The 68706-nt window shown below is 60.6% G+C and overlaps 2 protein-coding genes across 2 annotated transcripts; both read left to right on the top strand.

Moving 5' to 3' along the window:
* Positions 1-24889: 24889 nt before the first annotated feature.
* Positions 24890-29830, top strand: AHDC1 (AT-hook DNA binding motif containing 1; the record flags this gene model as incomplete). Its single annotated transcript, XM_079545975.1, has 1 exon — positions 24890-29830. Exon 1 carries the CDS (start codon positions 24905-24907, stop codon positions 29828-29830), a length of 4926 nt encoding a protein of 1641 aa, XP_079402101.1. The 5' UTR covers positions 24890-24904.
* A 24074-nt stretch (positions 29831-53904) lies between these two features.
* On the top strand, positions 53905-65491 carry WASF2 (WASP family member 2; the record flags this gene model as incomplete). Its single annotated transcript, XM_079545931.1, has 8 exons — positions 53905-54034; positions 57849-57983; positions 58495-58648; positions 59725-59842; positions 60940-61070; positions 62488-62643; positions 64347-64855; positions 65334-65491. 8 exons carry the CDS (start codon positions 53905-53907, stop codon positions 65489-65491), a joined length of 1491 nt encoding a protein of 496 aa, XP_079402057.1.
* Between the last annotated feature and the right edge of the window lie 3215 nt (positions 65492-68706).

The following is a 68706-nucleotide window of genomic DNA, read 5'->3' as shown; positions in this document are numbered from 1 at the left end:
GTGCCGTGCCGTGCCGCGGGGCCGGCTGCTCTCCCCTCACCGCCCCCCCTGCGCGGGCGCAGGCAGCTGGCTCTGTTTGCTGGAGGCTCTGCACATTCCAGTTCTTGGGTCACTCGCCTTCGAAACCTCTCCGGGGACGGAGGCAGTTGGGAGCTGTAACAAACAACCGAAGGGCTCCGATGACGCCCGCGCCCAGCACCGAGTGCCAGCATCGGGGGGACCCGGGAGGGGGGCAGCCCCCCTTCTCCTCTCCCCCAACAGAGCGGACCGGGGAGGTCCTGCCACAGTCCTGCGGTGCTGGGGCTCGCGGTCAGGGAAGGGGCAGCTCCTTGCAGGACGCGGTGACTCCTAAGGGAGCAGCGCCGTGCTCGGCAGCGCCGTCACAGTTCCCAGCACGCGGGGCACCAGAGCCCGGCCTGCGTTTGTGCAGGGAGGGGTGATGGAACCCAGCAGGCCCAACAACGGCGGGGCCACCGAAGGTTGGGGCTGGTTAATGTGTCTTGGAATGTGCGCCGGAGCCGCCCCGGGGAGATCAAGGGTCCGTGCGGGGCTGCGGGAGCGCGCGGCTCTCGGGGGCTGCGGGGCCGCGCGTCGGGAAGGCTGGGCGGCGCGGGAAGGTCAGGCTTGGCCAGATGCAGCCACTCCACCCTCCTCCAGTGCTTTGCACATTAATGCAAATGCACTGGCCTGAGTGGTTCATTAGCAGCATGTGGAATGGAATAATGCATCCGCATCCCATTAGCCTAATGAAAAAAAGGGAGCCGGCACCTGGAACAAAGCTGCCGACTCTTGGCGAGTGCTCTGGCTCGGCCATGCTGGGCCGTGGGGCCCCCCCTTTCTTCCCCTTCCCTTCCTTCCCTTCCCTTTCCCTCCACCGCCCCGGCCGCTGCCTCCGAGCATCCTCCCACCGAGGGGTACGCGCCGTCCCCGTGGCGGGTGCTCGCAGCCCCCGGTTGGAGACCCCCGGGGGGCACCGCCACTACTGGGGGGGGGGGGGGTAGGCGGCCCCCAGTGCCGCAGCGGCGCTGCCCGGGTGTCGGTGCCGGGCGGAGCGATGTCCCCGCGTCTCTGGGGCTGGGAGCGCGGAGCCTGAAGGATTAGAGGAAACATTGCCAAACAAACCAGGCTGTGCCGGAACCAATTAGCCTCCAGCAGGCAGAGTTTCAGATGCTGTTATTTCTGCCTCTTCTCTTTCTCTGCCTCCTTCTGTCTCCCTCTCTCCCCCTTTTCCCCCTCCCCGGCCCTCCCCAGCCCCTCCTGCCCGCCCCCAACATCTCTGCCGTCTCCATTCCTCTCCGTGTCGGAGCTTGTTTTGGGCACTGGCTTTGGAGTGAGTCATGCCGCGCGTAGGGGATTTTAAAAGCTTTCTGCTGTCGCTGGGAGCCGGTTTGGGCTGCTCTGACACTGGGGGTGGAGCGCGGCGCGGTGCAGACAGCCCTCGTCTGGGGAGCCCAAAAATCCCCCCGAACCGCCGGGGTCCCGCGGCCCCACGTCGGGGCCGACCTCGGCCACCCCAGCCAGCGGCTGAGTCACAGCCGAAAACTTTCGGAACCGTTGGAGCTTCCTCTGCGAGGCCCCTGGGCGAGGAAGTGGGCTGCCGGGGCGTCGAAGCTGCGGGGCCGGGCGCGCAGGCGCGGAAAGTGGGAGCCGGGGCTGAAAGCGTGGGAGATTTCGGAGATTTCCGAGGTTTCGGAGATTTGGGGAGATATCGGAGATAGGTCGGAGATGGTGGAGATTTCCACCCTCCGCCAGCCCCGGGGTGGGGACCCCACGGCGTGACCCTCCCGCCGGTCTGCAGCTGGCTCCCTTCCTCCTCCTCCTCCTCCTCCTCCTCCTCGCCTTGAGCTGTGCTGCTGAGGGACTGCAGCTCCCGTGGATCAGGAGGAGATTTAGGTCAAGCGCTCGACTGAGTCGAAACAGCCATCTGTGTGCGGAGGAAGCGGCCACCCAGAGCCCCGGAGCGGCTGCCCCACCGGCGTCCCGCGCCCTCCCGGCCGGCACGCAGAGCCACCTTTGTCTGCAGCGAGCAAATAAACGGGGGAACAAATAATCACCCCTTCCCCCGCGCACCGCTTTCCTTCGCCCTCTGCTTCCATCGTCCTCCACCTCTGCCCGTTGGCATCGCTGGCAAGCGAAGGGGAAACCTGCCAGGGCGCGGGGCCGAGGTCGCGGTGCCCCGCTGCGGGACGCGGTGCGGTGCGAGGCCGGAGCCGATCGCAGTGCCGTGTGCGGGTGGGAGCGGCGGTGCTGGCGGTGCGCCCGGCTCTGGGGCTCGTGGGTTCCTGCAGGAACAGGGTGGAGCGGGAGGAGCTGGAGGAGCTGGTGTCATCCCGGCCGCAGCGCTGGAGAGGGCGGGGGTGCAGAGCCGCCCCCCGCGTGCCTCAGTTTCCCCCACGGGGGGGAGCGGCTGGGAGACGCGTGCGGTTTGCAGGCAGTGCTCCCAACCCCCCCCCCCCGGGCTGGGGGCGGCCCCGAGCTCTCCTGCTCCCCACCTGCACGCTTCTTCTCGCTTTCTCTGTTTCCTTCCGGAGCTTTTTTGCTCACCGGTGTTTCCCGGCGCACACACCCAGCGTGCGGGGAGAGGAAACGGCACCAGGGAGGCCGGGGGGGCTCCCAGCCCTGCGCGCTGCAGCTGTGGGGGGTTGGGGGGGGGTCCCGGCCCCTCGCACCCCTCCACAAGGAGCTTTGCCCAGCCCTGCCGCCCATTCATCCAGCCGCGTTCGTGGGGATGAAACGTGGGGTGAGCAGTGGGGTTTTTGGAGGCGGTGATTTTGCCAGGGTGCGAGCCGGAGCGCGTGGTGCCGCGCAGCGCACAGCAGGAGGAGCAGAGCTGCGAGCTCAGCCTCTCCTCCTCCCTCCTCCCTTCGCTCTCGCACCGCAGCCACGTGCAGCCACCAGCAGGGCCACGCGGCGGCGCGGGGCGGTGCGGAGACAAGGCGTGTGGGTGCGGGGTGGGCTCCGACCGGGGGTCCCGTCCTCATCTCCCCACGGCCCCGCGCCCCCCGGGGGTGTCGGAGGGGGCTGGTGGATGCTGGGAGTTCGGCGGTTCTTTATGGTCTCGGAGGGCTCCATTAATTCTTTAAATATCCAGCCTTTCCAGGTGGGTTTTGTTGAAAATTAATTTCCGGAGCTATTTTAATTTTGCTGTATTTAATTTGCTGTTTATTTTAATTAATTAACGTCGGGAAAATCTCTTCTCCCGAAGCATTCCGCAGCCGGCTGGGGTAGAGGTGAGAGCAGGGGGTGCCGGGGGAGCACCCACCCCATCCCCAAAGCACCCACCTGTCCCTGCAGCACCCACGAGGCCACAGCCCGGCACTGCGTGGCAGGAGGGGACGGGCAGCGCCAGGCTGTGTGGTGCAGCCGAGCACCGTGGGTATGGATACGGGGAGGTGGTGAGTCGAGACCCTGCCCAGCTCCATCCCTGGCCCTGGGGGCTTGCTGCTGGCTCCCCCGGGATGGTTGGAATGGTTGGGATGGTTGAGATGGTTGCTGTTGTCTGGGAGGTGGGTTGGGTGCAGCTTGCTGCTGCTTTTCTCCCTTCCGTTCTCACTGCCCGCCCTGGCGGTGCGATGTTGGGGCACCCATTGTGTGGCTCTGTGGCCTTGCTGTGCCAAACGGCACCGTGATGCTTCCAGAGCCCCCTGGTGTGTTGGGATGTGGGGCAGGGCTCTGCCTCGCGCTGAGCATCCCACACCCGGCCAACCCTGCTGGGAAGAGCAGTGCTGGGGCGGCTGAACCCCGTGCCAAGGCCGGGAGGGGGGGGTGGGAAGGGGGGGGGCGGGGAGGGGGGAAGGGACCGAGCCGCCTTCCTCCAGATCAAGGCCTCTGGTCTCTTGCATGTCTAGACACTGCCACACACACCTAATGTGGTTCTTGGCAGCGGCTGCGCTGCTCTCCCGAGGTTAATTGCTGCGCACAGCAGTGCAGCACATCGCCGGGCTGTGCTCTGCCCTGGGGACACCCGTGGGCCGCAGGGCCCCGCGCCCACCCCCAACCCCCCCCGGGGGTGCCAGGGAGATGGGAGGGGTGCACGGGGCCGCACGCAGCAGGGCGGCTGGGATGCAGGGGTGAGGAGGAGCGGGGATGGCTGTGGGATGGGGCTGGAGAACGTGCGCAGAGCAGAGAAGAGTTAACAGCCCCGGGAGATGCCGCACGGCCTCTCCCTGCTCACAGCCTCGTGGTCTTGGCAAGGCGGCCGGGTAGATAAGGGGAAGCGCGACGGGGGGAGCCGGACAAAGGCAGAGCCTTATTCAGCCTGCGTGGCCGGATCCAGGCTCCGGAACGGGAGCTGCAGAGCAGGGCCTGGGGTGGGGAGGGCCATTCATCCTGCAGCTGAGCATCTGCTGCGAGCATTGGGTGCGCCGGGGGGGTGCTGGCACCCCGAGATGTGACACACAGGCCCTGCACGGGAGCTCAGGATGGATGGAAACCGGACAGAACCCGCGTCCTTCTGCGTGTGCTGTGTGCAGAGCAGCTCCTTCCCAGCTCCGTGGCACCGCTTTTGATGTCTGGCAGTGCAAAAGTGGGGATGGGAAGCGGTGGTGTCACCCAAAGGCACACGGAGGGAGGGGGAAGCAATGTTGGTGGGTGGAGAGATCCCCTGGTGCTTCTTCCCCTGCAGTGCCCAGCCCTGGGACCTGCCCTGCATGGCATCCCTGGGGAACCGGGCGAAGGTTTCATTCCGAGCTGTGTTTTGGTTTGGGGTTTCGTCATGTTTTCATGGCAGGGAATTTCCGTTCCTAACCAAAGATGAGGGGAAAAAAAAAAAAAAAAAAGAAAGAAAGAAGAAGAAAAAAAAACCTGCCTTGAATTTTGGCCAAAAAAATGGGATGTTTCCATTCTTGTTTTGGCTTTTGGCAGCCCCAAACTGCAGCCAATGGAAGAAACTGTCTTTGTGGAAATGCTGCTGGCCTCCTTTGCGTGCGCCACGGCCGTGGCACAGCCCTTTCCTGCCCCTGTGGCCAAGCAGTGTGGGGTGTCAGGGGGGGTTTGGGTTGGGGGGGGGGGGTTTGCAGAGGGAGAAACTCACAGGGAGCACGAGAAGGAGCGCAAACCTCCCCGAGCAGCGCAGGGAACTGTTCTGTTTGGGTCCAGCTCTCTCCTCCCCACAGCTCTGCTGAATCCGCCTCGCGTTGCTCTCTGCCTGTTCTGCAAAGGACATTGCCATGAGAACGGGATCTTTGTTTGGTGGGGAGCATCGACATGAAGCAGGCGAGCGGCTGCAAGGACACCGGTGGCACGGAGCGCGCGGTTCCCACTTGTCCTTGCAGTGGTTGCTCTCTCCTCCCCAGCTGGCGATGGAGCCACGTTTTGCTGTGCATCGCCGTGCATCACCTCCCCTCCCGGCGCAGGCGTTCCCTTGCCGCCCTGCTCCGTGCTCCGGCTTTCGGGGTCCCTCTTGGGTGGGATTTGCAGAAGCAGCAGCCTCTGCAGTGCTTAAACGAGGTTGCTTTTTTTCCCCTCCCAATCCGTGCTAGGAAGAATTACAGTAGCCCAGGCATCTGTTCTGGCAGAGCCCAGCTAAAGAGCTTGTCCTGGGCTTGGCAACCCAGGCAGCGCAGCCGGCAGCTCGTCCAAGGGCAGCCTTGGCGGATGCAGAGCAGTGGGTTGACATTGCAGGAGGAAGAGGAGCCCTGCAGTGCCGGCCCCGTGCCCCTCTCCTCCTGCCATGGTGGTACTGGCTGGGTGATGGGCTGCGGGGAGCTGCCCACCCCCACGGGCACTGTGCTGCGGTGCGAGGGCTCAGCGGATGCGGCTGTCTATGGGGAGTGGGAATGGGGGGTGAGGCTGGGCGCTTGGCTGTCGGGCTGCCAGCTGCCCCCAGCTGGGCATGGATGGTGGGGGCTGGAACAGCCTCCCCTGCTCGGAGGGCAGGGTTTGGCCCACTTGTGTGCATGCTGAGGGCACGGAGGAAGGCTTGTGCCGTGCTCTGTGCGTGCCTGAGGCAGAGGGAGAGCCAGGAGCCGAGGGGCTGGGGGACAGGCGTGGGTCCCAGAGAGCTCTAGGGGACCCACGGGGCTCCTCGGCGCTGCGGTGACACCCAGACCTGCATCACCTTTTGGTGCCGTTCCCCACTGCAGTTATATTTCATGCTGTGGACGCGGTGACAGCATGGGGCTGAATCCCCGGCACCGCACACCCCCTGCCCCGCCGTGCCCCCCCTCCGTGCCCAGGCCTGCGAGCACAACTGCGGCGCGGGTAATTAGCAGTAAATCTCCGTCTCTGCTAATCAGCCGAAGGGAGCTGGGCTTGGCGGCGGCTCTCCTGCAGCACAGGGGAGGGTCGGGGTCGGAGCAGCCTTCGCAGAGCTGCGGTGTTTGCAGCCGGCGCGCAGCGCTGCACCGTGTCACCGTGTCACCGCGTTGGCTGCAGCATCTTCGGCCCCGGAGCGGCTCCGGCAGGGCAGAGCAGAGCCGGGCGCGGAGCTGGAGCGTGGCAACCGCAGATGGGATCGTTAGCGGTGCTAAAATCACCCGGCCCCTATTAAAAACCCGGCGCAGCACCGCGAGCGCGCCGCACCGATTCCCTCCGCGATGTTTCCTGCCCTTCATCCCAGCCAGGGCAGGGCGGAGCGCCCGTCGGAACCCCGCGTCTCCCGGCCCGTGTTCCCCCCTCCCCCCCCCCACGGCACGGATTCTGCCTCCCTTGCACCGACCCCGCGGGGTTCCCCCCCCCCACCACAGCGCAGGGCGCACCCCAGCCCGGCCTCCGCGCCGCAATCCCTGCGATTTCCTATTTCTCTCTCCTGTTTGCTTTCTGAACTGCAGTAACCACAAGAGGGAAGTTGCAGAGCGGTGCACCGGGAAGGGGAGCGGAGAGGAGCAGCACCGCATCGCCACCGGGGGCTGCGGGCACCCCGTTCCCACGCCCGAGCCCCCCGCAGCCCCTTCCCCGCACCCCTGCGCTCAATGTGGCCGTGCGTGGGGGGCCGGGTCGAAGCCACCGGAGGGGCTCGGGCCCCCCAGCGCCGATCGATCGCTTTTCTCGCTCCCTTTCTCTCTCTTTCTCTTTCTCTCTCTCTCTCTCTCTCTTTTTTTTTTTTTTTTTTTCTGTTTGTTTGCAGCCGCTTGAGGGCTCTTGTGATGAATCCAGCCTGGACAGATTTCAAGAGCAGCTGAAACGCAGCCCGTTGTGGGGGTGGGAGTGGGAGGTTAGCAGGGCCCGGTCAGCACCAGAATGCAAAATGGTGCAGCGCACCGCGGGGACCGCAGAGGGGACAGCACCGCGTCCCCAAAGCTGTTGGCACGGTGCGACGCAGCGGGGCCGCGGCGCGGGGCCGGGCTCGGCTCCAAGCATCCCATAATATGACAGCCGCCCGATGGCCTCGGCGAGGTCACACCTGCGCGGGGCTCCAGGTGCCGTCCGTCGGGGAGAGGGCGGCCTTCGAGCGCCGTGAAATGGCGGATCTGTAATAAAACGAGGAAGGGGCGGAGGGAACCCTTCCAAAAAACAGCGGGAGCCGCAGAAAGGGGGAAAGGAGCGCGAGCGTCGCCCCGAGCCCCGGCGGCACCCAGCCGGCTGCCAGCAACGGCACCCGAAGGGGGACCCGCGGCCGCACCCAGGGGAGAGAGAGGCCAAAAGGCAGAGCCTCGGCTGCGGCGGTGCTGCCATGGTGCTGGGCGCTGTGCTGGGCGCTGTGCTGGGCGCTGTGCTGGGCGCTGTGCTGGGCGCTGCGCCGCGATCCGTGCAGCTGCGGGGCCGGGAGGCGGCAGGGCGCCTGCGCGCGTGCACGGGTGTGCGTACGAGTGTGTTGCGCACGCAGGAGGAATAATTAGTTCCTACTCCGGCACTTCTCACTCAAAGTGCTTTTTAAAAGCCTCCATTCATTAGGCTGCACGGCTCCCCTGGGGTGCCGTGTCCTGGTTCTCTCCCCGCTCCGGCTCCCCGCCACCCTTCCCCGGTGCCAAAATGGGGGTCCTGAGACGGGGAGCTCCGGCGGCGCTGGGAAAGCCCAGGTGGGGCTGCGGGGCCGATGGCTGCACGTGGGTGTCCGTGGGGTGGGACGGCTCCCGGCACCGCCGCGTTGCTGTGAAGTTCTCCGTAGGGCCGAGCCGGGAGATGGGAAGGAGAGCGAGGAGGGGAGGCGGCTCGGCGGGGTCACCGCCGCCTCCCTGTGCCACTGACCGCAGCAGCGCACGGCGAGGCCGCCAAGCGGAGCGTGGCACTGCGTGTCCCCAACACCCGCCGCGATTTGGGCTCCCGAGGTGGGAGCGTGGGGGATGTCAGAGTGCGCCGTGTCCCCGAAGCACGGTGTGTGCGTGTGCCCGCCGGCTGGGGGGTGGCAGGCGCTGGCGGAGGGCCCCAGTGCAAACCCTAACCTTATTTTCCCAGGTCCGACGCCAGTTTCCATGGAAACAGCCGGGAGCAGAAACGGGAACCAGAATCCAGAAACGCGAAGCCTCGAGCTCCCCGCTCGCCTTCCTGGATTCCTGCTCCCAGCAGCCCTGGGATGTGGGATTTGGGACGTGGGGGGTGGCCCGGGGGGTTGGGGGGGGGCGGCTCTGGGTTCAGGGTGCCGCCGTGGGGCGCAACGTGGGGCAGAGTGCCGGCGACGCGCGGCGCCCGGGCGGTGATGTGCAGCACTGGGTGCAGGCAGGCTGGGACGACAGCTGTGCACATCTGCACGTCGGGGCGTCGCACGCCGCTGCACCCACGTGTGCACCGTGTGGCTGCAGAGCTCGGCGGCGCTGCATTGCTGTTCTGTGCTGCTGGCACACGGGGGGACCCCGAGACCGCAGGCGCCGAGCGTCCCCTGGAGCCGCCGGCCGAGCGCCGTGGGGCGCTGCAGGCACAGCCAGCACTGTGCTCTGGGGGGGCTCCGGGGGGCGCATCCCCCTCACGCCGTGCTGCGCCGAGGGCTTGGGAAGCACAGAGCTGCCCGGGGCTGATGGCACCTCGTGGGCATCGCTGCGTCCCCGGGGGGCGTCCCGAAGGGTGGCTGAGCTCTGCCCTGCTGCCCGCAGGGTGGGACGGTGACACTGCACGGCTGCATCCCCCCCGCCCGGCCCGACACCATTGTGTGTGCACGCCGTAATGCATCATTTACAGACGGACAGGTATTAAGATACATTATGGATAACTCGCAGAGAGAGACGCTATTAATAATACAGACACATACAGAGGGAAGAAAGTGCACACTTGATTTCCATGCTGCTACCAGGAGTTGTGAGGCTGCTCTGGCTGCCTCTTCCCACACGTGACTGCAACACAGTGGGTAGCTGACAGCCCAGAGAGCCTGGCTCGGGGCCAGGAAAAAGCAGAAAACACAATGTCTGTGCATATCCTCTCTCTTAAAATAACACTCCAACACCGTCTGAGACGAATTAAAATAAGATCAGGAGCGGTCTCGCGGAGAGAGGGAGACAGAGGGAAAGGCAGGAGGGGAACGGCCAGGGCTGGGCTGCTCAGCGCCGTCACCGCCAGCGAGGGGAGGGAGGAGGGGGCTCACTTCGCAGGAGTTGAAAATAAAAAGGGAGAGAAGGAGCGGCGAGCAGAGAGCAAATCCCCGGCGGCTGCGGGGAGGGGAGAGATTCCTGTGCCGTCGTGTGCGCGGGATGTCCAGCACATGTCTGTCCTTTGGAGGGGAGCCTTGGCAGGGCGGGGGATGCAGCCTGCATGATGGAGAGCATCAGGAATTTCCTGCAGCTGAGGAACACACCAACGAGCAGAGTGCAAGGGAGAGCGGAGGGGAGCGGGGTGCCGGGGGGAGCGGGGCGGGCAGCGGGCAGGGGGCTGCGGGCGCGGGGCTGGGGGGGGGGGACGGTGCTGGATGGGGGGGGTTCCATCTGCGTTGCATTGGGTTGGGGGTTTTTCTTCTTTTCCGTTGGCTGTTGGGAAGCTGATGGTGCCCTGCGGAGCAGCCCCGCCGCCCTGCCCTCCCCTCCCAGCGCGGCTTCGGGATATTTTGGGGCTTTTACGTCTTTCCTCCCTTCTTTCCCCCCCGGTTCTCTGGCGCGGCGCCGGGGGACGCGGGGTCGACGACGTTGGGGCGTGAGGACGGGGCTGCATCCCGCATCCCACATCCTATTTGCCACATCCCGCATCCCCCTGTCTCGTACCCCGTACCCCGCATCCCCCATCCCACGGGCTCAGATCTGGGGATCGGGGCGCACTCGGGGACAGCAAAAGCGACCGTCACACGTGCACGCAGTTTGCAGAGGAGCTCTTCTTCGCTCTCCCTCCTCTTCCTCTCGGGTCGGGTTCACTCCGTCCCGGTGAGGCACTGCGGCCAGGTGCAGACTGACCTCTCCCTCCCGCAGCCCCCCCGCAGCCATCCAGCCCGGCTCGCACTCCCTGGGGACGCTGTGGGGCCGGAGGGGAGGAGAGATCAGAGGGGGCATCGAGCACTGCCGGAGCCAGGTAGCCAGAAGGTCGCACTGAAAATCTGGAAGTGGAGTTCGTAGCTCGGCAGAGCGCTGCGGAGCTGCCTTGCTTTAGGGCAGAGAGGAGAGGGAGGAGGAGGAGGAGAAGGAGGAAGGTGCAGCGCGGGACAGAGCGGTGTCCCCGCTGTGGGTGCGCGGCTCTGGGCGTTCCTGTGCCCCATAGCGGTGCTGTTTCTGGCTGCGCTCTGCAGAGCGTTCCTAACGAAGCGGACGGGGGGCACTGGGGAAAGGGAGGGGGGTAAAGGGGGGGGATGCGGAGCGCTGAGCATCACCGGCTTCTTCCCGTCTGCATCCATTCCGTGCCACGCGGCCCCCCCGGCCCGGGGTGAGCCGTGACCCCACACCTGACGGGGCTGCGGGGCCTGGGGCTGCGCTGAGCTCATTAGCGGGCTCCAGCCTCCCCAGCGCAGGGGTCAGGGAGCGCAGCCCGGGGCAGGGGGGCACGGGGGGCTCGGGGCCGCGGGCGCTTTGTGTGGGCCGCTCCGGGGGCCCCCCCGGCCCTCCTGGCCCGGCACGGATGAGCTCTCCGGCCCTTTGCGTGACGGGAATCCGTCCCGGCCCCACTGCCGGCCCTTTGATCTCCAGCACCGGGGCCATGGGTTGCGTGGAGCGGCCCCGGTGCCCCCACCGTGGGACTCGGTGTCACCTTACCCGGGTGCGAACCGCGCGCTCGCCCCAAGCGTGGAGTATCTCATTAGCCATCTGCTAATTGTCCCCTCTGCAAAGTCACTCCGCGGGGGGATGAAGAGGGGAGGGGGATCGGTTCTGCCCGCGTTCCCCGCGCCCCCTCCCCGCTGCCCGCTCTCCCTGTGCCGCTTTGCAGGGCGGGCTGCGGCGAGCCCGAGCCTGGCATCTGCCGAATGTCACCTTACCCAGGCAGCCCGTGCTTCCCTGTCTCCATACCAACCGTTCTGCTCCAGCCACCTGCGGGGGGGGGGGGGGGGGGGGGAGGGAGGGTTGGGAGGATGGCAGGGAGCGCCTTTGGGGCGGAGGCGAGCTCTGTGCGCGCTCACAGCCTCCCCACAACTCTTCCCCCATCCCCAGCGGTGCCGTATCCCGTGCTATAAATCCGCTCCGTGCTCCTTGACCCGACCCGAGGCACGTGGGATGTGCGTGGGACACGGGCTCGACCCCAAAGCGCATTCCTGCTCTGCGTGCCTCAGTTTCCCCGCTCCCCCAACCCCGTCCCGCCGCCCCCCCGCACCCCGCTGAGCCCCAGCGCAGCTGCAGCCTTGGGGGTTTGCTCATCTCTCTCCCCCCCCCCCCCCGACCCGCGCGGCCGGGGCCCCTTCCAGCAGCTCTGCACATTTTCCCGGACTGTCCCTTCTTCCCTGCGAGCAGATGTTCGCTGCTTCTCCCCCCACCCTCCTCCGACCCTCCACCCCCCCTCCGCACGGCTGCAGCCATTGGGACGTCGCCGGCCGCGTCCCGCAGCCGAGCGCCGGCGCTTCGGGGTCGGGGACGGCAAACGGTGCGGCGCTCAGCCCCGAAGCGCGGCGAGGCCCCGGGCCGCACGGCGGAACGGAGCGGGATTCCAACGTGTGCGTGCGGGGCGCTGCCTCGGGGCCGGGCTGAGGCGTCGGGATCGTGTGGATTTGGGGTCCCCAGGATGTGGGATGCTGCAGCTTTTGGGATCCTGAGGATTTTGGATCCTGGAGCTTTTGGGAATCCAAGGATTGGGATGCAACAGCTTTTGGGATCATGAGGATTTGGGATGCTGGAGCATTTGGGATCCTGGAGCATTTGGGATCCTGAGGATTTGGGATCCTGGAGCACTTGGGGATCCCAAGGGTTTGGGATGCTGGAAGATTTTGGGGTCCTGAGGATTTGAAACCCAGGAGGATTTGAGATGCTGGAACATTTGAGGATTTTGGAGCATTTGGGATTCTGGAATGTTTGGGGACCCTGAGGATTTGGGATCCTGGAGGATTTGGGATGCTGCAGTATTTGGGGATCGCAAGGATTTAGGATGCTGGAGTATTTTGGGGTCCTGAGGATTTGAGATGCTGGAACATTTGAGGATTTTGGAGCATTTGGGATTCTGGAATGTTTGGGGACCCTGAGGATTTGGGATCCTGGAGGATTTGGGATGCTGCAGTATTTGGGGATCGCAAGGATTTAGGATGCTGGAGTATTTTGGGGTCCTGAGGATTTGAGACCTGGGAGGATTTGGGATCCTGGAGCATTTGAGGATGCAAGGGATTTGGGATGTTTTAGCATTTGGGATGCTGGAAGATTTGGGAACCTGAGGATTTGGGACCCTGGAAGATTTGGGATGCTGGATCATTCAGGATGCTGGAGTATTTGGGGATCCCAAGGATTTGGGATCCTGGAGGATTTGGGATGCTGGAACATTTGGGGTGCTGGAGCATTTCGGAGGCTGCTGGAGCCTTCAGGGGGATGCTGGAACATCCAGGGAAATGCTGGAGCATTTGGGATGCTGCACGATTTGGGGTGGCATTGCGCTGTTTGGGGACGCCGCTCTGTGTGGGTGACGCTGGGGGGATTGAGGGAACCTTGAGGCATTTGGGATGCTGAAGTTCTTGGGGGATGCTGAAGTTTTGGGGGGATGCTGTGCTATTTGGGGGCTGCTGGAGCACGCGGGTGGTGCTGCAATATTGGGGATGCGCGGTGCTGCTCTGCACTCTGTGCCAAGGGTGGCTGGAGGGGACTGGGGGGAGGAGGGGGTGTGCACAGCCCTCGTGTGAGCACACGTGTGTGCAAGGCTCCGGCTGAGCCATGTGGCCGTGCAGTGGGACGGATGGACGGACAGATGGACGGATGGACGCGTCCCTCCTGGCCTGGAATTTCCCCCCGGCGCCTGAAGGAGGGACAGGAGCGAATTGACCTTCTCACCCCTTTTCCTATGGGGGGGCTGGGATCAGGGGCTGCTTCCTGCTCCGTCTCTCTCAGCACGGGTTCCATCCTGCTCTCGGAGGGGGGGGGGGACCCGTCTTAGGGGCTCTGCTCCGGCCCCATCTCCCTGCACCCCCCCCCCCCTCCCCTTCCTCATCCCCTCTCCCCATCTCAGCCTCCGGGCGCAGCGCCGCGCGGGGAGGAAGGTGGAAAATCGCTGGGAGGAAGGAGCCGAAGGCGGGAGTGATAAATATTGAAAGGGTGGGATTTCGATGTAGGCTGCAACAGCTGTGCTGGTTACAGTGTCACACTATCTCTCCACAGGTTTACTGACCCATTTCCATTCACACGGCTGCCAGTATCTTAGCAACTGCAACAGTCCCCCAAGAACAGGCGTATTGCCTGCTATTAGCGACTGCTGCAACTGTGTCAAGGTTAGCTCTCTCCTCCAGCCCTGCGGGGTCTGCAGGCTGCCCACCGCCCCACCGGGCTGTGCTGGGACCCCCCCTCCCTGCAGGCACCCCCCCTCTGGGCGCCCCCCTCAGCACAGCCCCCAGTGAGGGTGAGGTTGGGGGTCCCGTGGGTGGGCGCTGGGGTGGCTTTTGTGGGGAAACTGAGGCGCAGATGAGAATCTCCATCCCTGCATCGGGGCGCGTGGGTGCAGAGCCAGCCTGCTCCTTCTTGGCACCCCCAGGCCCCGCATCTTGCTGTGCCCCTCCTGCCCACCGCACAGCGGGGGAAACTGAGGCAGGACCCCCCCAGAACCCAGCTCTGCGTGCTGGGACACCTGGGGTGCAGCCGGACCCCCCTCCCCCTCCCACCCCCCCGGCAGTGCTGCAGACAGCAGGCTCCACGCGAGCGCAGCCGCGGGGACGGCGGAGAGGGAAGCCACAAAAATGATTTAAGGGGCTGGCGGGATTGATTTATTAAGAACAATTAAAAGCGCTAAATACGCTTAGCTCAGCCAGACGCCGAGCAGAGAGCCTGGGGGGGGGCGGGGGGAGCGGGGGGGAAGAGACCTGTCTGATGTATCCGGAGGGTGAGGCTGGCAGCAGGGGGGGGGGGACCGGGTGGCACCGGCAGGATGGAGCAGACGGGGAGGGAGCAGAGTGCTGGGGGCTGGCGGCGTCCTGGGGCTCAGCATCCCCCTGCTGGATGTGCCCACGGGGATGGGTTTGCACCCAGAGCTGCACTTGCAGCCAGGGGTGGGTTTGCACCCAGGGATTTGGCACCCATCGATGAGTTTGCACCCAAGGATGGGTTTGCTTTCAGGGATTTTGCACCCAGTGCTGGGTTTGCATCCAATGATGGGTTCACACCCGGGACCGGGTTTGCACCTGAGGTTTGCGTGCGCTGGGGTGCGAGGAGGCAGGAGATCCCCAAGCAGTGCTGAAGATGAGGCAGTGCTTCCAGCCACTGCTGGCTGCGGGATGCCCAGTGCGCCCAGTGAGCTGCACTGGAGAGGCCTGCAGCGCTGACCTGGCACGCAGGGATGGAGCGGGGAGCATTGCAGCAGTGTATGACCCAAGGCTCAGGAAACCCCAGCCTGTAGTACGAGGGGATGGAAGAATCCCCGTGCTGCAGGGACCTGCCCAGGGCGCCCATCCCTGTAGCTGTGTGCGGTGGGAATGCAGCTTTGTCCCCATTCCTGTGTCCCCCCACCTATGGATGCTTACCAAGGTGCTCATCCCTGCCGTGAGCCGACCTTGGGGACAGCAGGGTGGGGTGGCATGGTGGGGGTGGCATTTTTTTGGGAGGGGGTGGTGACTGTGGTGTTTTCCCATCCCAGCAGCGAGGTGCAGGGCTCACCCAAGGCACCCCCCATAGAGCTGCACCCCTTGGCTGGAGGGCTGGGATGCAGCCCTGTCCCACCTGCTGCTCACCACCGCTCTCCTCCTCAGCCCTGCACTGCTGCACATCCAGAGCCCACGTGCCCAAACCACAGACGCCCCCTGGGGGGTTGGGAGGGGGGGGCCAGCAGTGACCCCACGAGCTGCTTGGAGAGCTGCCACCGAACCCCACATCCCCAGCCAAACCCCCACATCCCCAACCTCACTCAGGTGACAGCCGCTCCCTGCGGCATCGCTCCGGCTGCCCAAGGGTTAACGAGACTTTGCTGCTCCTGCAGACAATTAGTGACATCTCTGCTGACAGCAGCACACTGAGCTGCCCGCCGCCTCCCCCCGCCTTTGCCCGCGCCCCCCGCACCCCACCATCGCCCGGCCTTCGCCCCGCGCCCCGCCGGCTGTTTGGGCTGCGGCACAACCGCAATCCGGCGCAGCAGCAGCTCCCCTCGCTGCCCTCTGACCCGCTGTTGCTGTGGAAACTGCATCCGACATAGGATTATGGTGCCTCAATTTGCAGGCTCCAAAGTCTTCCCCCCCCCCCCCTCCCGGAAAGCCAGACCGTGGAGAGGGGGGGGACTGGATTTATACCCCCCTCTCCGATCCCCCCCTGCACCAGACACGCACAGACAGTCCAAAAAAGGAGGCGCTCGGGGTTGGGAGCTCAGGGCTGGGTGATGGAGGAGAGTGGCGTGCCGTGATGGTGCCAAAGGTGCTGTGGCATCGCCGTGAGGCTGTCGGTTCCCCCCTCTGGTACCCATGAGCATCACCTCCCCACATTCCTCATCCCCACATCCCCCAGCCCTTCCACCCCAATCCCTGCATCCCCCATGCCTGCATCCCTTCATCCCGCATCCACGTATCCCCTATCCCCGTGTCCCCCATCCCCACATCCCCCAGCCCTTAATTCCCCATCCCTGCACCCCCTATCCCCACATCCCCCATCCTCACATCCCCCATCCCCACACTCCCCATCCCTCCATCCTCCATCCCTCTGTCCCTTATCCCCACATCCTCCATCCCTGCACCTCCCATCCATTCATCCCCCATTCAACCCTTAATTCCACATCCTTGCATCCCCCATCCCTATGTCCCACATCCCCACTATCCCTGCATCCCCCATCCCTACGTTCCCCATCCCTTCGTCCCCCATCCCAGTATCTCTCATCCCTGCATCCTCCATCCCCGCATCCCCCATCCCCCGTCCCTCCATCCCCCATCCTTCCATCCCCCATCCCCACAGCCCCCATCCCTGCATCCCAAGGGTTTGGGGTACCAGGAGATGAGCCACACAGAGCCCCTCTGCCAGCTTCCCTCAAAACACCCCGAGGAAAGAGATTGGCCCCAAGGGCCCGGCCCCAACCCTGTGTCCCCCACACCTTTGGGGTGGCACCCAGCGGAGTTGGGCTCCCAGCACCCCATGGCGCCCCATTGGGGCGGCAGGGATGGATGGGTGCTCGTCCCCCCGGGTTTGGGGGAAGGGGTGCGTGGGGGAGAGCGCAGCCCGTTTTGGGAGCTCTGTGGGCTGCGTTTGTGTCTCAGCATCTCTCCCTGCCACCCGGGGAGGTAGGAGCTGAATTAATCGCGATCAATTAGTGCTGCTTGCAGTCACCGGTCCCTCCCTGCGCCAGCTTTGTGCCGGCACGGGGGGCCGGGGGGGGGGGGAGGGGACCCTCCACACCCAGCGTTCGCCCCATGGTCGGGGACAGGGACACGTGGGGACAGCAGAGCGAGCCGTGGGGACGCTTTGGAACGCGGCCACGGGTGCTTTCGGAGGGGGCGGCGATGCGTGGGGACGCGTGGGTCCCTCACAGCCCCACTGCTGCCAGCCCCATAGCGGGGCGGCGGGGGTCCGGATCCTGCAGTATACTGCAGCAAACGCCCTGCAATCTGCATCCGAATGAGTCCCACCTTCCTTCCCCCGCAACGTGCTGCCCTGGGCTACAGCTAATCTATTGTGCGCTGGGCTGCAGCCAGCACAAGCTGCAATACAGTAAATCCTTCTGCAGTATCCTGCAAGGGGACCGAGCCCAGCCGCAGCCGCTGCTCCTCCCAGACAAAGCCGGGGGCCCACGCAGGGCCGGGGCGCAGCGCTGCGCCCTCACCGGGGATGGGGACGTGGGGTGGCATCGGGTGTCACCGTGCTGGTGAGAACTCGGCCACCTCCGCTGGGGTGGGAAGTTCCCCAGGGACTTTTGGAGGGACTTTCGGCCCTGTGGGATGTCCCCGCGTCGCTGCAGTCCCCCCGGGCCGTAATGCAGGGCTCGGCGTTCCCGCTCTGCGCCTCAGTTTCCCCACCGGGATGGGCTCCCCGTGCTGCTCGCCCTCCTCCTGCCCCGTGCCCGTGGTTTTGGTGCGGGTTTTGCCGTCGGTGCCCACGGTGCCGTTGTTGTTACTGGGATGGTGTGGGGCTCTGCGGCTGTGCCGGACCCGTCTTTGGAGAGCGAGGCATCCTTCAAAGGGAAGGAGCTCCGTCACCGCCCCACAGCAGCTGCGTTCTCCTCAATTAGAAGAGGTAATGAAGCAATTTATGGGCATCTACAAAGTGATGTGTGAGTGACAGGCTGTGTACGATCCGCGCCGGGGCTCTGCCGGCAAGTTGCGTTCTTCCAATTTTAATGGAATGCTCCCAGTGAATGTGCGGGGGGGTGGGGGGGGCACACGTGGATGGAGGTGTGTGAGGTGTGATGCTCAGAGCCCCTCAGGATGAGGAGCAGGGTGCCCCATTCCCATCCTTGGGGGGCTCAGCCCCACGGCACGACCCTAACCTTGACCCTGACCCCGTGCCACCCCTCTGTCCCAGTCCCTGGGTGGGGTGGCACTGGGACGCGGGGCCCCGCGCAGGCGCTCTGTGGGGGTTCCTTATGCACCCAGGCACAGCTTGGGGGCGTCACCCCACTCCCTGCCTCAGTTTCCCCCCCCCCCACAGACCCCAGCCCTGCGCCCTCAGTGCTGATGCTCTGATTTTACAAGGACGAGCCGCCTTAGTGCTGAGAAGGCTCGAAAAGCGATCGTAATCATCATCATCATCAAAGGGTTAATTGCATTTTAGGGTCACCTGCTGCGCTCAGAGCCCGGCCCAGAGGAGTACAGCCGGCAGCTGGGCCTTGGGCAAGGGGGGGTCCCCACGCATTGGGTGCTGCCTGGGCGCCCAGCAGGGTGCAGGGAGGGAGGGTGCACCTCTGTGCTCATACCTGCGTGCCCCCGTGTCGCACGTTGGTGTGCCTGTGTGCACCTGTGCGCCTGTCCTGTGCCACGCGCAGCCCCGCTGCCGTCCCCCTGCGTCCCGCTTCCAGCTCTGCCCCGCACTGCCCCACATCTCCCAGGAAACGGGAACCCACCGCCAGGAGCTTCCGCTCCTCTGTGCCTCCGAAAGAAAAAAAAAAAAAAGAAAAGAAAAACCTTCAGAGAGAAAAATAAAAAGAAGAAACACCACCCCGCCACCAGCGCGGCCGTAAATCCTGCCCGGCCCTCTGCCTTTCTTGTCTGGCCAGTTTCTAAAATTGGCCGAGGGAGGCAACTGGCGGCTCTCCCCCCCTCCCCCCCCCACCCCGTTATGGACCCCCGGCCCCACCGGGGCCGCACACACCTGGCTGCTCCCCGTGGGGCCGCGGGGGGGCGGCGGGGTGACCCGGCACACCTGGCTCCCTGCCTCCCCCCGTGGAGCCGAGCGCTCGGGGCTCCGCAGCGCCACGGGGCGTGCGGGTGGGTGCGGGTGGGTGCGGGCGTCCCGCCGCCCTCTGGGTCCCGTCCGGTGCCCCCCGGCCCCTCGCGGCCCCCCTCGTGCTGCGGGCGGCCCCCGGGCCCGGTGCTGGGGGACATCGGCCGTGCCGCCCGAGCCCTGGGCGCGGGCACGCGTCCATCTGGCGCCTTCCAAATGTTGCCGGCCTCGCAGCATCCCGGCCCCGCTCGCCGTTAACCCGCAACGCTCCGCGGCCCCGCAGCTGCGTGGGGGATATGGGGGGGGGGGGGGGGGGTGAGAGGGAGAAGGGGGAGTTCTGTCCCCCAAAGCCCTCGCCGAGGCCGCGGGGTTTCCGCGAAGGTGGCGCGGTGTGATTTGACCCGGCGTGGCCGGGCGCGGGGCAGGGACCGTGAGTCATGCTGGGCTATAAGCGGGAGCGCGGGGGGGCGGGAGGGGGGCACGGGCGGCACGCGGGGCGGGGGGCGCGCGGAGCTGCGTGGCACCGGGATGGCGCCGCGTGGGGTCACGCCTGCGGAACCCCGGCTGCAGCACCCGGCACCCAAAGGCCGGGGGTTGGGGTGTCCCCGTCACCCCCCCCCCGTTGGGCAGGGGGCCGAGGGAGGGGGGCCGGGCCGGCTGCTGCCTCCCGCGCCGGCTCAGCGGGGCGGGGGAACAAAGCTGGCACCGAGGGAAGCGGCTAAATTTAGCCCGTTTCCCTGCGAGCGCTGAACCGCGGCGCTCGGCTCCAGCCGGCCGAGGTGCCACCGTCGCTGTCGTCCATCTGTCGAGAGCCACACGTCCCCAGACCCCCCCCAACACCACCCCTCGGAACCCATCCCCCGCCCCAGCGCGGCCCCCCCCGGGCTGGAGAGGGGAGTGGGACCCCTACGGGGTGAAGAGTGGGGGGCAGAAGGATGGGGTGCGAGGAGCGCTGCGCCCGGGCTGGGGGATGCCGTCGGGGTTTGGCAGTCGGGGAGGGATCCTGGGGCTCCCGGGAGGGGGCAGGGGATGCGTGCAGTGCGGTGTCAAACCTGTAGGGCACGGGGAGAGGGTTTGTTACGGGGGAATGGTCGTCGTAGGGAGGTGGGTGGGGAGGGGGTCTGCGCTGCAGGAGCCCCCCGTGCCATGGCCAGGAGAAGGGCTGTGTCCCCAAGGCTGCGTCCCCCCAGTCCTGTGTCACCCCAGCAGTGTGGGCTGTGCCATCTGTGCCCACAGGCTCCCTGCCTCCCCTCCAGCCCCAAGATCTCGGAGATGGTTTGGCACAGGGATTTTCCCACCGTGCCTTGCAGCAGCAGGGTGTGGTTGGGGGCTGCCAGCAGCCGCAGGTACCCAGCGCTTCTGTCCTGTGGGTCCCAGAGCCCCCCACGTTCTCGAGGCCCCCAGGATGCCTCATGCAGGGCTTCCCCCTGTCCCGTCCCACGGCTCCGTGCTGCCTGTGCCCCCCCAGCAGCCAAACCCTTTGTGGTGGTTCCCTCTCCCTCCCACAGCATCACCGGCCCTGTGATGGGGGGAGCATTCCCTGCCAGCCCCCTGCCTTGGGGGTGCCCCAAAACCCCTCTGCTCCGGTGCCCTACAGAAATGAGGACGGGCAGTGGAGCAGCTCCCTGGACCCGTTACCTAAGATGAAACACAGGCAGCATCTGCTCTGTCTCCTCATTACCAATGGAGGGGGTGAAACCGAGGGGGGGGGAGTGGGAAGGAACAGCATTGCACGTCCGTAGGAGCGCCAACCCCCCAGCATCCCCAGTCTGAACCCATCACTGGTGGCGCTGGGGATGCTCTATGGGGTTATGGGGTGTGGGAGCCGTGTGCTTTGGGGAAGGGGCTGTGATGGCATTGGGGTTGGAGTGGGGTGAAGTGGGGTCTGCCTGACCCCCCCGTGGTGCTGGATGGGGGGGGGGGCTGGCCGGGGAACACGGAAACCCTCAGCAAGCGCCTGCCAGGAAGCTGTCACTGGAGGGGATTTTCCATTGGTGTCAGCAGGAGCAGGATGGGCTGGGGGGGGATGTGTAGGGCGGGGGGGGGGCTGGGTGTGTGTGAGAGAGCAGTGCGAGTGTGAGAGCGTGCGAGGGATGGGGGCAAAAGGGGGGAGGGGGGACAGAGGATGGGCGCCCCTGTGGTGTGTGTGCAAGGGGGGGAGCCCCCTCTGTGTGTGTGTGCAAGGGAGAGGCAGAGCCCAGGGCTGTGCAGGGTGTGTGTGCAAGAGTCTGTGAGTGCAATGGGGGGCACATCCCCAGAGCCCCACGTCTGTGTGTGTGCAAAGCCCCCAGCACGTCGTGCGTGGGGCAGACGTGACCCCCAGCGTGCAAAGCGCGTCCCCGTGTCCCTCTGGGATGGGGGGGGGCGGGGGGGGGAGTGGATTTGGGGCCAGCGCTGCCCACCCTGCTGAGAGATGTGGGGCCGCCGCGTCCCCATCTGTGTGGCGGTCCCCTCCCGTCTCCCGGTGGCATCTCCGGCCCCACCCCGACATCTGGGTGGCCTCAGAGCCGGGCAGCAGCCCACGTCCGCGTCCTGCGGGGCCGCAGCGCTGCCAACAGAGCCCTTCTGGGAGGGTCTGGGCGCCGGCAGCCCCCGGAGGGGGGCGGTGGAGGGGGTGAGGGGGGGGGCAGGAGGGACGCGGCCCCCCCCCTCCCCCCCGCTGCCACCTCTCCCACCCCACGGCCGTGCCACCCTGCCCGCAGCCTGAGCCGAGCCCGAAACCGTTAAACTAATTAAAGCTTTGCAGCAGCGGGATTAAGGCCGGGCAGGGGAGGTGGCAGCCCAGGTAGTCGATTAGTTCACCAGGCGCGGATATTGGATTTCTGCGCGGCGAGTCAGCAGTCTTCGGGGGCTGTTATCTTTGCGAGGCTCCAGGGGTCAGGAGGTGGATGCAGGGGTGGCTGTGAGTCCCCCCCCCCTTGCTCTCTATCCCCCCCCCCCCCTCCCCTTCGCCCGCCGCAGCGCCGCTCCCATCCATCTCTCTCCCTCCATCCCTCCTCTCTTGTGTGGTCTCGGATGGTGTTTTGTAACCAGCACAAGGAAAAAAAAAAAAAAAAAAAAGGGGAAAAAAAAAAAAAAAAAAGAAGGAAAGCGGCCCTACCCCTGGCTAGCAACCCAGGAATGGCGAAGTCCAGAGCGCCTAATGCGAAACATGTGGCAGCTGCCTGGGGCTGAGCAGAGGAGGTGAAAGTGAGCGCGGCGGCGCGGCGAGCATCGCGACCCGGTGCTGCTGGGGGCTGCCGGGCGCTGCCCGGCCCCACGGCTCGGGGTGGGGGGCTGCAGGTGGGTTTGTGGAGTGGGCGCTGCGTGGGGGGCAGCGCTTCGTCACCGGCCGCGCGGCCCAGGGCAGGAGAGCAGCGCGGGGCGGTGCGGGGCTGACGGTGCGCGTCCTCGTGTGCCAGGGCGTGCCGGCGTGGGGAGGGCCGTGCGCCCCTATAGGTCTGGGTACCCCGCGGAGCCCTCGTCGGCACCCGGGGCGCAGAGCGGGGGATGTGCGGTGGGGACGCGGGATGGGGACGTGGGACGGGGTCGCGGGACGCGGCTGTGCCCCGTTCTCCCCGCGGAGCCGTGCGCAGCGTGTGCGGCGAGGACCGGCTCCCAGCGGCTGTTCTGGAAAACCTCCTGTTTGCTTCCTTCCTGCCTGACTCCCCTCCAACTGCTCTCAGCTCCGGGCACATTAGCAGATTCATCAGAGACTCGACCGGTCTTTCTAGCACATATTTTCCTGCTCCACATTGCCCTCGGTGTAACTCTACACCCGGCAGCAACAGGGGCGCGTTTCTGCGGGGCTGCGCCCGGTGCCAGCGCCGCTGCGCCCGCGGGAGAGCGGGGAGACGGGGGGGGGCTGAGGACAGCCTGACAGGTTTGAATTCTCCTTCCCTGCCTTGTTGATAAGTTGTCACGCTAATCCAGACACCGGGAACAGCCTGGATCACGGCGAGCCGGGTGTGTGTGTGTGCGTGTGTGTGCGCTGGGGGAGGGAGGGAGCAGGCAGAGCTTCACGCAGGGCTGTGGCACACGGCACCGTGCCGGGGGGCTGCGCCTGCACCAGGGGTCCCCGACCACCGGCGTCATGGGAGCTGCAGGAACAGCACGGATCCGTGCAAATCCACGCACCCTCACCCAGACCCACACAAGGAGATGTCCCACCCCGCGTGGACAGACCCATGGTGCCCTGTGCGGGGCTCCCCGGGCGCTGCGGGGCCGATGGGCTGACACGTGGGGGTCTCTGTGCTTGCTCGGCAGATGGGAGCTCGGTCACCTGCCAACCCGGCGCACTGGAGAACGGTGCCAGCCCGCCTGCAGAGTGGTTCCCACGTGCCCAGGGCCCCCGACAGCCCAGCAGCGACGGCGACGGCCCCGAACGCGGCTTCCGAGTGAACCTGCACTGCAAACACCCGCGGCCCAGGTAGCCCGGGGGGATCCTCGGCTCTGGGTGGGCAGCAGAAGGGTCGGGGGGGGGAACCAACCGCACCGCTTTGCTTCGCTTCAGTGGGAGGGGGATGGCAAAGTGGATCCCCCAGCTTCGGGGGTTGTGGGGTGATGGGAGGGGGTGGGGGGCGCTGGGTGCCCCTTCCCACTGTTGGGTGCCAGAGCCCCGTGTCCTCGTGTGGAGCTCAGAGGTGTCCCCGCGGTGCCACCCACTCACAGCAGAGGGAAACTGATGCGGGGGTGGCGGGGGGACGCTGTGGCTGCTGTCACCTCATGTGCTGCCCCACTGCAGCTGGCTTAGGGTAGCAGCTGTGCGTGGGGTGGCCTCGGGGGGGAAGGGAAGGAAGTGGGGAGGGGTACGGAGTTGGGGGCCGGGGGGGGCAGCACGTGGTGGCGCTGGGCTGGGGTTGCCAAGGAGCTGAGCTCACTCTTTCCAGCCTCGACTTTCCGTGAGCTGTGTTTGCAGGCAGGGGGGTGGGGATGGGGTGACAGCCCCCAGCTTTGGTGCCTCACCCCCTCGGGCCGTCCTCTCTGCACCAGCACACGTCCCCGCGTGCCCTCTGCTGGCATGCCATGAGGGGAAGCCCCCCAGACCCCCCACGGCACCCCATTGGGCACCCCATCCCTCGTACCGAGGATGCACCAACAGCTTCCTGCCTCCCATCTGCCCTCGAACAAAGAACTTTCCTTTTGCCCACCCCAACCCCATCTTGGCCCCATGCCGTGCTGTGCCGTGCTGTGCCGGGCCGCTCTGAACCGTGCTGTGCTGTGCAGTGCCGTGCAGTGCTGAGCCGTGCCATGCAGTTGCCGTGCTGTGCTATGCAATGCCGTGCCTTGCTATGCAGTGCTGAGCCGTGCCATGCAGTGCCGTGCCGTGCCATGCAGTGCTGTGCAGTGCCGTGCCGTGCCGTGCAGTGCCGTGCCGTGCCATGCAGTGCCGTGCCATGCAGTGCCGTGCCGTGCCATGCAGTGCTGTGCAGTGCCGTGCCGTGCCGTGCAGTGCCGTGCCGTGCCATGCAGTGCCGTGCCGTGCCGTGCTGTGCAGTGCCGCGCCGTGCCGGGCCAGCTGAACCGTGCCGTGCGGTGCCGTGGCGGGCAGCTCTGCGGGCGGGCAGCGCGGCTCGCCGGGGACACCTAGCGGCAATGCGGCCGCAGGGCCCCCGCCCGCCCCGTTCTCGTAACCCGGCACCCCGGGGCACGCCGCAAAGCCCGGGCTGCGCGTATGGGGTGGGGCTGGGGAGGTGGAACCGAGCGTCCTCGGCCCCGCAATCCGTTCCGGCTCCGCGGACAGGCCGGTCAACCTATCCCCTCTGTCCCCAGATCGCAGGCGGCCTCCCCCAGCCCCTGCCCCGCGCCAGGGTGATGGGCACCGGCCGTGCCGGCTCGGGAGCACCCCGGGGAGGAACGGCCCCTGGTACGGCCCTCGCAGGGACTGGCGCTGGCACGGGGGGGCACCGGGGTCCCCCTCACCGGGGGCTAACCCTCTGCACCCCTTCCTTTGCAGAGAGCTCAAGTGCAATAGCAGAAGCAGCAGCAGAGCCGAGGGTAAGGCGTGCCCGTGGTGGGCAGGGGGGGTCTGCACCCCGAGAGGGGGCGGGGAGGGGGCGGGTGGTGCCGCGGGATCCTCACCGTCCCTCTCTGCCCCCCCAGGTCCCTGCCTCACCTTCCCCGACCCCCATGTCAGCACCTGCTCAGCCCAGCGGCACGCGGGGGAGGAGGAGGTCAGGATGCGCGTGAAGCCCCCGGGCCCAGTGGTAACGACCAGCGTTGTGCGAGGCTCGCCCGACTACGTCCGAGAGCCCAAATTCTACCCTCCGGGGCACCCGGCGCAGCAGCCCCCCGCTTGCCCGGCGGAGAAAGCCTTATCCTGCAGCGTGCTCAGCTTCCCTGAGGGCTCGTGCCCGGCGCTCGGCCGGGAGCACCAGGCGGGTTCGCTGCTGCACGGCGACCCGGCCGACCGGTGCCAGGGCGTGCACGGCGGCACCAAGGAGGCCGAGGAGCTGCTGGGCTGCGCCGGAGAACCCCGGATCCTGGGGGGCAGCGCGGAGGAAGCAGCCGCCCGCGATCGGGCGCCCGACACCTTCCCCAACGCGACGCTGGCCTCGGGCCGCTGCAACGTCGACAGCATCGTCGCGCTGCTCCGGAGCAAGTGCGGCAACGGGCACATCAACCTTCACCCCGTGGTGCAGCTCATCGACATCATGAAGGACCTCAACCGCCTCTCCGAGGACCTCAAGAGCAGCGGGGTGCATCTGGACTGCGGCAGCCTGCGCGGCAGCGGCGGCAGCGGCGGTGGCCACGAGGACGGCCGGCTGCTGCCCGCCGACCGCGACCTGCAGTACAGCTTCTTCTCCTCGCCCTCCCTGGCCAACAGCATCCGCAGCCCCGAAGAGCATGGGGTGCTCTGCAAAGCCGAGCCGCCGCGGCACCCCCGGCCCCCGGCCCGCGACGGGGAGGGTGAGGGCGGTGGGGGAAGCGCCCCACAGCCCCCAGCCTCTGGCAAAGCGCCCGCCGAGGAAGCGGGGTGCTCACAGCCCGACGCCGGCGACTACTCCGAGCTGGCCGAGGCGGACATCCTCAACGAGCTGGCCTCGCTGGCATGCCCGGGGACGCAGCTGCTGGAGTCGCAGCCGATGGAGCCGCAGCCCCAGTTGCTCCCGGCTCAAGAGCTGGACTCTCAGTCCCGGCTGCTGGATTCCCAGTCCCTGGAGTCGCAGCCCCAGCTGCTCGATGCGCAGAGCTTGGAGCCGCTGCCGGAGTCGCTGGAACTGCAGAACCTGGAGCCGCTGGGGCTGCAGTCGCTGGAGCCGCTCTCTGAATCCTTGGAGCTGCAGTCTCTGGAGCCGCTTTCCGAGTCGCTGGAGCTGCAGTCACTGGAGCCGCTGGCTGAGCCGCTGGGACTGCAGACGCTGGAGCCACTGCCCGGAGCGCTGGAGCCGCAGCTCCTGGAGGCGCGAGCCCCGCTGCTGCCCTCTGAGCCATCCCTGCTGCAGCCGCAGCCGCTGGGCCCCGTGACGGAGCTGCTGGAAGCGCAGCCGGGCACTGGGGATCCCCTACGGCCCCACAGCCTGCAGCCCCGCCTGGGGGGCTGCCCGCTGAGCGGCGTGGTGAAACGCGGCCCCTGCGGGGGTCGGGGGGCCGGGAGGTGCGGAGAGGATCACCGCAAGTACGCGCTGCGCCGGACTGACAAACCAAAGATGTTGTGCCGCCGGAGGAGGGCAGGGCGAGGGAGGAGGGCTGACGTTGTCCCCGAGAGCCGCGTCCTGCCCCTCGCCCTGCCCGCCGAGCTGCCCCCCGGGCCTGAGGAGCCCGGCACCCCGCTGCTGGCCCCCCCACCGCCCCCTGAAGCCCTAGAGCCCGACGAGGTGCCCAAGACCCCAGCGGCAGCGGGGAAGAAGAGCAAGTGCCGGGGGGTGCGGAAGATGGTGGTGAAGATGGCCAAGATCCCGGTGTCGCTGGGGAGGAGGAACAAAACCACCTACAAGGTATCGTCGCTGAGCAGCAACCTGAACCTGGAAGGCAAGGAGCTGGCAGCCAGCAGCTCCATGGAGCCCACGCCGCTGCTGAAGATGAAGAACAACGGGCGCAATGTGGTGGTGGTCTTTCCCCCCGGCGAGATGCCCATCATCCTGAAGCGCAAGCGGGGCCGGCCTCCCAAGAACCTGCTGCTGGGCCAGACCAAACCCAAGGAGCCGGCCCCGGAGGTGAAGAAGAGGAGGAGGAGGAAGCAGAAGCTGGCCTCGCCGCAGCCCTCCTACATCGCCGACACCAACGACAGCAAGGCCGACTACTCGGACGTGTTGGCCAAGCTGGCGTTCCTCAACCGGCAGAGCCAGTGCTCGGGGCGCTGCTCCCCGCCGCGCTGCTGGACGCCCAGCGAGCCCGAGTCCATCCACCAGGCACCCGACACGCAGAGCATCTCCCACTTCCTGCACCGCGTGCAGGGCTTCCGGCGGCGCGGCGGCAAGGCGGGCGGCTTCGGCGGGCGCGGAGGAGCCCACGCAGCCCGCGCCTCCCGCTGCTCCTTCAGCGATTTCTTCGAGGGCATCGGCAAGAAGAAGAAGGCGCCCGCCGCCCTGCACGCCGACCCCGTGCACCCGCGCAAGAGGGGCCGGCCAGAGCCCGACCCCGTGGGCAAACCCAAGCGCAAGCGGCGGACCCGCAAGAACGGGGTGCTGTTCCCTGAGCAGAACCCCGGGCAGAGCTTCAGCGACAGTGCCTCCGAGTGGGCCGGGGAGAAGGGCAGCCCCTGGGCCCCGCACCATGGCCACGCCGCCGGCCAGCCCGGCCGCAACTGCGGCTACCAGGGGGCCGAGGCCCGGCCTTTCCACGCCGCCGCGCTGGAGTCGGGCTCCTCGGGCCGCGCCGGCTTCTACGCGAGCGGCGCCGGCTCCTCGCAGGCCGAGGTGGGCCAGGAGCGGCACAGCCTCTTCACGGGGTACTTCCGCTCCTTGCTGGACTCGGACGATTCCTCCGACCTGCTGGACTTCGCCCTCTCGGCCTCACGCTCCGAGTCCCGCAAGTCGGCTGCCTATGCGGCCCCCCCCGGTGCCGTGGCGGCGCAGCGTGGCGGGCTGGCTGCCTACCCGGCACGGGGCGGCAAGGTGCCGACGGCCGCGGGCCCCGGCGCCGAGGCCTTCCACGCCGCCATGCAGGCCCGGCAGGCTTTCCCTCCCAGCCGCCCCACCGCCGGTTACGGCGTCGGCCAGGCGGGCTCCTCGGAGTGCCGCGGCGCCGAGGCCTTCCCCAAACTGGTGCCACCTTCCGCCGTCTCCCGCTCGCCCACCGCGCACCCGGGGGGCACGGCCGGCTACCCGCAGTACGGTGGGTACGGCACAGGGCAGAGCGTGACCCCCGCCGGCGTCTTCCCCCCGGGGAAGCAGTACGGCCCGGCGCAGGACTGCCCCGCCAGCAAGGACTGCAGCTTCGCCTACGGCAGCGGCAGCAGCCTGCCCTCGTCCCCCAGCAGCGCGCACAGCGCCGGCTACGCGCAGCAGAGCGCCGGGCCCAGCCTGCCGCTGGGCAAAGCCTCCTTCTTCAACAGCGCCGAGGGCGGGCAGTTCTCCAGCGCCTCGCACACCCCGCTGCGCTGCGACAGCCGCGCCAGCACCGTCTCTCCCGGCGGCTACATGGTGCCCAAAGGATCGGCCTCCTTCCAGCCCTCCCCCGAGAACTGCCGGCCGTTCCCCAGCGCGTCGCAGTGGCCGTTCCGGCAGGGCTACGGCGGGCTGGAGTGGAGCTCGGAGGCGTTCAGCCAGCTCTACAACCCGGGCTTCGAGTGCCACCTCAACGAGCCCAACGTCATCCTGGACATCTCCAACTACACCCCGCAGAAGGCCAAGCAGCAGACGGTGTCAGAGACCTTCTCCGAGTCGTCCTCCGACAGCACGCAGTTCAACCAGCCGGCCGGATACCGGCGCGCCAACAGCGAGGCCTCGTCCAGCGAGGGCCAGTCCAGCCTGTCCAGCCTGGAGAAGCTGATGATGGACTGGAACGAGGCGTCCTCGGCGCCCGGCTACAACTGGAACCAGAGCGTTCTCTTCCAGAGCAACTCCAAGCCCGGCCGGGGCCGGCGGAAGAAGGTGGACATGTTTGACGCGTCGCACCTCAGCTTCTCCTCCTCGTCCTCCTCCTCCTCCGTCTACCCCTCCAAGCGCAGCACGGGGCCCCGGCAGCCGCGGGGCTCACGCGGGGCGTGCGCCTCCAAGAAGGAGCGGGGCACGGGCAAGGCCAAGTTCCCCAGCAAGGCGCAGGCGGTGAACCCGCTCTTCCACGAGAGCACGGACCTGGGCTTGGACTACTACAGCGGGGACAGCAGCATGTCCCCGCTGCCCTCCCAGTCGCGGGGCTTCGGGGTGGGCGAGCGGGACCCCTGCGACTACGCCGGGCCTTACTCCATGAACCCCTCGACGCCGTCGGACGGGACGTTCGTGCAGGGCTTTCAGAGCGACTCGCCCGGCTTGGGGCAGCCGGAGCTGGAGGGCAAGCACTTCCCCGCGCTGCCCCACCAGCTGGCGGCCCCCGGGCAGCAGGCTGTCTTCGAGGCCGGCCTCCAGAAAGCCTTCTCGCCCAACTGCTCGCCCACCCTGGCCTTCAAGGAGGAGCTGCGGGCGGGCGAGCTGCGCAAACTGCCCGCCTGCGACTCGCTCAAGCACAGCATGCAGGGGGGGGCTCTCCCGCACGGCCCCCACGTGGCGTGCCGCGACCTGGCCATGCCGCAGCCGCACTACGAGTCCCCCAGCTGCAAAAACCCCCCGTATTGGTACTCGCCCACCGCCAGCACCCGCAGCCCCTCCTCGTACGACGGCAAGGCGGGCGCCGGCATGCTGGTGGACTTCATGGGCAGGACGGACCCCTCGTGTCTCAACCCCCATTTGGGCAGCCCCGGCGGCCCCCACCCCTCCAAGGGCGAGAAGGAGCCCTTGGAGATGTCCCGCGCCCACCACCGCGGCCCCTACGCCTGTCCCCTGATCAATGACTTGAACATCTCCCCCGTCCCGAGGGACTCCATGCTGCAGCTGCAGGACAACTACAGGTACCCCACGTTTGCACCCCAGGGGCACCCCGTCATGGCCCCCGCCCAGAAGAGCGGGTTCTTGGGGCCGATGGTGGAGCAGCACCCCGAGGACACGTTTACGGTCACCTCATTGTAGTGCCACTGACGTGCCGAGCGGACAGCGAGGTTTTGTTACAGGGTAGGTGAGGTGTGATGCTGGGGGCGGGGGGGGGCACAGGGGGGCCCTTCTCACCCCTCTCCTCCCTCCTCCTCCCCCCTCCCCCGTGTTGTGTTTCTCTTGCAGAGGTAATTTAGCCAGCACTTTTTTTCTGGAACACTTTTCAAGTTCTGTATTTAACTGGGATTGGAACCGTTTGTTTGTTTTTTATGAAAAAAAAATGAAAAAAAAATGAAAAAAAAAAAAAAGGAAAAAAAAAAAAAAGATAAAAAAAGGCAAAAAAAAAGACGAAAAAGGCAAAACAAAAAAAATTATAAAATATGCGAAACAAAAAGAAAAAAAAAAAATAATGGAAGAAGAGAAAAGGAAGAAAGAGACAAACCCTGCTTTTCCCCCCACCCCCCTTCGTACGACGACCGCTCCGTCTCACCCCAACCCGGCGCTGCTTTCCGGACTGCCCTGCAGAAGGACAATCGGACGGACAGACGGGGGGGCAGCGGCCCGGACCCCCCTCCCTGGTGCCGTGGGGACCCTCGGCCGCCCTTGGAGGGGGGGGGATCTGGTTTGTTTTTTTCTTTTCCCTCCCATTTGCTCACTTGCTGGGGGTGTTTTGTCGTGCCGGACGGTGCTGAGCGCGGAGAGCTGAGCGCCTGGAGACTCGGGCAGCTTCGCCGTGGGACCCCGAGATGCAGCTGTCGCCCAGTAAGTGCCATATGGGGGGGGGGATCGGGGTCCCTGGGTGCCACGTCTGGGGTGTGTGGGTGTTGGATGGAGGTGACCTGGGCCCCAGAGCCCTGGGGAGATGGGCGCCAAACCCCCAGGTATGTGGGTGTTGGATGGGGGATGTGCAGGACCCCAGAGCCCTGGGTAACGGGCACCAGACCCCCGGGTATGTGGGTGCTGGGTGAGCACTATGAGGACCCCAGGCCCTCAGATGTGTGGGTGCCAGGATGAGGAGAGCAGGACCCCAGACCCCAACGTAGATGAGCACCAGACCCCTTGGATATGTGGGTGCTGGATAGGGATTAAGAGGACCCCAGACCCCCAGATATGCTGGGCTGAGATGAACAGGATGCCAGACCCCCAGGTTGATGGGCACCAGACCCCTGGGTATGTGGGTGTTGGATGGAGGTGAGCAAGACCCCAGACCCCCGGGTAGATGGGCATCAGACCCCCGGCTATGTGCATGATGATGGGGGTGTGCAGGACCCCAGACCCCCGGGCAATGGGCACCAGAACCCCGGGTATGTGGGTGCTGGGTAGAGGTGAGCAGGACCCCAGCCCCTCAGTAGATGGGCACCAGGCCCCTGGGTAACGGGTGTTGGATGGAGGTGAGCCGGACCCCAGAGCCCCAGGTATGGGAGTGTGGCAGATTCCTGGGTACGTGGATGTTAGGTGGGGGTGAGCAGCCCCCTGAGCACTTTGGGTGAGGGGAGAGAATGGGACCCCAGACCCCTGGGTGTTTGGGCTCCAGACCGGGGTGACGGGGACCCCAGACCCCTGGGGCACATGGCTACCAGAGCCCTGGCTATTTGGGTGCACAGAAGGGGACCCCAGTGCCAAACCCTTGGGTGGGTGGGTGCCAAACTGCTTGTGGGTGAACCCAGCACCGCGGGCAGGTGGGTGCCGGGTGGGGGGCGTTCAAGACCCCCATCACATGGGTGCCACCCATTGGGGACGCCCACCCACCCCCTCCTCTCCCCACAGCCCCCCCAGCAGCGCACCCCGTGCCCTCCGCCGGCCCCAAGAGCAGAGAGGAGAGGAGAGAGAGGAGGGGGCTCCGCTTCTCCCCCCCCCCCCCCCCCCCCCCCCCCACCTCCCCCCACCGCCAGAAGCAGAGGGGAAAAAAACTCTTCGGATTTCGAAACGATTCTTATTTTTTATTTTTATTTTGAATTTTTATTCAGTTTCGTTTTCTGCACAAACAAAAAAACCAACCAGCAATTGTAAATACTTTTGAGGTATAAAAAAAAAAAAAAAGGAAAAAAAGAAAAAAAAAAAAAAAAGAAAAAAAAAAAAAGAAATAAAAAAGCAAAAAGGCAAAAAAATTCATCCATCCCCGACCCCCCCCCCCCCCCAAAAAAAAAAAAAACCACGAATAAAATGAAATAAAAAGGGGGGAAATGTGGAGAGAGCATCAGATGGTGGCGAAAAGCTGAAGCGAAAAGGGGACAAAGCGGAGAGAAGGGCGGAATCCCATCGCTGTGCACTGAGGAAACTTTGTTACGGATCGACCGAGGGGAGAAAGAGGAAAGAAAAGAAACCAAACCGACACGGAGACAAAAAAAAAAAAGAGAAAAAAAAAAAAAAAAAAAAGGAAAAAAAAAAAACCCACAAAGTGACAATAACCTATTTATTGTATATAATGTTTTATTATAAATCGTGTCTTGTATATTGCACCCCGCATCCACCGTGCTTCTGTGGCGTGCGGCTGCCTGGGGGGTGGGGGGCAGGTTGGGGGGGGGGCTCAGCCCCATTGCGGCCTATGGGAGGGGGGGGGGCAGTGAGCAAGGCCCTGGGGGGGCACCTGGAGCATCTCCATCCCCCCAGGGAGCACGGTGCCCCCCCAGCACCCATGGGTGCCCCCCTCCCCAACTTGTAGGGATGGGGCTCAGCCCTGCAGCATCCTTTATGGGGGGGTCACAGCTGCTGCAGGGCGGTGTTGTGCGGTGCTGGGGGGGGTCTGGGAGGGGTGGGGAGGAAGAGGTTGCTATGGAGAACAGCACCCAGCGCATACTGATGGACAGGGGGTGTGGGGGGAGCGCAGCCAGCACCGCGGGGGGGGTGTCTGTGTGGTGCCATGTGAGCCCCTCCCCAAAAATAAAGGCGTATGGGGTTGGAAGGGTGCCCCAGAGCTCAGCTCACGTCCCTTTGTAGGGTCGGGATGCTGGGAGTGAGGAGGGAGGGCTGCAGCTCCTCCCCCCCCCCATCATCAGGTGCAGGAGGTTGGGGTCTGGAGGAGGCATCGCTGTGGGGCGCAAAGTGGGGGGGTGGGAGGGCTGCTCTGCGGTGTCTGCAGCACCCAAAGTGCCCCCAGGGTCCTTGGGATCAAGCATGGGGGGGCCGAGGGTGGAGGGGATAGGAGAGCACTGCTGGCATCCGGGGGTCTGCAGCATCACCACCTGCATCCCAGGGCTGTCCATCCCATCCCCAGGGACCACCGCCATCCCATAGACCTCCACCCCATCCCCAGAGACCATCCCCATCCCATTGGCACCACCAGGGATGATCTCCATCCCACGGACACGCAGGTTGAGCTGTGGGGACCCATTGGGTAGCAGTGCCCCGTGCCCACCCCTGTGCCACCCAAACTCTAGGATCTGCACTGTGCAGGAGGGCACCGTCCCTCCATTTTGCCCCAGTGCCATTTTGGGGGCACGGTGCCACCCGGGGGTTTCGGACACCCCCCCCCCTCTCCTTCAAATTAATGGCAGTGCCGTGAAGAAAATTGAAGCCATTATTCTTCCCTCCCGTCCTCCATACCCACGAAGCTCACCCACTTGACATGCTAATCACAGCTAACGAGGAAGGGAGGCCATTCCCCACGTCAGCCTGGCGCAGCTGGCATCGCCCCACCGAAACCCCCCCCAACTCTCAGCCATGCCACCCTCATCCCTGACCCCACCGCGACACAGGGAGGGTGGGTAGGGGCTGCTGGAGGTGCCCCCACTGCAGGGAGGGCCTCAGCTGCAGTGCTGCTTTTCCCAGAGGAAGGGCCAGGCCCTGGGAAGCTATTTCCACCCCCCCCCCTCCTGCAACCCCCCCTCTGTGCTCCTTCCGCTCCTCCTGCAGTAACTCTGGGTTGTGATGGCGAGTGCGGTGCTGGAGGACCCCCTCCCCATTTTGGGGTCCCGCTGAGCCCCTCACCGCAACCAGCCAGACGCAGCCGTGCCCGTCAGCCCCGTATCCACGTGCTGGACTCAGCCCAGCCGGGCAGAAAGCTCTGGAGCCCATTAACATTCCCCTGAGCCATCTCGTCCCCTCTCTGCCCTGCCTCTGTTTTAATCAAGCCCAGCCTGGCGCCGTGCAAATAACCGGGGCGGTCGGCACCCTGCGAACCCGCAGCGCCGCTGGCGCCGGGCACGGCTGCCCTGCTGTGTGCCCACATCCTCAGTGCGGTGCCCACCTCCCTGCCGGGTGCCCGTGTCCCCCCACAACGTCCCCATGCTGCTCACACACCCCACCGCGTGCCGATGTGTCCCAGCCCATCAGTGCATCTCCAGGTCCCCAGCGGGTCTCCGTGCCCCCGGTGTGTCCCCGTGTTCCCAGCACACCCCCATGTCCCCAGTGTCCCCACATCCCCATGGTGTCTCCACGTCCCCAGTACACCCTCATGTCCCCAGTGCCCCTCTGTGTCCCCAGTATATCCCCATGACCCCAATGTGTCACCGAGTCCCCAGTACTTCCCCCTTATCCCCAGTGCATCCCCAAGTCCGCGCGCGTCCCCATGTCCCCAGTGTGTCCCCATGTTTCCAGAGCAGCCCCATGTCCCCAGTGTGTCACCGCATCCCCAGTGCACCCCCATGTTCCCATTACACCCTCATGTCCCCATCATGTCCCCATGCCCCCAGTGCACCCCCGTATCTCCAGTGCACCCATGCCCCCATGTCCCCAGTACATCCCCACATCCGCAATGTGTCACCATGCCCCCATGCCCCCCATGTCCCCAGTGTGTCACCATGTCCCCAGTGTCCCCACATGTCCCCAATAAATCCCCTTGTCCCCATAGCATCCCCATGTCCCCAGTATGCCCCCCCAAGTCCCCCATGTGCCCCATGCCCCCCCTGCGGCCCCCTGTCCCCCTCACGTCCCCACGCCCCATTGTGCCCCACATCCCTGCACACGGCAGCACTGCGGCCGCCCATCCCGGGGGGCAGAGGGGGGCTGTGTGGCCGTGGGAGGGGAGGACAGAGCCTCACACAGATCTTCACTCTCTGGTAATTTTCACAGCCGTGCTGGAGCCGGAGGAGCTGAGATCAGCAGAGCGGGGGCCGGCAGAGCAGGGGAGGGAAGCGAAGGCTCTTGCCAGGCTGGCAGTAATGTTTGCTGGGTGATGGAGTCGGGGGGGCTGCGCAGCCACCTCAAGCACAACCTCCAGCAGGGCAGTGGGGTTTGGAAGCTGGAGGTTTGGATTCCCCCAGACACCCAGGGACTGGGAAGGGATGGGGAGCCCCACATCAGCGTGTCCACACCCCGCTCAGTGGGACGGGAGGCAGTGCTCCTTTTGGGGTTGCAACAGGGTGTCCTGACCCCATAGGGTGGGGGCACTCAGCACATCCCCAACACTGTGGGGAGCAGAGGGGTGCCCAGCCCCTGGGGGGGCTTCTCTGCAGGGGGAGCAGGAGGCATCGGGAGGGTTGTAGGGTCACGGAGGCGGTGGGGCGGGGAGGGCAGCTGGGTCCTACAAGGGCAGAGCTGTCGGGTTTGTGGTGGCCCTGTCCTGTAGGAAGCAGCAGGAGCGAGGCCAGGCGTGCCCACGTGGGGCTGGCAATGGGTTGGGGTCCGTGTGGGGTTTGGGGTGGGAGCTGTACGGGGTTTGGTGCCAACCCCACCGCTTGTTTTTCCAAGGGCCCGGACTGCTGTGAGTTATCAGCGGTGGCAGAAGCGCGGCGCTTCCTGTCTCGGTGTGCACGCCGGCTCCTCGGGGAGGGATTAAGGGGATTATATTATTATTTGTTATCACTGAGGGGGGAGAAGGGAAAAAAAAAAAAAGGAAGAAACCTCCATTGCTGGGAACTGTGCCTAATCAGAGCAGAGATTAGCTGCTGCCCTGCGCCTCGCCCATGGACTGCGGGCAGGGGGACCACAGTGACCTCACCTGGGATGGGGATCTGGGGGCTGCCCCATGGCTCTCATGTCCCTCCCATGGGGGTGACGTGGGGCCAGAGGTGAGCGATCCCCCACTGCCAGCTCAGCCCTGAGTGACTGAGTCAGAGGGAGCAGCTGGGGGAGGGTGGGTGCGCCCAGGGATGTGCCCTGGATACACAATGGATGTGCCATGGAGGTGCTGTGGATACACAGTGGATGTGCCATGGAGGTGCCATGGAGGTGCCATGGATGCACCCATGGATGTGCCATGGATGTGCCATGAATGTGCCATGGATGTGCCATGGATGTGCCACGCTTGCAGCCATGGATGCACAACGGATTTGGCAGGGATGCACCCATGGATGTGCCATGAATGTGCTGTGGATGTGCCCGTGGGTGCACCACAGACATCACCAGTCCCCTCACTGGTCCATCTTCATCCTCACAGGGATGAAGGCTGAGCTGAGTCACGCTGCACTGGGCCACAAGAGAGCCTGTGGGGCCAGCGAGGGCTCTGCCACCCTGCCCAGGGAGAGGAGGATGCTCTGGCTGAGCCAGGGGCACGCAGCCAGCAGAGCACAGCATGTCTCATCCCATTGTCTCTGTGCGCTGCTCCCTGCCCTGTGGGGCTGCCAGCATCTTTCTGAGGAGCAGAAAAGCCCACCAGCCTCAGGGTGCAGGGCTGGGCACCTCAGGTAGCAGCATGGCACAAGCACTCTGCACAGAGATCTCTGGAGATGGGGTTGGCTTTTTCATCCCTTCCACAGCTCTTCTGGCCAGGCAGGAGCTCCCCAAGGCCAGCCTTGCTCATTACATTGCAGCTCACCTACTCCTTCCCACTGCAAACAAGCGCACGTCTCAATTTATTTATTGTTTCCCTCTTTCCAAACCCCCCCCCCTCCCGGTTCTGAGCAACCGGAGGCTGATCCGGGTTCAGACGTGGGGTGTGGGAGTGGGGCAGCCCCAGCTCCAACCTCACCTGGGCTGCGATGGGGCTGGAACCACTGGCAGCACACAAAGCCCAGCGATGGAGCTGCCTCTGTGCACCCTTTCACTGATGGACCGCGCTGTTTTCTTTAGTCTTTTATTTACACTTTATTGCTCTTGTTTTTGCACTGGCAAGCGCTGCTGGAGTGCACAGAAATCCTTCAGATCTCGGCTGGCAGCAGAGCTCTGCCTAATCATAGTCATTATCTGGAAGCAGGTAATGGGCATCTTTCCCATGTTAATTTGAAAACAGAGCCGGGGAGAGCAGGACGGCGGCGACAGAGCGGGATCCGAGCTTTGGGGTGGGGGCACCGGGGGGGACCCCATGCATGGCTGCTGCCCCAAGCTTTGTGCTCCATATACCCACCAGGAAGGGCTGCACTGCAGTCCTAGCGTCCCCAGCTCTGGAGGATGCCGCTCGCCCTCCTCCTCCTGCCTACCCTCAGAACTTGCCCTCGGCTCGGCCCAGCGAGGCTCAGCCCTTCGTTAGCAAGGCCTCGTCCCTTTCATCCCCGGCTGCAGGAGGGGATGGGATGCAGGGTGGCGGGAGGATGGCTCCCATGGGCGATGCTCCCCCTCGCCGGGGCCGGGAGGGGAAGGCTGGGTGGCGTTGGAGTTTCGTTTGCTGAGATACCATTAACGAGTGAGCAAAGGTTGCAGAGTCTCCATGGAGACAAGACAGCAAGCGAGACGAGCGGGTGTGCAGCCGAGGTTAGAGCTGATTAGTAAATGTCAGCAGCACAGCCACTGCCCGCTGCCGAGCTGCCCAGCAGCACCCTGTGTGTCCTGCGTGTCCCATGCACCGTGGGCACAGCGTGTATCCCACGTGCTGCATGCATCCCATGCACCAGGGACACTGCATCCCATGTGCGCCCTCAGTGCTGCACACAACCCATGCACCACGGGCACCCTGTGCACCCCTTGTTCTGCATTGCATCCCATGCACCACAGGCACCCTGTGCACCCCTTGTTCTGCATTGCATCCCATGCACCACAGGCACCCTGTGCACCCACGTGCACCCTCATACAGCCCAAGCACCACGTTCACACTGTGCATTCCATGTGCTGTGTGCATCCCATGCACCATGGGCACCTCATGCGTTGCATGTCTCCGTGCACCCTGAATGCAGCATGCATCCTGTGCATTTCATGCATCCCGTGTGCATCCACTACCCTCAGTGCTGCTTGCACCCCATGCACCCTGCAAGCTCTAGGCACCTTGGGTACTTCATGCACCCTAAGCACCCTGTGCACCCCACATCCTCTTCCCTCTGCAGCCCAGATTGATGCTGGTAGGGCTGCGACTCACGAGAAGCAGGAGAAGCCCAGAGCATGTCATCGTGTGTCTGTTTCCAGAGCATCTCTGCAGCTCTGGTGCTGCCAGCCCTGGCTCCCTTCCTGCAGGGATGCAGCTGGAGCCGCTCTGCCTTCATGCTGTGTTCTACTCAGCCATTTTGTGTGCAAGGACAGCACAGGGGCAGCCAGCTGGGGACAGGCACCCAATGCTCCCCCCTCCCCCCTCCAGCATCCCTGAGTGAGGACGTGGCCACGGCCCCATGCAAGGCTGGGCAGCACAGCACAAGATAAGCTGGGGGCTCATCTCTTCAGCCAAGGATTTCTGCTCATCCCTGTCTGCGGGGTGAGGAAAGATGAGGCTGGATCTGCTGGATGCCGTCTGATTTTAACGAGGAGCAAAGCCCAGTTTGAGGAGAGCAGGGGTGGGATGGAGCCAAAGGGGCAGCAGTGTGGAGAAGGGCCCTTTTAGGTGAGTGGGGGTTCGGACATTGCTGGAGCCCACCCAGGGAAGAGGCAGGAGCAGCCTGGCTGCCTGTCCCTGGCCCCCAGAGCATCATTTCTTTCCAGAAAACAGCACCTGGCAGGCGAGAGCATCCCTCTTGCAGAGAAACAAGTGTCAGGGGGTACGGCGGGGGGGCTGGATCCTGCAATTTAGCAGGTATTATTCGGCAGCTATAAACAGAGCCTCTCACACAGGCGGGGAGAGATAAAGGTTGCAGCGCAGATACAGATTAGGTGGTTCCCTTGAGGCTGTGACACCTTGAGATAGAAGCAGATCTTCTTCAAGGCAACGGCTGGCTGGCAGCCTGGAAAACCTGGAGCCCACAGCCTCCAGCTGCGCCTTGAGGCCCCGTCCTCGTTCCCACCCCAAGTCTTTGCACCCATGGATGTTGGTGGTGGGTGGGGGCTGCAGCTGAGCATCCCATCCCAGGGCGCTGCGCATGTGAGAGGTGCAAAACAGGTGAGAACGAGCCACTGCCAACACGTGCAGGTGCCCATCTCAACCAGGAGGTGTGAAAGGAGGCAGTGGTGGAGGTGAGACCCTGCTGTCCAGCACCGCAATACCTGGATTGGCTGGATTTGGGAGCAATCCATTTTAAAGCCCCCAGCAGAGCCGCCTGCACCTCACACCATTCATTTCGCCTCCAGCTTCTCCAGGCAGAAATGAACCCAGCGTTCCTGTTTGTAATCAGGCAGGGGAAGAAAGATTTAATGCTCCAGGTGCACAGACAGAAGCGCTGCGGCAGCGGTGCACCGCGCTGTTAATTTTTGATCAAGTATTTGCTCCCGCAGTTTGGGACAATGGAAATCTTTGTTCACTCTCTTCCTTCCCCCCCCTCAAGGGTGTCTCCTCCAGGCAGAGGATTACTGCTCTATAGCAACCCGTGCTGTGTGGCAGACCGAAGGGGGGGTCCCCAGCATTGCTACCACCCTGCTGAGGACCAGCAGGATGGCGAGCAAGGCTCAAGGGTACCCCTGTGCCCGGTACCCCCAGCACCAAGCGCCCTACTGCCCAGTATCCCCATGCTGAGCCATTCTGGGCCTGGTATCTCCATGCTGAGTAGACCCAGTAACCCCAAATTAGGTTCCCCAGGGCCCAGTGCCAGGCACCCCAGGTCCTGCACTCCTGTATGCTGGATACTCCCAAGCCTGGCCCTTCCACACAGGGTACCCCCAGGGCTCACTGTGTCAAGTGCTGGGTACCCCCAGGACCCAATACCCCTAAAGCTGGATGGCCCTGGGCCTGATACCCCCGTGCTGAGTACTCCTAAGTCTGGTATCCTCAATGCCACGTATTTTCAGGCACAGTACCCCCATACCAGGTACCCCCATACCAGGTACCCCCATACCGCATACCCTCTGGGCCTGGTACCCCCATACTGGGTACCCCAATGCTCCTAGCAACCCCATCCCACGTACCCCCAGCTCCCAGTACCCCCACTCCCTATATCTCCAGGTCCCAATACCCCCACACTGGGTATCCCCAAGCCTGGTACCCCCAGCTCCCATACCCCCCCAGCCTGGTCCCAGGGCCCGCATGGTGCATGGGACCCTCTGGGCTGGTCCCTAGCTCCAAGACCCACCAGCCCAACCCGTCCCCAGCCCTGTCCCCCCTATTCCCCCCCTTGTCCCTGCCCCGACCCCCGCCCTGGTGTGACACCCCCACTCCCCCAGGTGGAACTTTCCTTCCAGGCCGTCAGACCATAGAGGCGAAAGGCAACACCCAAGTGCGGCTCTCAGTGGTGGGGGGAGGACGGGAGGGTGGAAAAGAGACGCTTTTCCTCCAAAGTCGCAAGGAGATTTGCCGTGATCTCGCCACACAGAACACAGAGTCGTTTTTTGAAAGTGCTCTAACTGTTCGTGGTGTCGCGACTTTCCCTCCTGTCGCGGGGACGCGTTCCAAAGCCGCTCGGACCCCCCCGTCCCGTCCTCCCCGTGGTACGTTCCGCCCTGTTTACTCTTTTTGCGCGGCTCCTTGGGTGGGGTTCCCCTCCTGCTCCAGTTTCGTACGTAAGTGGCGCAGGGCGCCTTTGATAGACAGCCGCCCTCAGCCAATGGCGTGGCCGTATCGCTGGGCGGTGATCCAATGGCGCCGCGGGCCGGCGGCCGGGAGGAGGCGGGGCCAGGCCCGGTCAGGGCAGGGAGGGGGAGCTGTGGAATGGCGGACGGCCGGGCTGGCCCGCCCTGGTGGTAACGAGCCCGGGGGGCCTGAGAGAGCAGCACCGGAGTGGGGTGAGTGCGAGAGGGCTGAGTGGCGGCTCCCCGGCCCTCTCTGGCCGCCCCATCCCGCAGGAGAGCGGCGGAGGCGTTGGGGTGGGCCGCTGGGCCCTTGCTAAATAGTGAGCTCTTACGTTGAGACGGTCAGCGTTTCCTGCCACATAGTGAGCTCCCGGGCCTCGCCGCCCCCGGGGGCTGAACGGCTCGGAACCGGGAGCGGCGGGGAGGGGAGGGGGGCTGCGCTGGGCCGGGGGGGGCCGGGGCTGCGCGTGGGGCTGCCTGGAGGCCTCGCTATGAGTCCGTGCTGGGGCTGGGACCGAGGGCTGGGGGTCGGGGGGGCCGGGCCGGGCCGGTGGTGCTGGGCAGCGCAGGGCTGTGCTGCACGGCTTCACGGCAGCACGGGGGAAGGGCGCTGTGAGCAGCGCGCCGGGCTTTTCCCCGTGTCAGAGCAACGCCCGGTGCCCAGCTGGGGGCTGCTGCTGCTGCACGGTGCCGTGCTGTCACCCCGCGTGCCTCCTTCCCTCCCTCCTGCCTTAACGCCTCCTGGAGGTGTGGGAGCCCCGTAAGCACACGTGACTCTTCCCTCCCCCCCCCCATGGTGTCCCACAGCTCTGTTGGAAATGCCCCCTCCTCTCAGCCTCTATCTCAAAACGAGCTTTGAAAGCTCCAGTGTGATCTGGTGGAGAAGTTTGGTCAGAGGCACTGACTGACCTGGCATTGACCTCAGCCCGCGCTCCTTTCAGAGGTGGAATAAGTTGCTGGTGAATGTCCTCAGGGTTGTGCCTCGCTGGTAGTTAGGCTCGTGTTGGGGCTGCTCCTTTGGGATACAAATAGCAGACAGCCTTTGGTGAAAGGTTAAGGGATGGCAGTTCTTCCCTCGTAGCTCTTATTTGACCCCAGAGAGCTTCTTCTGCTTGTCCCTTCTGTAAGTTTCACATTTGGCACTGCTGTTCTGCTTTCTTTAGCAGCAGCAGCGGGATTGCATGCTTTCCCATTGATCAGACTGCTGGCGGGGCCATACAGTGGGTTAAGAGAGCAGCAGAATGCCTGCTTCTGTACACCAGGTTGGTCTTCAGGAGCTTCATTTGTCCGGTGACATCAAGCCATCAGTGCTGCAGGTGTTAGTGGACATGCAATAAGATCAGTGGTAATAAAGTTGTATTAAATCCACCTGCTTCGCTCAGAGCTGTGGTTTACCAGGCCCTCACACTCGTGTGTCCTCCCTTGGGACTCGTGAGAACGGAAAAGTTGGGAGCGAAGGACATAAGGAGCCAGCAGTGTGTGTGTGTGCGAGTTCCCTTGTGGCAAAGCTGATGCACAGCATTACTTTGTGGGAAGTACTGAAGGTCACATGAGGAGGGGGATTGGTTGTGTTTTCCATCAGTGTGAGACGTCTGCAGGACGGGTTGCTGTGAAGCGGTGCAGAAGTTGTGAGTGCTGCGCAGCGCCATTTCTCGCCCTGGTTTGCCTCGCGTTGACCTCGAGTGGGATTTTGTCATCAAAGCTGATAGAGTTTCATCCAAAACTTAGTTAAAAGCAAACCAAAGCTAACATCTGCCCACTGAAAGCACAGGCAGTGCGTTGATAAGAGTGGCTTTGACAGTCTGCTTGCAGTCGCAGCCAAGGACAAGCTTGATCCCAGAGCTGGGGTGCAGCGAGCAGAATGCTTTTGTTTTCTTTCCTTTGCCACTGTGAGGACTGTGCTTCCAGAGTTTGGATGAGAGAGTGTTGCCCATGCCTTAGAGGCCGCCTAATCCTGGTGTTTGGTGGATCTTCCTGGACAGGTTGGTGATTGCAGGGATCAAATGCAGCACTTCTGCTCTCCGACCCATCACCTTGTATTGGTGATGGGAGGTTTAGGTTGCATATGAGGAGGAGGTTTTTCACGCAGAGGTGGTAAGGCACTGGCACAGGTTGCCCAAGGAGGCTGTGGATCCCCATCCCTGCAGGCATCCAAGGCCAGGCTGGATGTGGCTCTGGGCAGCCTGGGCTGCTGGTTGGTGACCTGCACACAGCAGGGCTTGGAGCTGGATGAGCACTGTGGGCCTTTGCAACCCAGGCCGTTCTATGATTCTAGAGCCTGGCTGTGTGCAGATGAGAGCAGATTTCCTTGCTGTACGTAATGTGAGCTGTAAGGGAAAGCCTTCTGATTGCAAACTGAATGCCAGCTTTTCCTCCTGCACATTTGCTCTGCTTTAAAACCTAAATGCGCTTTGTTTGTTTTCTTGCTTTGCAGCAAGTTCAAAACGCAAATGCCCCAAATTCCCCCCTTTCCAAGCCCTGTGCTGCTGCTCAGGCTTTCCCAACTGCTGCGGGGCGATGCTAGCAAGGTCCTGCTTCATCTCACTGTTCTCAACCTCTGCTCCCAGCCCTGTGAAACCAAAGGAGCAGCAGAACGCTTTTCCTCCCCTTGGCCCGTGGGCTCAGCCGTGCTTCTTGCTGTAGCCCTGTGTTCTCTTGGAGCAGCACAGCAGGCTGTTTCCTTCGTGAATAACGTGGCGCTGAGCAGAGCGGTGCGTTTTGGAGTTGTAGTTCAGAAGGTGTTTGCAGGCAGTGGTGATTCACGATGAATAATAGAACCCCTGTGATAACTGCCAGCCCAGTTTCTCAGCATACTTGGGATGTATCTCATTCTTCTGGGCTGGTCTAGGAAAAGCTGATTTCATTCACAAAGCTTAGATAATCACAGAGTGTGGGCGGAGGGGTTAAAACTGCACCGATTGCCTCATGTGCTCATGGTTACGTTGGTGAATTCAGCTTGTTTGTTTGTTTGTTTTAAATGATGATGGGTGAACAAAGGTGAAGATGAAGATGTTTTGGGATGGACTGCAATAAGGAAGGATCCAGCAAGCGTGAGATGCTGCTTTGATCCTTCTGGATCGCTGCTCTCTGCAGGCTTTCCAGACTCATTCCCAGTGTAGGGTTTCTGTTTTGGCAGTGGGTTTGGTGGTGCTCAGCCCTGGGGGATGCAGCTGTATCCAGCCCCTCTGCATGGGGTGCTGCATCCAGCAGCATTCCTCTGGGAGCCCCAGCAAGGAGCTGTGTGTTGTACCAGCTGCGCAAGGGTAAATATTTGTGAGATCAGGCCCTTGGTTACAGCAGATTAACGTTTATTTAAATATTCGGGGGTATTTATAAACGCTGTGGAGGTGGCTTCTGGGTAATAAGCAAATGACTGCTCAGAGCAGAACCACCCTGGTGGCATTTACTTCCTCTGTATTTCTGCAACCCTGTGCAATCAGGGCGCCGTGCGTTTCCTCTGTGAGGAGGGGAGGCTTCACTGCAAAGGGCACAGCGTGAGCAGGAGCTTCTGCACGGGGCTGGAATGAGGCCTGGTCCTGGTTCAGGCATGGTTTGCTTTTCTGGCTGAAGGGCAGCAGGATTTTCTCCTCCCAGCAGTCCCTTCCCAGACCTCAAGCTCAGTGTTCCAATGAGGCAATGCAGAGCATTCGCTGCGTGCTGAGCTCTGGACCTGCATGTGGGAGAAGTTGGGGCTTTATGGGATGCTGTGGTGAAGTTCTTTGCTATGAGAGCGGTGAGGTGCTGGAACAGCTGCCCAGAGAGGCTGTGATGCCCCGTCCATCCCTGGAGGTGTTGAAGGCCAGGTTGGATGGGGCCCTGGGCAGGTATTCAATGTGGAGGTTGGTGGCCCTGTGTGCAGCAGGGGGTTGGAGCTCCGTGATCCTTGAGGTCCCTTCCAACCCTGTGATTCTGTGGCCCTGGAGAGTAGAATGGGAGCTGCCTGCGAGGTGGCACAGCTTGGCACCTGTTCTTAAGGCTTAGTTTCTACATGGCAGGCGGCTGCTGCTGCTCCATCACTGCGGCTCTGAGATGGCTGCTGGCTGGGAGGTTTCGGTTCTGCATGGTAAGGTGTGCTGCAGGGTGGGAGGGACAGCACGCAGGTCGCTGTGCTAACGATGATTCCTTCGTACTCCACCAAAGCTGAACCGTGGGCTGATCACTTTGGTTTCTGCTGGGAAGTCCTCAGTAAGAGCTGAGCTCTTCCCCTGCGTTGTGTGCAGTCAGAGGACCTTCCTGATGGGAGGCGCTCATTTCGTGTGCACGGTGATGGCTCGTTTGGCCGGTTCCCATAGGAAGCACAGACCCTCTTCTTGCCACACGTGGATCTGAATGGCGGCGTTCCTCCCAGAGTGATCTTCAGATGGAGGAGCTCAGTGGGGAGGACTGCTGCTCTGCGCTCACCTTGCGGTTTGGCCGTGCTCTGCTCCGTGTCCCCCGATGCCGGAGCGGCTCTCAGTGTCGGTTCCGTGTCCTGTTTGCTCGCTGATATTTCCTGTGATGTTCCGGAGCGACGTTGCCAGCTCCCATTCCTCCTCATCAAACTGGGCTAATGACTCTGACCTTTTGTTTGTAAAGCAGAAGAAAAAGGCTCAACAAAATACTGGAGCTTATTTACTATCATTACCTCAGTGATGAGCAACGCCACTTTGCGGTGCTTCAAAGAGGCTTCGCTTATAAGATGCTGGAAATCCCGAGAGAGAGAAAACGTTTCAGAAGGAGGAGGAGGAGGGGGAAGGTTCCTCCCAGCCCAGTGCTGTTAGCATACATGAGGTAATGCCTCCAGCCCTCGCCCTTCCATCTGGCTCCATGCAAGAGCTGCTCACAGCCTTTGCTTCCCTGTGCAGCAGCCAGGCTGGTTGGTATCACTGCACGGGAGCGAGCTCTGCCTAAATCTGCTCTCACGCTGCACGGTTTTGCAGAGCACTCTGTTGACCTCTTGTATTACCGCTAATAAGATTGAATGTGGTTTTAATTTCTCGTTTCCTCTTTCACTGGATGCCCTTTCCTTCTTTCTGAGAGCCTCGCTTCAACTCCGCGCGGCGAAAGTCTTTTTCTGCTGCTCAAAGAATGAATGATGCTTTGCTTTCAGGCGGCTCCGTGCTGGAGGGCTTGAAGTGGCATTCAGAGAAGGCTATCAGCCACAATATCTGATGTATTGGCGTGGCCGTGCTTCATGCATGGAGTGCAAAAAATAGGATTTAATTGAGAGGGAGGGGGAACGGCAGCCCTGGCTGAATGGATGGGTGAAAGTTCCCCGACCACCCCTTAGCCCAGCACAGTCTCTGAGTGCTTGCTGGAGCAGGAGGAGTTCCCTTTCAGGCACCCTGTTTTTGTTCATGTGTAGCTCATGGGTTTGGCCTCGCAGCTGCAAAAAAAGCCCAACAAAACCAGGCACAAAAAGAAAGAATGGTGCACACACCCAGATCCTGCTTCTTTGAATGGCAACAGCTGCTGAGCCAATGGTGTGCTGGAGGAAGGCGTGTGGCTCTGAATGCAGCTTGTGTCCAACCTTTACCTTCTGTAGCGGCCACTTCCCCTTCCAGGTGGAGCTGGAGGCACGCAGCATGCACGGCATGGCCCTTGGGTTGCCAGTGAGGAGGAGCGTTGTATCAGGGTTACTTGTAGGCTCTGCCTTCGGTGGGAGGTTTCCATAAAGCAACTTATCACACAGCTTTGATAGAAAGACTCGCATCTTTAGCATCCCTAAAGCAGCCTCATCTCTCCCACAAAGATCAGCTGGATGAAGGCTTCAAACTCACTGCAGTGGTTTGGGGGTGAGGCAGAGCCCGGGGTGGCGCAGGTTACCTGAGGTGAGGTCACTGCTGGGCTCAGAACACGATAATGGAAGCAGTTTTTCAGGCTGTCCCGTGGGGTTACGCAGGTGGCCATCGCCACATCCAGTGTGCAGATCCATCCCTGCACCGCTGGAGCAGCTGTTGCAATGGGGAAGCAGAACCCCAGGATCGGGGCTTGGGGTCGCTGGGCTGGGGGCTCGTCTGCCCAGCATGGATGCATGCGTTGCCCTCCATCCATCTCCTTTCTCCATCTCTCAATTCCTGACACCCAAAAAAAACCCCATGAGGGCTCCGAATGCAGCATCACACAGCGCTTCTGCCTCCTGCAGCCGAAAAACCTCACGTGTTATTGTGACTTTATTGAGGTGCCCTTTGCAAACCGTTTCAGTTCAGGTGCTCCAGGCTGTCCTGTTGTTTTAGTTTGGTTTCTTGTGACAGGAATCCCAGCACACACACAACGCTCCTGCAGAACACAGAACACTGGGCCTCTCTCTTTATTTTTGCTCGTGTCAAAGGTTAACTTAAAATATTAATGCTGCAGAGATTCGTTTAAGATATTCAAAAATGTTCAGGCAAGAATGCATGTACATATTGTAATTACTTCCTTTTTCTTACAATTAAAGTAATTGGATTATATTTAATGAGCTATTTACATTTAATAATTAAGAAAAGACTTATCTTTGCAGTATTCCCCAAGTGCAGCAGAAGGGTGGGGGCACTCGGAGCTGTGATATAATTATCCAGGCGTGAGTGGAAACTGAAAGAGCAGTTGAGCTGTATGGAAAACACTTGGAACCGGGTTGTTCCTACACCCCTCCATTAATCCAAAGAGTTGAGCGTGTGTTAAAGGAGTGGGGGCTGAGATGGGGCTCATCAGCTGAGGAGGAAGGCTGAAATGCATGTGGAGTTCGCAGTTGTGCTCCTGGGGTGAGTGAGAGCCACAGAGGGGCTCCTGTGGCCCTGAGCACACCAAAGGCACCTGTTGATGGAGGCCGTGTTGCCGCTGGCTTTGTGTCCTTGCCAAAATCACTCCTAGGTTTGATGGGGAGTGCTCTGCTCCTTTTGCTGCTCCTGGTTCCTAGGAGGCAGCGAGGCCGGAGCAGCGCGTGCTGGAGGAGCCCGGTGTCCCTCCTGACGTGTCTCCTCACAGCAAAGACCTTGAAACCTCTCTGCTTCTGAGCTTTAATTCCTGTTGAATCAATAGTTCCGTATTCTGAGAATGAAACCTCTGACGGCTCTCTTTAATTGCACTAGCTGCCTTTCTCTTGGCACATCTCTCCTGGAGTTCCATTTCGATGCGTTCGTTCTGCCCGTGCCCCATAGGAGCAATGGGTGACCCTCTTTGTTTAAAACCTTGGTCAGCTAAATGAATGGAAGCATCCACGAGGGCAACAGCTTGGTTTCAGGAGTGAAAAATGTCGAGGTCAGCCAGCTGGCTCTGCTTGCAGCCAGGCAGAGGCCTGGCAGGGGGGTGGGGGTGGCTGTGTGTTCCCCAGGAGCAGCAGCACCCAGTGAGCCCCTTTCCAACAAAGCAGCGTGGCTGTTTGCTGCCCCATGGCATGCTGTACAATGCTGTTACTCTGAGAGCAGAGCTGATGCTTCCCAATGTCAGAACGTAGCCCTGGAAGAGTGCAGTGCTGCTCCTGCCCTGGGCCGTTTGCCTGCATAGCTCTTTGGTAATGCTGCTGCACTGCGCCCCGGGGTTGTTGAGGTGGTGGTTGGAGTGGGTTGGTAACACATGGAGGGTGCTTTGGGGGTTCTGTGCTTTGGGTAGGACCTGCTTTGGGAAAGCTGTGTGTGCTGGGGGTGAGGAAGCAGCACGCTGCAGTGGTAGGAGGTGGTGGGGATTTACTGTGCGTCTCCCCTGCGGCTCATGGGGAGAATAGACCACTGTGAAAGGAAGCAGCCCTGCAGCTGCCCTTCACTGCTGACTGCTGCTCAGCTGCTGGCAGGCTGGGCCCTTAATGACAGATGAGCCCGTGACGCGTTTTTGGGAATGAATCCTTGTTACAGCTGGCAGGATGGAGTTTGTGGCATCGCATGGCAGTTTGCTCTATAATTTTGCTCCCTATTGCTCGGATGCAGCACTGATTGCTGGGTCTCTCTCTGAGTGTGGAAGCGTAGCGTTTCTGATTGCTGCATCCCACTTCTGTGTGGCTGCATTGTGAGCTTGGATATCGCCCTGAGCACTCAGCAGAGCCTGCTGCTGATTTCCCCCCCCTCCCCCCCACCCCAGTTCTCCATGTGTGTGTGGCTGCTGCTTCCCTTTCTGCTCGCCTTTTGGGGTTACATAAAAGCCAGTCTCTTTCTGGCCATTACAGCTGCATGGGGGAGTAGTTACTGCTGAGAGAAGCTTGAAATTTGAGGCAGAGTTGTCACAGACATTAGAAAGAACAGTCAGTCTGCGTTGGCAAGCTCCTGAGTTAAGTCTCATTTCATACTGATGGGAATTTCAGATCTGATTATCTCCTTCCTCCCTCATTCCCAAGCCTGCTGCTGCAGCTCGTCCCCCCATGGCACTCCGGAAGGCTCTCTCCAAGGCTCTTGCTATGCTTGCCCTCGCTGCCTGCTCGTGTCCTGGCTGTGGTGTTGTGAGCCCTGCCGTGTGCACGGTGGCTGCTCACCCCCACGGACCCAAAACATCGAGCTCCGTCTTCCTCCCCTTCCCTAAAAATGGGTTCTGTCCTCCCTAGGTGCTTTGTGCCGCACCAGACACTGTGACAGATGATCTCACTGCCGGGGTCCAGATTTATTTGCAGATGGTCCCTGATCTGAGAGGTGGTGTGTCACATTGAGCAGGGAATTACCCAGGTGACTCCCACTAATGCTATGCTGGCCGGTCAGATACCGGCGAGAAGAACCTTGCCAGGTCTCCGTGTCGAGCTGGGCTGTTATTTACAGCTCTTTGTGTGCACTGCACACACATCTCACCTTGCAGCCCTGCCTGCCTTCCCCTCACTGCTGTGCTGCCTGTGCTAGATGCAGAAAGCAGCTCCTCTCTTGCTGTGCAGTGCTGTTTTCTGCTCGTCTCCAAACTGCTTGTTAAGGACTATTTGCTCCGAGTTGCTGTTTTCAGTTGACAGAACTCGCGTTGGAAAGCTAATGCTCAATCCTGAAACATCCCTGCACTGCTCCCCAATACTTGTAATCAAAGTCTGTCTCCTTTATTGTTTGTAACAATGCTCCAATTTGACTGTGCCAGCCCTCTTTATTAAAAATAGTCAATAAGACATGGCTTTGTGTGAGGGCTCTATAGAGCGGCGGCTCGTGTGTGAAGCAAACCAATTGTGCTTGATTCTAATCCAGAACCAGGATTCCTGTGTGATCCGCTGCAGCAGAGCTCCTGGGGAGAGCAGTCAATGAGAAACCCTACAGCAGCGTGCTTGTCTTAAATGTACCTTGTGCTTCCCTCAAAGTGCTGCATTAGGAGAAGCAAAAGCTGCACGCTGTGGTCTTGTTTTCCCTTTCCCGGCCCGTGCTTGGCCACCCTTGTTCCCAGCACCCAAAAGTGTTTGCAGGAATGACTGCCACAGTCAGAATGCACTTAAAATGTGGGGTGTGAGGCGTTAAAATGTGGTGAGCGAGGCGTTCCTGCGTGCTGTGCTGGGTGCAGGGACTCTGATGTGCAGCAGCGTGCGCAAAGCCCGCTTTCCTGCAGCAGCGCAAAGAGTCTGAGGCTTGGTGCATGCAGTGCAGCACAGGTGCTGAGGGAAGGATGGCGAGGTGCCGGTTGTGGCTGGAGGATTGCTAGGAATGTAGGATGGGGTTCTTGCCTTGCACAGCTTTCGTTGTGCTCAGCAAACTTTCCGGGCTGGCTTAGGGCTGTGAGCAGCGCGGCGCTCAGCAATGTGTGTGTAAGCGCTTTGGGAGAGGGGAAAGGATGAGGAATGCTGGCAGTGCCCTGCCGGACACAGGGGGAGGCCATGGGGAAAGCTGGGCTCTGGGTGCCTCGGCTTTTAGTCTCTGCTGTCATAACAAAGCTTGGAGCCTTCTGTGATTCAGGCCGTGGCTCAGAGACTGGAGAAGAAATGCTTGCCTGGAGCAGGTAGGGATGTTCTGCTGCAAGACAGGGAGAGAAAAACATTGGTTCACTTGAGGCAAACCCTTCCTCCTTGTTCCTGAGAAGGTGTGCAGCACAGCAGGTAGCAGGATGGGCGTTCTGAGCATCTCTGCATGCCACGACGTTGGTGGGGTTGGCACAGGAGCAGCGATTCCCTTCCGCTCTCCAACCAGCAAAGAACGCCCCTCTTCTTCACTCACAGCTCGAGCTGCTTTCAGTTTGATGCTTTGCTTTTTTTCCTCCGTATTCATTACAAATCTGTTGCAGACAGTCAAGTTTCATAGAGGCACTTTGCTTTTACCATACTCTGTGTCCTCCCTGCTTGCAGCAAGGTTGGGGAGGTGCTCTGTGCCTCCTGCAGCGCATGCACCCCAAACTGGCATTACAGCAAGTCAGATCTTCAGATTAATGAGCAAGTGGAATCTTTGCCCAAAAGATAAGGGTTGGCTTTTTTTTATTTTATTTTTGGCCTCACAATTCATTTAACTTGCTTCTGAATGGCAGGATTTAGTTATAATATATGGTCTGCTGTGGTTACGTGACAGCGACTAATGCCTGATGACCACTCTGGCTAGCTGGGGTGGAAAACTGCTGTGCTGTCATGCCCTGACTGTGGAAAGGAAAGCAGCTCTGGATGGCCCTTGCTGGTAGCGTGCTGTCAATCAGTTTCTTAATGACTCTCTTAAAGAATAAAAGCAAGAACCTCCTGGAAAGCTTTTTTTCTGTCTGTCCCTTCCTTGTTTCGTTTCTGCGTCCCTCCCCTGCCCCCAGCTGCTCACCTCGTGCTGTCTCCAGCATTTTGCTTCCTCCTTCTCCCTCTGCTCTCAGACGTTCTCCCTTCTCCACGCTTTATTTCCTGCCCCTCCCGGCTGCTGCTTTCAAAACACACCACTTATTTTCCAATCCAGACTATTAATCTTTGTCCCACCTACTCATGAGGCATGAAGGTTTTACAGGAGCCCATTAGCTGTTATCTCTATACCTTCCCACCAAAGGGGATGGGGAAAAAGGAGGTCCTCCAGGGAAGCTCCTTCTTGCGGGGGCACTGCTCTTATTGCTGGGCTCTGCAGGTCCCAGCTTTCCTCTCCCCATGCTGTGAAAACACCTGAAATCTCAAAGCTGAGGGGAGGTGGAGCGTTGCTTTCGGTGCCTCGTCCCAGCGCTGCTGCAGGAGCACAGGGCTGTGCCTGCTGCCATCCCGTCCTTCCTGCCTCCCCATCTCCAGTGCTCGGCAGGGTTAATGCCTTCACGTCTCACTGCTGCTTGCCAGCTCCTGGCTGGGGTTGGGGGCAGCAGGGCCGGCCCCGTTGCCTTGGGAAGAAGCAGCACTGCTGTGCTGTCGGAGCCATCACAAGGGCGAAACTCTTGATTCTGCAGTGGAGTGTGGCAGGCTGTGCTGGGAGGGTGGGGGTGGCTGCCAGGATGAGCTAGGCTATAAAGGGAGTGTTTTTCTTAGCCCTTATCGCTGCTGGCTGTCTTGCACTGGTGCAGATTCGTGCTGTAGTTGTGCAGTGCAGTTGTAAAGAGGCGATTTGCACCGCTACTCTTTGCCTTTAGTTGCAGAACAGGCTTTGAAACCAAACGCTCTGGGGGTAGGGAAAGAATAGATGAGGTGTAGCTATGGGCGTCCTTGAGGCTGGTCTTCCTGCAGGGGTATTTGGGGGTGTTACTCTGCATTTCTGCCCTCTTCTCTACATACATGCAGAGAGGAGCGCTTCTCTCTGACCCAGCACACCTATCATCTTTTGTGGGTGGTTTTTGTTGGTGCTGGTTTATTTTATTTCCCTTTATTCCATATGCACGCTCGCCTCTCTCTCCCTTACAGCCCAGGCTCGGTGTCTGTCCCAGCTCTGCAGATCCCACCGAGCCCTGGGGAGCACGAGGGAGAAGCTCGATGCAGGCAGCCTGCAAATGCTGCCTTGTTTATGAGAGCTGCAGACTGCAGTCTGGGGGGAGCTGGGAAAGTTTGTCTGGCTTAAAGCGCTAAAGCTGGCAAAAGATTGCAGGGCTTGGGCTGTAATCAATAAAACACGGGGTGTTTGGAAGCGAAGGTCAGAGTCCTTCCTTGGTTCACCCTGTTCTTTAAATATCTCAGCAGTTACAGCGGCTGCTGCAGCGCTTGCACACGGCGAAGAGCAGCACAGACCTCAGTCCTTGGAGAAGCACAGCTTTTATTTACCTGGAGGCAAACCCTGCTCCCTTCTGCCCCCAGGTTTATGCTTTTGGGGCCCTGTCCCTGGTGCAGGGCTGTGCGCACGCCGTCCCTGGCTCAAAATGGCATCCTCCATCTGCTTGTCCAGGAGATAGCCCTGCGCTGCAGCACTCCAACTCCTCTGCCTTAATGGGTCACATTTAGCAATTCAAAATCTGGCTTGTGAGGTAATTAGGAGGGATAATGCCCACTTCTTCCTCTTAACACCCTGATAGAAAAGCATCCAGGAAGGACTCCTGGACCTCAAAGATAAGCTGCCAGCTGCCACAGAGACTATCAAAGGGTGGCTCAAAGTCAAGAGCAAACAGCTGATTTTTTATGGTTCTTGGGTTTTTGCTGTTGGTGACAGGAAGCCATGTTCCCCAAGCTGTTAGCTTCCTGTTTTATTTTTACACCCGGCCCGGGCAGATCAGCATGCCTATCACATGGGAGCTGGCTGCTTCTCTTGGGCTGCTCCTCAGCTGACCTAGAAAAGTGATTCTTTCCCCTTCTAAATTAATCACAAAGTTGGGCTGTATTTGCTTTCTCTGAGGTTTGAAGATTTCAGGCTTGCTCCGAGCTCTGCTTAGCAAGGCACCCCTCCATCTCAGGGGCAGACATTGCGAGGGGGACGTTTGCTGCTTGGACACTCCAGCCTGTTGGCAGAGGAGAGTTTTGTCCCTTGGAAGGGCTGACCTGCGCCTGAAAGCTCTTTGTCCCGCTTTGGGCTCCCTTACCATTAAACGGCCCCAGCACAAAAAACAATGGCCCGTGTAAACCTCAGCCCTGGGGGATTTCCTGAGGGCCGTTGGGTGCAGCCTGCAGGATGAAGAACAGTCAGCAGAAAGTTTCCTGGTCAGCTGCAAGCGCTTCCTGTTGTTCAGCAGAGCCGCGCCGTGCCGCCGCGGGAGGAGCCGCGCGTTGTTCCCCCCCCATCTCCTGCCCTCGTCCTCTGGTCGAAGCAAAGCCATCGCTCTCGGGTTTAACAAATTCCTGAAGAAGGGTTTTGAGGCTCGCTGCGATGCTGTGTGTGAGCGGGGAAGGCAGGAGGCTGCGGATGGGTAGGAAGGGAGCGGCGGCGGCGGCGACGCGGGCAGCACCTCGCGTGTGGGCGAAGCTGTGTAGTTTTCCATCGCTGCCTCCATACCTGAGCCGGTGGGACTTTGCTGTCACTGCAAGTCACAGAACAGCGGGATCTTTATTTCTGAAGAGCCAGTATTATAAGGTCGGGGAAAAGGGGGGGGGGGAAGGAGGCTTATAAATAAAGCCATTTGAGAGCAGGAAAAACGAACACCATGGCTCTGGTGTGCCTGGAATTTGCGGTTGAGTAATCCTTTCCTGTTTCTTTTTTGGGTTGTTTTTCATCTTTCAGAACAGTGCCTGAAGCAGGTCCACCATGCCGTTAGTAACGAGGAACATTGAGCCAAGGCACCTGTGCCGTCAGACGTTGCCTAGCGTTCGAAGCGAGCTGGAATGCATGACCAACATCACCCTGGCAAATGTCATTCGACAGCTGGGCAGCCTGAGTGAGTACCATGGCGAGCCTGCGCGTTGCCCTCAGGAGTCGCTAGTGCTCTTTATTTAGCTCCCTTTCTACTCTTGTGTTCCTATTTCTCCCCCATCTGCCTTCCCCGGGTAATGCTAAAATGTTTTCCTAACGAAATCCGATGCTAATTTCATATCCTTGGTCCCACTGCCTTCCCCATCTAGGAGAAACTGGGGAGGGGGTGTGCGCATGTGTGTGCGTGCGTGTGTGCGAGGCTGCAGCGAAGCTGCAGATGGAAGGATGGAGCACAACTCAGGCTTGTAAAATGGGAGGCTCTCAGAGCAGCCAGGATCTTGTGTCAGAGAATGTGCCTCTAATTGCGTGCGCTACTAAATGGAGCTTGACTGCGCCGAAGCTGTGGCGTGTAAGTAGTCTTCTTTTTAATGAAAGATAATTAAAGTGCCCGTGCAGAAGCAGCCTGTTTGCCCCTGCTGTTTGCTACCTTGCAAGACCCAAAGTCCCCAGGCATTGCCTTTGGAGCACTGGGGGCTCAGGGCTGCTCGCTCAGACGGCAGCACCAAGCTCAGCTCTCCGGCGGGCTGCCCCATAGCCTTGGAAAGGCCGGGGGAAAACGTGGGCCTGCGTGCCATGGGAGGAGAGAAGAGTTAATTGTGGTCTCTGTGGGATGGCTTCGTACTCCCTTGAAATGCTCTGGCTTCTGATTAGCCACCTTTACCCTTGAAGCAAGTCTTTGAGAATCAAACTAATATATTGTTGAGCTTAGCGGTGGTGTCTGCGAGCGCTTCTGCTTGCTCTGCAAAGTAAGCTCCTTGCCTAATGTGGCAGGAACCTCAGCTACAGCCTCTTTCCAGCAGTGAAAACCGTGGCTGCCACTGAAATCGGGGCCTGTGATGGCTGCCAGTCGGTGCCACGTTCTGTTTTGGGCTGTGGAAATGTCACTGCACCGGCAGGACCTGTGCATCCGCTCACCTTGTTGGTAATTTGGTGGGTCTGGTAGCCAAGAGGGTTGTGGAATGCGAGGAAAATCCATCTCGTGCATGTGAAATGAGGAGGAAGGAGGCAGTAAAGCTGTGCAGATCTCAGCTGCACAGAAAGCTAATCCCAGTCCAAAGGCATGCGGCGGGTTAGTGTGACAGAGCCCCGGTGAGATCCTGCAGATTTAGGCTGTCTTTGCACAGCTCAGATATTCAAAGCTTCTCTGTGTCTGCCTCAGCGGAGGCAGCAAAGCACAGGGAGCCAACTTGCAGCTGGGCTCCTTTCCTGGAAGGTGCCCTGGGACGTCTGCGTGGTGCAGCCGGGTACCTGGAGGAGAGATGGCTCCAGCTGACCCTGCGTGCCTCCCTGCACGAGGGGGAGCAGGGCATGCAGGGGGGATGATGAGCACCATCCCTTATCCCCATCCCTGGGGTCAGCAGTGTTGTAAATGAAGCTATTTAGGCTCGCTGCTGCAGAGCACTCACACCCAGGTGACCAAAGTGCTGCCTCCCTCCTTTACCTCTCTTACTTTGGAGGAAGAAATCCACTCCTACTTCGCACGCTGAGCGTTGCAGGAATGCGAAGCAGGTTCAGTAGGCTGTGACAGCTCTGTCAAGTGAATAATCAGCCATGCCTAGTGCACCACAGTCTCCTTACAAAGATGCAAACATAAATCTTGTCAAACTTTCATATTCCAGTGAGTTTACCCTTCGTTACTATCACAGCTGGTAGCTCTCTGTGTAAGCTGGCTGTGCTATAGAATCCACGAGCTAAAGGTGGAGAGACCTATTGAATCACACTGTGTGTCTTCCTGCCAGTGCATGACAAAGGTAATTCTGATGGTGAGTTGCACTTTGGCGGCAGTCAAAGTAACTAAACCAAAAATTAATCTCTGCCTTACCCCATCTGAAACTGCACGTGGAGCACCAAGGCGCATGCAAGATCCTGAATGTTATCTCAGAACTGCTGCACTCACACAGGTGAGGGAGCACAGACCATCCCTGCTCCTGGCAGAGTTCAGGACACCACGTGCGATGCTCTTTGTGTTATTTTATGCTTGATGTGCCACTCAGCGCTGCAACCAAAGACTTGGTATCTTCCCTTCTACTGGTTGGAGTTCCTTGTGAAATTTGGAAATGATTCTCAGTTCTCCTTAACACAGAACCGAATTACAACTTTATGAGCTATTGCTGGGAGGGGCAACAAATTATCCCGGAGATAAGTGTTCACTTCCTTTGGTCAAACAGGAGGGCTGGTGCTGGTGGTGAGCACAGAATGCCTTGTGGCACCTGGCTGCAGTCAGAGCTATCCACCCTTGGGTCTCCAGGGCTGCAGTCCTCCCCAGGAGATTGGGGAGAGCTGGGCTTGTTAGCAGAGCATATGTGGAGTCAGTGCTGTCCAGGAGAGCCGAGGGAGGAGGTCGGCTGAAGTTCACATCCAGCATTTGCCTTCTGCAGGCACTTGAAGCTGGCACTGCCACCAGGAGGGGTGGAGGAGGTTGATTTTTAACCTGCCTTGTTCTCCGTGCTTGGCGGCGTAAGGAGAACTGCGTGGCATTGAGAACGAGTCACTGATAACAGGAGGACGAATGAGCAACCTGCGGTATGGGTGTCAGCTCAGCCCTGCTGGGAGGGTTTGCACAGGCACTGGTGGCTGCCGTTGCCGTGCTTCATAGGAGGGGATCTTTCCTGCGTGACTCCTTGCAGCCGGCCACGTTTTCCAACATTGCTGGTAACGTCTGGCTTCTCACTGCTTATCCTTTCCTGAATGTCGGAGAGGATCTCTGGGAGTAACAGATTCCAGAACAAACTGCTGACCATACGATGCTGTGCTCGCAGAACCAGACGGCTGGTTGGGAGCAGCCTCGTGCTCAGCAGCCGTGGCTGGAAATGTTTCCCATCAGTGGAAGCTCGGTGGGCCTGGCTGCCGTCAGTGCCCAGTCTGTTCCCGTCAGTGCTGTCCTCTGCCTGGTTATCTGGGGTCTGCCCACTTTGAGGTAATGCTGGAGAGCGGAGCTTTAAGGACGATGCTCCTTTTAGCTTCTTTTTCTTTCAGTTCACCCATCTCTGTCCACCTGTGGTCATCTCTCCTTGTATTTGTAGATTTTAAACTCTTAAGGACAGGGGACATCTTTTTGTTAGGCTTGTAAGTGGTGCAGCAGGCTTCTGATCCAAGCCCCAAGGCGCTCTCACCATCCAAACGATGGATGATGTTTGTCATCACAGCCCACTGGGCAACCCAAGCTGTTACAGAGAGAACATTCCTGTTGGAGAAGTTCCCTTTTGGTTTTGATTTAGAATAAACGTGAATGCATCAATTTTTCAGACACTGCCACCTGAAGGAACAAAAGGGTCAGTGCTTTTGTCTGTGGTTATAGCTCAGGCTTTAGGATCAAGGACTGGGTCTGCTCTCTGCTTCCAGAGCTCTTTGAGCTTGTAAATATGTGCCAGTTACCCTGGAGGCAGGCCTGCTGGAGACCAGGAGCCTTTGAGCTTCTCCAGAGCAATAAAAGTCTGTGTTGTCTTGTCTAATAAACAGAACAGCAGTGAATCTTAAAGGACCTACAGACCCATCTGGATTCAGACCAGTGTTACGTTGTCAGCCCTCTTTTTCATTACTTTAACACTGACTTGAAAGTGTGTCTCAGTTGTTTCTTCGTGGCCTGAAGATCCCCCAGAAATGCCAGGTTGTGGTGGAAGGGAGCGTTGTCCTCCTGGATGTTGCACCCAACCCTGGCAGACCCGAAAAGAAGCGCGGTTCATCCTTCTTTCTTTCTGCAGGGAAACAAAGTGGGAGATCATGTTTGCACGTGGTTTGATGCGGCTCGCGAGGGTAACGTGGTCGCTTTAACGTTGCAGGTAAATTTGCAGAAGACATATTTGGAGAGTTGTTTACTCAAGCCAACACTTTTGCCTCCCGGGTGAGCGTTCTTGTCGAGAGAGTTGACCGCTTGCAAGTCAAAGTCACTCAGCTGGATCCCAAAGAGGAGGAAGGTAATGCAGTGCAGCACAGTCCCTGCAGACAAAGCATAGTAAAGGTTCTCTCTGAGCGTGGCTGATCCGTGGCCCCATGGTGAGCCTGGTGCTGTGACTGGTGTTCGAATGGCTTCCCTTGGACTGAGGGGGACTGTTCCACTCCTCCCAAAAAGGCCCGGTGCTGCCACGTGGGCGTCCATCTGGCCGAGGAGAGATTTGCTTGTTAGCAGATCTGTGTGTGGCAGCTCGTCCTTCAGCACTTGGGTACCATAGATTTCCCAAGTCTTGGTTGCAGGGGTTTGAAAACACTCAGCAGCTCTCAAGCCACGTCTGTACAGCAGCAGATCTTGTCACAGCACGGCCTGAGACTTGCTGGGCTTCCCAAGAGATCTGTGGGGAAAGAACCTGAGCTGAAGGAGCGCTAAGCACGCCGACAGCTCCAGCTGAAGTCAGATGGTTGCTGCTTGATCCTCAGTGCCGTTGGCCTGGGTCAAGCTGCTCTTCACTTGCTCTCCTCTCTTTCTTACAGTCTCCCTGCAGGGCATTAACACCAGGAAGGCCTTCAAAAGCTCCACTACTCAGGACCAGAAGCTCTTCGACAGAGATTCTCTGCCGGTGCCTGTCCTTGAAACCTATGGGACCTGCAATACTCCTCCACCTCTCAACATTCTTTCCCCTTATAGGTAACACCACAGCACCTCCGTAGGCGTTTGTTCCCTGACAGAGGAAGCTTCTTCCTCCCAAACAGCTGAGGTCATTTCCCATCCCCTGCTGTATTGAAGTAGCCATCTTTAATTGGAAATAGATTTGGAGATCCGCCGGGAAATCTCCATCCTTTGGATTACATGAAACTTTGCTTTTGAGGCTGTACAAATGAGCATAGCTAGAGAATTATACGTTTGGTTACCTGCTGTCACTTTTGTGACTGCCTTGGGGCAAGGCTTGGCTTGCACTGCATAAACATGCTAGGTGTTGTGCAGATGATGCATTTTTCTTGTGCTTCACTGTAGCCCCGTGGCTTCTTTCCAGAAAGCCGCAGTGCAAACTGCAGAGCGTCCATCTGTGTGTGGCTCTCACCCAGGTGGGTGCAGCAGGCTCCTGTAGGTCTGGAGATGCTCCCATGCCTGGCCTGAGACCTCTGACGTGACCTAGGTGGGCTTTGTGAGCCCTTCTCCCGAGCGGTCCTGCCGTGCCATTTCATCTTGTCCGCGGCAGAAGTAAGGGGGTCGGAACACAGAGACTTAGCCCACATCCATAAATATCTTTTGAACAGGTAAAAAGTAATTACAGATAGCTGGAGGCAGCTGTCTTCTGCCAGACGCGGCTGCACTGCAAAGTAGGAGAGTGAGTGTGTGCACACACACACGAGTTTCAAGGACGCTGCCGCTCTGATTTAGGGTTCCCGGGCTGGAGGAGATTTTTTCACACCAAAAATACAACACAAACAAGTGGGAGTTGGAGTGAGAGACCTGCTGCTCTCCTGGTGATTGCTCAGAGCAGCCGAGTTCTTCAGGTGCTGAAATGCAGAGTCTGTGTGAGGGTGGAAGAGATGGCAGGTGGGAGTGCTGGGACGAGCGGCGGCTGCTGTGGGCCTGCTGCCTGGTTTTAAATGGAGGACAGAGGCGAGAGCAGAGCGTTTGACCTTCTGATTGCAGACTTTTAATCTGCTGTCTGGGCTGGTGGCTTTTATTTTCTTTGGGCTGCAAACAATTGCATGACTTGGCCTCTTGATGTGTGCGTTTTCTCCTCCCCGTTCTAGGGACGATGGCAAGGAGGCACTTAAATTCTACACCGATCCTTCCTATTTCTTTGACCTTTGGAAAGAGAAAATGCTTCAGGACACCAAGGATATTATGAAAGAGAAGCGGAAGCACAGGGTGAGAAATGGGAGATCGCTGCCATTTCAGCAGCACGTCAGGGTGGGAGAGGAGGTGGAAAGCGTTAATGAACTGCGGGCTCCAAAGTTGCTATCCAAAATTGAGGTTTACTCTCTTAAGCTCTTCGGGGATCAATTCAGAGAAGTTTTGATCTGCTTTACTTTCATCGCTGTTAATTAAAAAGAAGACAACAAGGATACCCTTAATCTGTTTTTCCAAATGCCATCTTCTTTGTGTTGTTAGAAGGGTTTAATTTGTCTTCAGACAGCGCTGATGCAGTCAGCAGAGCAGGGCTGTGTCAGTGTTGTCAGTCTTCTCTGTGTTGTGGTGCTGCACGGGGGTCTGCTGGCTGTTGAAGCAGCGCCAGCCCCTCTGCCCCAGCGCCACGCTTTGCCTGTGCTGCAATAAAATCTATTGTGGAAGAGTCAAAAAACAAAGGAGAAAACCTTCAGGAGTGCCAGAAGAGGCCATGATGTTCAATGAGCGGCCATCAGGAGGCTTAGCAAAGCCATGCAGGCTGAAAGCACCAGGTGAAGCTCCTGATTTGGTTACTGGGGGATTTGAACCAATGCTGAAAGCGGCGCCATAAAAGCCTCAGTTTGAGCATGCTTCATTTAGCTTTCCAGCAGCCAAAGTCCCAAATATCAAAACAGATGCAGCTCTTTCCGTGTCAGAGTGACAAAGGAAGGAGCTAGGACGAGTCAGAACACAGAAAACGAGGCTGCACAGCCCAAGCGTTAACACCAGCGAGGCGGTGGTGGGCTTTGGCAGCCTTGACACGCAGGCCAAGAGCAGAATTGATGAGGGGAAATGGAGCTCTCACTGCCCCCGAGGTGGTGGTGCCAGGCTGTGGCCCTGACGTCATGCTGAGGAAGCTGGGTGGTGTCTTTTGCTGCTCTCTCTGCTCCATCTTCTTTGTCTGGGAGGACGTTGGAGCTTTCAGCAGTCGGGAAAACGAGTGACAAATCTTGGCCCTCTCAGAGAATGTGCTTTCTTGAAACTGCTGCAGGTCTGTCCCATCCCTTCCTGTTCCCAGGGAGTTTAAAGCAAAATAAGGCTTTTGTTTGATTCCTCCTCCCTTTTCTTTCCTCCTGTAGAAAGAGAAAAAGGAGAATCCGAACCGAGGAAACGTGAACCCACGGAAAATCAAAACCCGAAAAGAAGAGTGGGAGAAACTGAAAATGGGGCAAGAATTTGTTGAGATAAAGGACAAACACGGTCCTGCTGGGTAAGCAAGTCCAGGGCTCCGCTCTGCTGCCCAGCAAGGGGTAGCGGGCAGGTGGTGGTGATTGTAATGCAGTTCACCCTGCTCTGCAGCTTCTCCAGATCTGCTGCACAGTGCGGATCGATACTGCCACTAATCAGATTCTCCAAAGTAAATCCATCTGCGGATTTAGAATTTGCTAAATAAATCAGGGAGCCACACGGCTTGAACAAGGTGGCAGGAACAGCCTCAGCAGCACGGCTGCTCCATCTGCCTGCCTCGTGGGCACGGAACAGAGGCTGTGGCTGCGCACCCCTGGCGGTGCCCTTCCCGTCACCCCCAGCTCTGGGGCTGGTGCTGAGGAGCAGGGTGGCGCCTGGTGGTGCTGTGATGGCTCTGTTAGATCTCACAAGCGGCTCTTCACGCCCTGAAGTTGGAGCGGGGGCAGCTCCCATCCAAGTGTTCCAAGCTACAGATCTCTCTTTAGTGCTTTTGGCTTGGGAATTCATTTAACTTTTGACACCAGCCAGGCTGGAAGCAGACTGAATTCCCCACAATGCACCTCTCTCTTGCTTGCTCCTCGCAGCTTCCTTTCATACAAGAAAAATCTCTCTTTAAATCACACTCTCCAGCTAAAAATAAAACTTGCTCTTAGTTTAATAGGAGGACAGGTTTGGTTTCGAGCAGAGGAATCGAGCAGCACAACAGCACCTTTCCCTGCTCCTCTGTTTTCTGGCATCAGTGCGTGCATGCATCTGAATGCTTCTGAGGAGCAGTTGCAGCACCTCGCCCCACGGTGAGATGAACCCACTGACACCTGAACAGCTGCACTGAGCAGTGCTTCAGTTGGGATGCTTGCTTTTAATGGCATGCCATATCTTTTCAGTAGCTCTTCTTTTTGTCACTGATGACACCCAGCGTAGCTCAGAGCCTTTCGAGGCCAGCTTGCTCAAAATGCACTCTTTTATTTTTTTCTATCATCAAATACTTCAAAAATATTTTTGGTTTTCTTGTTGTTGGCTAAAATACATGATCATGTTCTGATACATGGTAGCAGTGAGCGAGCAGGAGGATATCCAGCAAAAGGATTACACAGAGTAAACCGCACGTGATCCTTCATATAGCATGCTTTGAGAAATAGAGGCTTCTTGTTTTTAACTGTTGCTTTCAGGTTTTGCTTCCTGTGCCCTGTTGTGGTGGTTGATAAGGTCCCACCTCGAGGCAGGTCCAGCTGTGCTGGGAAAAGCCTTCCTGCCAGGAAACCTAATTTCTGAGCCTTGCAGGTTGATCCATCTACTTGGTTAATATTACTGGTGCCGCCGCCGCACAGCTGTGATGCTGCAGCCCTTCTGAGAGGCGATGCTCTCGTGAGCAAGGGGGAAAATGAGTTTGAGGCGTTGCTTTGAACTCTTTAAACACAGCGCCTGCCTTCCTCTCTCAGGTACCCCTCTAACATGGTGTATCAGAACGGCAGCATTGGCTCCAATGAAAGCATGGAGGTGAACTGCTACCCGCCGCCGCCGCAGACTGACTCTATTGTGCCTCCACCTCCTTCGTTCCCAGATGACAGCCTGCCTCCACCCCCGGTGGAATTTAGGTAAGCCTACGGGATCCCTTCTGTCACCAGGGAGTAGTAGGTGGTGTAAAAGGATGACAGGAGACGTGAGATGGCACAGCAGAACTTCCTGACGGGCGCTGGATGGGAAGCAGCGTCCTCCTGTCTGGAGGGAGGTGCAGCAGAGCTTCTCTCTGCGCTTCTCAGCCGCTGTGTGCAGGAGGGAAGAATGGGTTTGGAGGAGGACTCAAGCAGAGCTGTTCTGCTTTCTAAAAGAGCAGGATCGCATTTAATGGTCTGGCTCCGTGGCACGGCTTGGATCTGTCCCTCTTTTCCAGTGCAGTTCTTCCCGTGTGTGTAGGTTTACATTCCTGAGAGAGCTTTGCACTTGCAAAGTGCGACGAGCACTTTCTTTCACTCGTGATTTTGTTTGCTATTGCCATTTGCCCTGTGATTTCTGACAAATGCACGATGTGGGCGCTGAAGATGTAGATGTAATAAAATGTGAAGGACTGGAACACACCAGCTGGCTCCTCCACAGCAGAAGTTCAGTGTGGCTGCTTTGTGTCAGATGAAACGGTGGCTTCCAGTCACCTCCAGAGATGAGAACTATGGTCCGGCAGTGGCTTGAGACACAGATTGAAATGAGAGAGCAGCTTTTTGTTTTCTCTTAAAGGCGCTAACAGTGTGTCTGATAGACAGGACTGCGTTCGCTTGTCTCCATCTTATCCAGAGGCAGCAGTGCTGCAGAAAAGGCTCTTCTGATGTGTCAGAGAGACCAAGCACTCCACTCTGCAGCATGTTCCTCTAGGGCAGAGCAGAAATGAGCTTTCAGATGAAGCTTAAGCTGCCTTATGCAGTTCCTTAGATCTCTGCCCAGCCACAGAGATCTTCTCCTCTCTGGTTTTGTTTTGGTGGTTTGTTTTTAAAGAATCCTGGGAGTGAGGTTTGATCTCCAGTGGTCTGTCACGGATCAGCGTTTGTGCACTGCCAAAAACTGTGACATTTCTGTGGCAAACAGACGAAACCTCTTTTGCCTTGCAGTGCAAGATGTCGTCAGTTTGGGGCTTCCTTTACACGCACGTAGGATGCTGCAGTCCCTTCTGGGTAGCGTTGCTCTCTGCTGCAGCACAGTTCCCATGGATGGGAACTCGGTGTTCTCCCTGAGAGCACACTGGGTGCTCATCCCTTCGTTCCCCACGGGGAGCTGTGAGACGTGGTTGCTGCGCTCCAGCTCTGAGCCACGGAATCCAGCGAAGAGATCTGTTCCTAGCAGGTGCTGAGAGCATATGTTCTCCTGGCAGACCCGCCAGCCCCTGTGCCATTTATCACAGTAGATGTCCCTGCTTGGCGTGTCAGAAGTCTGACCTCAGCATGGAGGGACAGCAGCTAGCAGTTCTGCAGGAGCTCTTAAGCCAAGAGGCTTCTCTGAGCTCAGATGTGACGCCTGGCCTCTGGCAGGGAGGTGAGATGGCTCGTGTTCTTGTCAGCCTGGGAGATGGGACAGATGATAGCGTTGCTGCCAGTCCCCAGAAGCTCTCCTTTGTTCTGGTGGTGGTGGCCAGAAGAAACCCTGCAAGAAAACTAAAACCCGAGGAGCGAGGTCTCATGGAAACACCAGCTGAAGCTGAAGTCAGATTTTTGTCTGGGCTGCAACAGACACACATGATTCTCATTAACATGGAGTCTGTACGGTCTGACCTCAAAGCTAACGGCCTTATTTGTCTCTCCTTCTTTTGCAACAGCTATCCTGTAGACAACCAAAGAGGTTCTGGTTCTGGAGGGACCAAAAGATCCAGCCTGGTCAGCCCGAGCCACCCACCGCCAGCTCCTCCGATCGGATCCCCCGCCGGGGCCAGGCCGGGCTTTGCTCCCCCTCCAGCACCGCCTCCACCACCACCAATGATGGGCAGCACCCCTCCTCCACCACCCCCATCCCCAGGCACCCCGCCGCCGCCCTCTCCCCCCTCTTTCCCACCTCACCCCGACTTTGCTGCCCCGCCTCCACCGCCGCCCCCTCCAGCGGCCGAATACAGCAGTGTGCAGCCCCCTGCTCTGCCCCAGCCGGGCGGTGGGAGCGCACCGCCCCCCCCGCCCCCCCCACCGCCTCCTGGCCCCCCGCCTCTGTCTTCCAGTGGCCTCGATGGGCCCCCGGCGCCGCCTCCACCCTCAGACACCTCCGCCTCCAAGCCCAAGTCATCCCTGCCCGCTGTTAGCGATGCCAGGAGCGATTTGCTTTCGGCGATTCGTCAAGGTAAGGTTGCGTCTCAGCTCCAGCTTGCTCCACAGCCTGTGGAATACCCACGGTGTGCCGGGCGAGAGCGTGGGGAGCTGCCTCACGAGCGGGGCTGCGGCTGCCCCGCTGTTGGAGGTTTCTTGCTGTCTCCTTGTCTGCCCAACCAGATGATGGCCTCGGTGGCTGTGTGCCTCTGCCTGCTCCTTGGAGACGGCAGTGCCAGATCTGCCGCGGTCCAAGTTTGCAAAGTGGGCTGAATGACAGTGGTGTAACCCTTCGGAGGAGCGCAGAAACGATTCAGTTCCCATTCCACCTGCCCACCCAGCCTGTCTTGGCTGTCATTCACCATCACTGTTATTCCGTAGCGTGTCCAATACTTGCTGGCAGAGTAGGGGCTGTCTTGCTCAGAGGATTTCATCAAAGGGACGGCTGCCTTGGGGATTTCAGCGTGACCAAAGCCTTTGAACGATCCCCTCCGTTGCCTTCTTCCCAACAGGCTTCCAGCTCCGCAAGGTGGAGGAGCAGCGGGAGCAGGAGAAGAGGGACGTTGTGGGCAACGACGTGGCGACCATCCTGTCGCGCCGCATCGCCGTGGAGTACAGCGACTCTGAGGATGACTCTTCAGAGTTCGATGAGGACGAGTGGTCGGATTAAGCACGGCCCCGTCCCCTCGGTTCCCTTCCCTCCTGGGTTAACGGCTTCTTAAAGAACCAGGTGGCCAAACCTTCCACCGTTTCCTTTTCATCCCGTAACCAAAGATGTGCCAAGGGTTTTCAGACAACCACCAGCATATCTCCCCTCTCCCTCCCCCCCGGGCTTTGGCAGGACTTTGTGCTCTGCCTTTCCAATAGGTCCCCTCGCAGGCAGTGAGGATGGAGGCGTTGGGATTTGGCTGGAGGCAGTGCAACGGTTGCTTATTTAAGAGAACTAAACCTCCAGATCCTCGATGCCACCAGGCAGAGCACACAAAACCCCTCCGTCCTGAGGGATTTTTAGAGCAAAGATGGATGATCCTGTTGTGGCCGCGCGGCCTTTCAGATGAAGGACGTTTTCAGCTAGTTTCCTCATTGCAACAGCAGGCAGTTGATCTAGTGGCTCTTCCTTTCCAGTGAATACTGGTAGTGCTGCAAGAAAACGGGCTTTAAATGTCTGTTTTCTGCTGCATCCCACTGTCACATAATCAGTTTTCGGCACTAGTGCACAATTCCTTCCCCTCTGACCCTCCTCAGTATTTCCAGACTTACCCCTGCAGGGGGGCACTGCTGGCTGTAGGGCTGCAGCGTGCATCGGGTGCAATGAGAGGAGGGGTGTGTGTTCCTTTTTAAAGCTGCCTTTACCTTCCTCAACAACCCCCAGGACTGCTTTGCCACAAGGGAGCCTTGCACAAAGGGATGCAGGGCTGCAGCAGGACGGCTGCTTGGCTTCCTGCTGCAGGGAGAGCAGAGCTGACGGCTCCGCTTCGTGCTGAAAGAAACAAAGCAAAACCCAGAAGTGCCTACAGCAGGGAAGCAGCGGGGAGGGCTGCTCTGAGCACCAGGCCCCCTTTGACCAGTTGGAACCGCTGCTTCTCTACTGCAGTGAGCACGCTTTTGCAGAGAGCGTTGCTGCAGGAATTGCTGGTGTGACTTTTGCTTCCTCCTCCCTTTCACTTCAGGATTAGGGGGGTCCTGTGCCTCAAACCACCTCGTGTGTGTGAGCTGAGTTGCCCGTTGGTTCCATCACACCTAACCCGTGTTGTTCCCCGTGTTTTGTTCCTGTAGTTGATTAGTTAATTTTTAAGAACATTTCTTCTCCCAGCTAACCCTGCGGATTCCTAGGCTGCTCACTACAGGCAGGGGAAGAAAATGGAGAACTTGAACTAGCTGACCTAGGTGTTACTGCTGTTTTATATTACATAGAATATATGCATATCTTGGAAATCTATAAGCAAATCTCCCAGTGCTGCAGATGTGCTTGTTGTATTTTAATTTGAGCACAAGTGTCTCAGAAAGCGATTCCAAAGCCTTGTGGCTCAGGCTGCTGTGGGCTGGGACCATTAAGACCAAATCTCCAACCTGTTTGCCTTTCTAATTGTAAAGTATTCTGCCAGCCTGTGCCTGTTGTTCCCTCTCCAGCTTGCCTTGTTTCGTGGTGTTGCTGATAGCTGGGGCGCCAGGCCCAGCCGGAGGCTGCTGGGTTGCTGAAAACCTTTCTTAGGGGTTTGATTGATGATTTCAGTTTGTGCCATCGAGTTCTTACTGATTTCTCGCGTGTGTTGGTGCATTTTTAATGTGTGCCAGAGCAGATGAGGGCCTGGAGGAGGGGCTGTGCTGCGCTGTGGGTCAGGCTGAGATCCGGCTCAGCCCTGAGCACAATCAGGAGAGATTGGCCAGGCTCTCCACCATTACATTTCTGTGCAGAGCAGGATGCAGAGGACAGAGCGAGGCTGGAACATCTGAGCGGCGCTCATTGCAGGTTCTGGAAGAGGGAAAGAAACCCCTCGAGTGCCAACGAGCCGTCGTGCAGCAGAGGGACTTGGAGATGCAAAGTGATCAGCGCTGCACGCTGGGTGAGGGGGGCTGGAGGAGAATCGCTGCCTCTTGTTTTTCTGCTCCTTCTGTAAGCATTCTCCTCTGGCTTCTCTTGGAGACAGGTTCCTGGGGGAAACAGACCTCTGAGCTAAGCCAGGCTGACAGCATTATCACACAGGGAAGCGCGGAGCTCACAAATGCCAAACCTGGGTTAATTTTAAATTGCCTTAAGTAGATTTGGCCCCCTGTTGGGAAAGGGGAGCGAGTTATTGGTGTCGTGTGAAATGCAGAGAAATGCCATGCTCCTCGCAGCCCGGCGTGTGGGGCAGGGCTGTGCCTCGGGGCGCTGGGGACGCGGTCACCCCACGCCTGTGGCACAGGGATGCTGTGCGGGTGGAGCACGGGGCTCCAATGCCTCGCCTGCTCTGGAGCCCTGCTGGCAGCAGGAGGGGTGCAGCTCTGGCTGCGCAAGCCTGCTTTTACCCACGGCCGCTTTCAGATCCGGGGTGAGAGGCGGAACTGCAGGATCCCGAGCGCGGGGATTGCAGATCAACAAAGCGACGGGTGCGAGGTGCCCGTCTGTGAGCAGAGCTGCAGAGCTGCAGAGCGCCGGGCCGCTGAGCGAGCCTCGTATTTCTGAACCCAGCAGGGGAGGAGGAGAGGTGCCAAAAACAACCTTTGCGAAGCAGAGCAGCTGTGCGGTGCTGCAGGCCCCGCGCTTTCCTCCTGCCATCTTTGCTTCTTTGCAAAGGTCTCATCTTTGCAGCGCCGGAGCCTCGAGCGTTCTGCACGGCCAGAAGCGGAGCTGGCAGCCGCGGGCCTCCCCTCTCTGCCCGCCCCCACGGGTGTCTGCACGGAGCTGGGGCGGCCGCTGCCCCCCTCCGCTGCTCAGACGTTTCTCCCGCTGCCTTTGCCCGCAGTGCTCGGCTGCTGCTGCTGGCAGCCGCTCCCCCAGCGCCCCTCCTTGGCGCACAGGGCTGGCTGTGTCCCCGCTGCCTGGCCTCAGCCTGGAGCCTCGTCTGCAGCCGGTGACCTTCACCGCTTTTTGCTCTCCTTATCGGAGCCGAGCGCCGGGCCGCGTGGAGGGAAGGGGCTGTGCGAGGTGCCGTGCGGAGCCGCGCGGTGTCATTTCAGGGAAGGGCCGCTTCTGTCCGTGAGCTCAGGCGCGGCGCTGTGCTCTTGGAGCCCCTCGCAGGGCAGGTGCTGCTGCCCCAGCTCAGCTCTCCGTGCTGCTGCGTTTCGGGGCTGCTGATTCCCCTCCTGTTTGATTTCTTTAAACAAAGCCTTGAAGTGGGGAAGCGGATTCGCTGGGTTTTATTACCGTATTAACATTCATTTAAATCCATTTCAGAAACTAAC

The sequence above is a fragment of the Tetrao urogallus genome, assembly GCF_951394365.1.
Source record: "Tetrao urogallus genome assembly, chromosome: 23".
Taxonomy (NCBI): Eukaryota; Metazoa; Chordata; class Aves; order Galliformes; family Phasianidae; genus Tetrao; species Tetrao urogallus.
Note: the sequence above shows the minus strand (reverse complement) of the source record. Positions and strands in the feature narration are given on the sequence as shown.